General features: G+C 34.9%; 1 long non-coding RNA gene across 1 annotated transcript; it reads left to right on the forward strand.

Moving 5' to 3' along the window:
- The first annotated feature begins 7,043 nt into the window (after window positions 1-7,043).
- LOC148120287 (uncharacterized) lies at window positions 7,044-44,553 on the forward strand. Its single transcript, XR_015734647.1, has 4 exons — window positions 7,044-7,147; window positions 11,080-11,305; window positions 41,215-41,293; window positions 44,446-44,553. It is a non-coding gene; the product is annotated as an uncharacterized LOC148120287 (long non-coding RNA).
- Window positions 44,554-72,089: the final 27,536 nt, after the last annotated feature.

Below are 72,089 nucleotides of genomic sequence, written 5' to 3' on the forward strand. Positions count from 1 at the left end.
AGTAACCTCAATTTATATTAGGAAAAAATCACATGTGTGTTAGCTTTATGTATAAGAAGTAGTCATAATCATTTTTATAATGTCTCATCTTCATTATGAAAGAAATATAACTTCATTAAAAAATATCCTATTTATATTATAATAGCTCTTCATTAAGTTATACTTCTTTATAATAAAATCATGTGCAGAAGATAGATGGTGTTTTTATTAAATAAATTAATCTAAAGGGATAAGACTGGATAATAACCAAAGACACCATTGTGCACAATCGTATGTGCAATAGGCCTGTGGTATTTTAAATTCTTTGCAATAAACAACTTCCCCTGAGACGTGATTTCCTGTCCAGTTGATTGACAGCCTCATTTTTATTAACTGTTAAAAGAGGCACGGTGGTAACTCTTTGCTCGTTATCAGAAAGTTAGTTTCCTACTAGTTAATGATCTTAAGTTCCACAGTGAATTTCAGAATGGAGAGTGTCAGAGATGCTCTAGCAAGGAAATTTGAGTTGAGGGGGACATCACCATTTACCCATGAATGAAAGCACTGCCAGAAAGTTTTAGGAGCCACTGTAATGCGCAGAGCATGCCACTCTAAAAGCCTAAGTGCCACAAATGCAAAATTGAATGATACAGTGGAAGTGACCCCTAAAGTGACAAAAGATCATATATCCCATCCTTCTCTTGATCTGGTTCACATTCGGTACTGTAAGTACTTTTGTCCCTTAATTAACTGTCTGTTTTCGTTTTTGTTTTATTTCATTTTTAGTACTATCCCTATAGTGTTGCAGAACACAATTCTTTGTTTCGACTCCAGTATGTGATTCACTATTTTGAAAAATAATCAGTGTTAACTTTCAGGCATTTACACTGGCCTGCTCTCAAGGTCCTAAGAGAATACTTTAAGAAGGCATTAAGTGTACTCCCTGTGAGCATGTGCTTGTTAGCATTCAGGCATGTAAGACCTGCTCCCAGGGTCTTAACAGAAGACGTCGCCACTCTGTTTGCACACGTGGTACATACCCGTAAAGAAGGCCAGCAAAAGGGGTGGGGGCGGGCTTTTGCCCTCCTATCTCAAATGAAAGGTGCCCAGTACGACCCCTCCTCTTCCCCCAATAAACCTCCCACATGAGTTCTGTTGTATGGTGTGACTTCTCTTCCCATGGACACTAAACTATAACAATTAGAATACCGAGAATTTGGTTCCCGTTTTCATGATTCACCTATATGAAAGGAATCCGTATTTTCTTGCTTGTTTGTGAGTGTGCAGTAAAATTTCCCACACCTCAGGCTGGCTTCAATTTCACTATGTAGCTGAGGGTAGCCTTGCATTTCTGATCATCCTGTATCTACTTCCCATGCACTGGGAATACAGGAAGGTGATTATCATAGCTGCTTTTCAGAGGTCTCTAAACAGCATGAACAACATAGTATTGTAAACATACTCTTTCTAATAATCTATTAATTTGCAGTTTTTGTTATTCGCTATGAAACTCTGTACACCAAATAAACGCGTTGTGTCTATGAACAGAAATACGGAAGAAATATTTGTGTGAGTTTAGTTTGTTTATCAAGTAGAGAAAATAAAAGTTGAAAAAGTCATGGTCAGTAAAAAGAAAGACAAAGTCGAAACTGTCATAAAAATGAACTTGCACATATTTACTGTCTTCTGCCTTTCTAAAGTAATTTTGCATTTTTGTATATTTCAGATGGTTAGATATCCAGAGAAGTAACTGTTGTAGGATTATGATGAGAGGTGCCTCAATAATTAAAGGAACTGACTGAAAAACTATTTCAGATATATGTATGCTCAGATAGAAATGAGATGAGTTAGTGTAATATTCCCTGACAGGAAAAGAGTTATCCAAAACAGATACTGTGCTTTCTCTAATTACCAGACTGTTGAAAAATTGTGTCTCAAGAATTCAAATAAAATGGAGGAAAAAAAGTCAGAAGCTTGGGCCAGCCAGAGGAGGAACTTGCTTCCCAGCAAAAGTTCTCTCCCAACAGGGAGCAGGTGAATATGTACACTGTTTGCCTTTCATTGCTTTTTTTCCCTGTAAAACTGAAACAATTGTCATAGAAATGCAGAAAGGAAAGAAAGACAGTTTCCCTGGCTCTTCATATTAACCAAACTAAAAACATACACATTTCTTTTTTCACTTAATATTTGTTTGTTTATTAATTTATTTATTCATTCAGTCAGTTATTTTAGTCAGACAATGTGTATCACTTGTTGTCATCCAACTCACTATGTCTTCAGGAATAAATTTCCTGATATTCCCTTTATTTCTCAAGCGGTAGAAGTATTGACCTGTGCCAACATGCCTGTCTTTGAAAGATGCTTTCTCGGTTCACATTCTTTTTTCCAGGAGCAAGTTTATTAGCTAACAGTATACTGTTTCGATTTTAATATGTTAAAATTCAATTTCAATGTATTGCTCCTGTATAATATACTCTTTAAAAACTAATGATTGTTTAGGCTATGAGGATTACTCCCCATGAGTAGTATCAAATCTCCTTATCTAAAAGAATTATAAACAGAACTCTGTTTACTGGTAAAAATGCAATATAGCTATTTCTCTGGGTATGACATTACCATCTCTACCATGAAGTAGAGTTGCTCTGATTATTCACCAAAGACCTGGGCCTGCATTCATGACAGTAAAATTAGCAGGAAAATAGAGTTTATAGTTAGTTTTCAGAAAAAGAGAATAAGGCCATTTACATTCAAATTCTAAAGGCATGAAAAGGTTTAGAAAATTCCCTCCTGTGCTAGCAGCATGTAGTTTTGGGGTGCTACAGCACATCAGAGGTCCAAGGTTAAGGGAGAATTGAAGCATGTGTTAGTACAACTTCAAATAAGGCAGACATGCTCTCTGACGTCATATATTCCAATGAGATACCAGGAGAAACTCAATCGCTCACTTACCTCGACTTGTGTGGACCCCTTATTTGGTTCTGTCATTATCCAGCATAAATACTCAGGAAATCTCATGCAACAAAGTTATTATCCAAATAGTATAGCAAAGATTATAATTAATTTTGTATTTAATTTTAAAAAATAGGGTAAGAATAGCAATGCAAACAGAATCAGAATCTCCCTCTGGCTTCCACTAGCCTCTCAGTCCTTTTATTTTGTCAAATGAATTCACAGGAAACACACAGAGCATAGCACAGAAGGTAAGAGTTACTAAGGATTAGATAATATATTCCCTGAGGGATGACACTGGGTAATAACTAAAAAGAAAAATCTAAAGGAACATTTTTCCAGGCTACTTGATATAAGTAGATTTCTTTCCCAAGTCTCTGCAATGTATTTCTTCTCTTCTTATCTTTTCCCATCCAGGGCAATGTTAGTCTCTTGTAGATTAACTCTCAAGAAGGGTGACAAGTACATGTCTACCAGTGTTTCCAGTTTGTCATATTTGATTGTGTTAGTTTTATGATCACTCTCTCTAAGTGAGATGCAAGGTCATTGAATGAGAACTGAGAAAGTTGTTCAGTTTATACTGGTCCCTTGATTATCTAATTCCTATATAGAAATATTATATTCTAATGTAATTGTTGTAGTAAAGTAAGAATACTCTACCTGTGACATGATTGATCTCTTAAGTGCATTATTAAAGAGTAACTATTAGTAGATGTATGTTTGAGGTAATGGTTCCAAAACCTTAACACGCTCATTCAAAGATGTGAATTTAAAATGGTCATTTGCATTCCATTCTCTTTTTACTATGATTAACCATATCTAGAACATTCCATTTCACTGAGAAAAATCATGTAAAAAAGCAGATTAAAGTGAAATAAAAAGAAGCAGTGAGTTTATAAAAAAATAACCAGACTTTTCCAACAGTAATAACTCTTCCATTATTGAAAGTTAATAAAGTTTGTTTCCCCTACACTTCCTTTTCCTTCATATATGTTTTAAACCAGAGGAATAAATAATTATGAGGCTTTCTCATTCCACTCAGAAAGCATTTAAAATTCTTTATTTTTGTTTCTTCAAATGCTTTTTCTTCTCTTGCATGTTCCATCCATGCTGTAGTTTTAATTCAGTACACTCTACCCTGCCATTCCCTCATTCTCCCGTCTTACCCAGATCCAGAAGAGATAACCACCAAATATGACCTAACAAGATAAAAATAAAATTAGTCACAAATCATTATATTAAGTCACCCAATAGGAGAAAAAGGTTCCCAAGCAGAGAAAAGAGAGTCAGAGACACCCCCACTCCCATTCCTGGGGGTCCGACAAGAACACCGAGCTCCACAACCATAAAGGTATATGTGGAGGATCTAGTTCAGATCCATACAATGTCCTGGTTTGTTGTTTCAGTCTCTCTGAGACTCTTGAGCATTTCTTAGTTGATTGCATTCAAAATTTTTAGGAGAACATTATGATACTTTACATTTTTTTTAAAATTATCATTGGAAGGGACTCACCTGAATATGAGGGAACAGCCAAAACTCAGTGACCTTCAACTTTATACCTACAAACCAGGTATCTGACACTGAAACCCATTTAGAGAGCATTTGTCCAGATAATCTGCCTTTCATTTATTAATCATAATTTTATATGTTTTTAATCGAAAGGCATAGATCCTATGATACTGAAATGTGTGGATACACAAACTTAAAACTATTTAACAACTGTCATATTTCATTTCATGAAAATTTAGAAACATGAATATCAACTTAGGTACAAAGAAATACTTCTGTGGAAGTATGCACCAATGAATATTCTTAAATAATCACCTAAAGCATAATTAAAATTGGTCTGTTGCCATGGTGTTTTTAAATGTAAAAGCAGTATTATACAGATTTTAAACATTAAACATTGTGTTTATCTAAGTCTATGACTGTGATGTATATTAATGTGGTTTATTCATCTATGTATGAATGCTCGTACTTGTGTGTGCACTCAGGAGGCCAAAGTAGAATGCCTGATGTCCTGATCTACCATCTCTGCCTACTTCCCATGTGACAGGGTTTCTCCCTAAATCTGGAGTTAGTCAGAAAGCCAGAATTAATCAGAGACCCTGTAGTCGCTCTCCTTAACAGAATTAGGGTTACAGTCAACATAGATGCCTCTGGCATATATGAGTGCTGAGTACCAAACCCATGTTCTATGCTTGCACAATAAATGTAACTATGCATAGACCCATTTCTCCATCCTTCAAACACCTTTCTAATTTTAAAATAATTAAAAAAACAGCTTATATATTAAGATGTTCAATAGTTTCAAAGCTTGAGAAACAGAGATTAACACTAAGTTACTGACTGACATTTATTCTTGTGGCATCAGGTGACTTAACTACACCTTTAATTTCTTTTCTAGTTCACTGATAATTAAAAACAAATAATGATAGATGATAGTGGTTTACACCTTTAATCCCAGCACTAAGGGCACAGAGGCAGGCAGATCTCTGTGAGTACGAAGTCAGCCTGGTCTATAAGAGCTAGTTCTAGGATAGGCCACAAAGCCACAAAGAATCTCTGTCAAAAATACAAAACAAAACAAAAATCAAAAAACCCTCAATGCAATTAGTGATTTTATTAGCATATATTCATTACTCTATACTTTTTGCAGTAATTTTTCAAAAAAAATTTGATGTGATAGAGTCATTTAAAGTAAATTTCTAATTCTAAAATAAGACTAAAATGGAATTAGAAATTAAAATGTTTCACAATTTCAAGCTTGGCAAAGGAGATGCTCAGTATATCCAGCTTCTCAGTTGATTTTCTACGGAGTAAGGTGACCTAACTAAACCTTTAATGTCTTTTCTAGATTACTGCTAATGAAGGAAGAACAAATAATGATTTTATTAACATATATCAATCAGCCTACACCTGTTCCAGTGATTATAAACAAGTGATTAATGAGATAAAAGCAGCCCACTTTATGAGAGAATGTCATTCTCACTCTCTCTGACACTTCATTGTGCCAGTCATCTCCAAACATAAGGTCACAGCTGTTCTGTGACATTTTTACACAATGGAAAAATCAGACTGTTCCATGGAGAAATAAAAAAGGAAATTTAATAACCTGACATTTGAATGAAGAAATAAGCCATTTCAAATACAGGCAATTGTACAAGGATCCTAGGTGATGTTTGAGAAATAGAACAGGTTGTTTTCTTGAGCCACATCTAATACACTGACCTTACAAAGTCTCCATTGTTCGTCATTTTTTTCCACCCAGTGTGCAGCACAAATAGGCTTATGGAACCTTTATGGGATATTAAACCTACGCAGCTCTCCTTGTTTATAATACATATGTAAAATCACTGTCACTTATACTTTGACAGCTCTTTACTTGTTGTTTGTATTCATTTTCATACATATTTTACTGAGCAGATTATATTTAGGAATATATATGTGTTATTTAGTACAAAAGGTGGCCATTAACTTGAAGAAAAGGTCTTTTTAACATATTTATTTATTTTACAATCTACTTCAGTTTCCCTTTCTCCTCTCCTCCTCATCTGTTTCCACTCATCCTCCCCAACTTCCCCTCTGTCTGCTCCCATCAATACCAGATCAATTTCTGTTTGGGAAAGGGCAGTTTCTAGATATACACAGGATATCAAGAAAAACAAGGCATATCTAGTTGAATTAATACTAATAACCTCCCCTTGTATTAAGGCTGGACAAGGTGAAAGAGTATGAAGAATATGGTCGGAAAAACCTGTAATAGAGTCAGAGACAGCCCCGGTTATCACTGTTGGGAGTTGCACAAGAACAGGAAGCTACAAAACTGTAACATGTGTAGAGGTCTAGGTCACTTCCATGTAGGCTCCCTGATGTCAGTTCAGTCTCTGTGACCACTAGGAGACAGGTTTGATTCTGCTGGTTTTCTTGTGATGATCTTGTTATCTCTGGATCCTACAATCCTTCCTCCCTCTTTTTAGCGGGATTCCCCAAAATCAGCCAAATGTTTCACCGTGGATCTCTACACCTGTTTCCATTGATTGCTTGATGAAGCCTCTCTGCTGACAGTTGCCTAGATACCAAGCGATGAGTATAGCAGATATCTTTAGGCACCATTACATTGACGTTTTTTCTGTTATCCAATCACGTTTGGTTCTGCCGTAGGTTTCCAGGTCATCCATTATCTATCCTCATCTCGGTTATGGTGCATTATGCAGGGTCAGTACTGGGCTAACTTTCATTGTCTTATTTTTTTGTTTGTTGAGTTTTGTGTTGTTCTGAGAGAGAGAGAGAGAGAGAGAGAGAGAGAGAGAGAGAGAGAGAGAGAGAGTGCAAAAAGAGGACAGCATAAACTTAGGTGGGTAGGGAGGTAGAAGGAATCTGGGAAGAGCTGGACACTGAAGAAACAATTAAAATTCGTTGTCTAAAAATTAAATTTTCAAAAAATCCGTTTCAAATATTCTTATAACTGTCAGGACAACTGCATATATATGTGGGCAATATTCTAGTCATCTGGATGACATTTCTTTTATAGTCTTGTTTTACATAGAATATAAATTAATGTCATTTAAAAAGGCATTTTTATCAATAAAAGTTCTTATAAAACCATGAAATAAAACAGGAGAAATCTTTCAAATTTGTCACAATGCTATCATTCATTTCTTCATACAGCATAATTTATATAATTCAGAAATTATTAAGTGAATAATTTCCTCATTCATGTAAACATATTTTTCTAAATGTTAGTCTATTTTATTTAATATTTATCTCTAATAAATACAAAACTAGATATCATTTAGATTGTCAACCTAAAGAATAACCACAAAGAAGAATAGTTGAAGCATTATGATCTACATAATTTCGAGAAGACAGAATTTATTTGGGTGTAGATTCCCAGAGTATTAGAGATAATGATGGCAGAGATAAATCATGCTGACAGTAACTGAAGCAGGAACCTTTAAAATCTTTAAACTCTAAGAGTCTACACCTAGTGAAATACTTGCCCTAGTAAGAGCACACCTTCAAACCTACTCAAACATTGCCAACTGGTGACCAACTGTTCAAGTATTCAAGATTTACAGCACAATGATATTCTCAACTAATAATTCAAGCAAGTGGGTTCTTATGTAAGATTGGTATTTAGAAGTGTGGGTATGGGGAGAATGAACATGAAATTACTAAAAGTATTAAAAAAATGAAAGTTTATATATACAGAAAAGAATAGAAACCTCCAAGCACTGAGCTTGGGTGTGTTATAATTCAGAAACAATATACAGTTGATGGGCCATCAAAATACACTGATATTAAAGCTGCTTATAAAGTATATATGAAGAAAAGCAGAAAACGGTCTTGAAAGCTAATTTAATAGATGTCATAAACATGACATCTGTGAAAAAATGTTTACCCTCCTTGCCATATTAGAGGGAGTATCAGTGCAGTTTCCCTTCTTCTTAAAATGACTATATAGCAGGGAACAACAGTATTAAGGAATTTCACAGATTTACAGTTATGTGAGAAGAAAATTACTATTGATAGTGGTTATCAAGTGGAGATTTCTCAACATTCTGATGGTCTTCCCTGTGGGATCATGAGTACAGAGAAAATTAATCAAAGGTCAATGAATGATTTGCTGCGTGGATGAGACTTAGGTCAGCCAGGGAGTATAATATAAAGAATAGACAACCTGGGAAGGATGTCTGTCCAGACTAGATGTCATCTATAATTCTTCATGGCTGTGTCTGTATTTTTTCTCATGTACCATTTTTAATGTGTATTTTTGAAATAAACAGTTATTAATATGTTAGATTTTCATTTATACATATGGTATCAGCGATTCTGCTTGAACTCACAATTGGATCTCTCTGTGAGGACCTCATGGCTAAGACTCAGTGCTCAATTCTGATCCAATGGGTAAGAACACAATTGATGCCTTCTATTTTTTCTCTTAAAAATGACTTGCTTTATTTGTTTTGAAGGTGCCTTGCACATTTTATTCTACACAGTTTTTGTAAAGCTTTTTCTACTCATTTTCTGTGTTTATGAGATACAAGCTGTGCCTTGGAAAAAGAATCAGAAACAAACTTTTTTACATGCTAGCACTCCCACCCCCAATGTGTACGTGTACACACACACATGCGCCCGCACGCACACATACACACACACACACACACACACAAACCTTGTCTTCTTTCCCCTATTCTCTTGTAACTTTATACGAAGGTTTCTGTTCTGCTTCTGCCCTTTCCACAATCTGTGACTCCGTAAAACTTTCATTTCTTTGGTTATAAATTGCTGTGATCCTGCCTAGGTTAACCTCATCACGGCAGGTGGATTCTCTGTAAAAGAAGAATGTAGCTTTCATTTGACATAGTTATATGTGTACTCTCTCACTTGAAATTTTAAATACATGATTTAAGATAGAGTTGGTTATTATCTTTAAAAGATATTAAGCTGAAAATAATTGATTCTATATAAGTAACATTATATAGAATTACGATTGAGATGAAGAAAAGACAAATATGGGAGCAGGGAAGAAGATATCTTAATTAAGGGAGCCATTTTGGGGTTGGACTGGGACTGAATGAGCATGGAATCAAACTGGACCTTTTGAATATAGCTGAAAATTGGGGCAGACTGAGAAGCCAATGATAATGGCACTGGGATTTGTTTCTACTGCATGTACTGACTTTTGAGGATCCTAGTCTATTTGGATGCATACCTCCTAAGCCTGGGTGGAGTAGGGAGGGCCTTGGAATTCCCATGTGCAGGGTACCTTGCCCTCTCTTAGGTCTGGAGAAGGGGGGTGAGTAGGGAAGCGGGAGAGAAGTGGGAGGAGGGGATGGAGGGAGTGGAAATTTTTAATGGTATTATTTATAAAGTAATAAAAAATTATTAGAAAAAGTAACTTCAAAGAAATTAGTGTTTATTAGGACAGATGCCTGGATGACAGAGGGAACTGGTAGAGATACCTGAATTCTGAACCTACAAAAAAAGAAGAGACTAGTTTGGGGAGAAAGATAATTTTGTTCTATTAAAATCTCTGAAGAAGGACAATAAATCATAAAAAAACTTGTAGAAAATTTATGCTTCAGCATTTTCTATTTTTAAAGCGGTGTTATGATCAGAGGAACCCACTGTGACAGTAAGCTCATGTTCTAATTTGTTGGTAGGCTTTTTTTGGCTTGTTTTATTTTTGAAAGAGGGTTTTATGTATCCTAGGCTAAATATATTACTAAGTTTGACCTCGAAATCTAAATCTCTTTCTCAGCAGCCTTGGGTATATGTACTGCAGTTGTATTTCCCTAAGCTTAGATTAGGCTGCACAAGGGATATCAAAACTGGGGCTACCCTGGTGTTCGGCAAACATTCCACCAACTGACTACATTACCAAGACACCAGGTTCTTGAGACACTTTAATGATAAACTGTAGATGGGCTTAAAAAGAAACAATGTCACTATTTATTACGTTTTCCCAAGATAGTCCCATGAGTTTGTCAATACGAAGATCATGGCAGAAGAAATAAAAGAAAAAGAAAAGAAAAGAATTGTTCTTCATGGAGAGCTGTCAGTTTTTGCTGCTTGAAAAACTGTTTCAAAGAAAAAGTCATAGTTTAATCAGATGGATTAAGGACAAAACACTGAGAATTGAAACTGGCAATAAAACAATTTGTGTGACAATGACACGCTCAGACCTAGCAAATTGAAGAAAACTTTGAGGAAAAGCAACAAGGAGGGAATCTATTTAACAGAGCATCGCAGTCTGGGAAGCGAGTATAACAGTGCTGTCTGCAAGAAAAATGGGTTCTAATTTTTTGTCTATTTGATGAAAGGTACTGTAGTATAGTATTATTTCAAAAGCTTCATTTTCAAGGCTACTATGATACTTTTTATAAAATTACTTACTCTTTACTTTTTATCATTTCTATCCCTAAATTGATCTTGATAGACTAGTTTGGTCTCATGTAAATTTTGTCTGTTTAGGATATTTATTTACTGTATGTGTGATTATTTTGTTTTTAATATATTTACAAGAATCATAATATCTTTACACTTATTTGTTAATTATATATTATTTTAAATACATAACATCCTGTTTGATTTACTTGATGACTCTTTCCATTCTAATTGTCCTAATTTTCTTTATGTTTCAGCAATAAATGTCATGGCCTTATGAAACTTGAAGAGGAAAGTACTTATTTGGAGTACGAATTAAAATTCATCATCTAAGGAAGCTAGGGCACAACTCACTATAGGAGCGTGATGCAGACCTGTGAAGGGGAGCTGCATACTAGCTTGCTTGTCCTGACTTGCAAACGTCTGGAGGTCAACCGACAAGTTTTCAGAAGACATTCTTTCCTTCCTCCAAGTGGATCCCAGGTAAGAGACTGAACTTTAATGGTTTTTTACCATTTACTAAATGTAATTCTTTAATTTTTACATTTATTTTTAAATATTTAAATTATTGTTTGTAATTACAGCATAATTTCATCAATTACCCCTTTGCTTTAGTCTTCCAAATAATCTCATATACCCCTCCTTGTTCTTTTTCAAATTTGTGGCCTCATTTTCCATCAATTATTATTACATGAATAATTTGATTAAATATTGCACATGTATTTCTTTGTTATCAGCCTTTTAAATTTTAAATTCATTTTCCTCATATTATTCTTGAGGTTTTTTTTTTTTTTTTTTTCTCAGTCTTCTTTCCAGCACTGCGCCATTTTATTTCACTTGTAGATTTAGTTCCGGACATAATAGTAGAAAAGATGATCTCTTGATTTTTCTTTCCATTTTTGTTTTGTTCTCTGCATCTTATGAAAAGTAATGCATCATTTTATTTAGTAAAATAGTCTCATGGAGGCTGTTATATGTAAACGGAGACTGCTTATTCATTTCCCGGCCATCTAGACCTGAATAATTACACAGAAACTCTATTAATTACGACACCATTTGTCCAGTTAGCTTAAGTTTCTTTCTAACTCTACATCTTAAATTAACCCATTTCTATTAATCTGTGTATCACCATGAGGCTTTTGCTTACTGGTAAATGTTTTGGGCATCTATTTTCTTCATTAACTATACAGCATCTCCCTGACTCTGCCTATTCTCTCTCTATATCCCCTTCAAGCCTGGCTTTATTTTGCCTTATCATAGGTCAAACAGCTTTATTCATTAACCAAAAAAAAAAATCAACACATATACAGAGGGACATCCCGCATCGTTATAAATTTGCATGAAGAAGTCCCTAATCTGAGTATGATTAAGAAGGCTTGATTATTTTTCTATCCGGTGTTATATTCCTCTACTCTTTCTCTCTAGACTGTATGCTGTGGGATCTAAAACCACCCAAATGATTTTCCTGCGTGACCATTATTATCCAGTATTTGCATAAATCATATTCTCTTACTCCTACTAACACTTGATGTGCCTAACATTTAGCTTGCCTATTCTAATCATTGACACAAACCCTAAGGATTTTAAAAATGACATTGGCTACAATAGGAATAATATTGCTGTCTTTTCTTTTTAAATCTATATTAGAAATGTGGTCCTTGATTAAGCCTTTTATTTGCTTTAAGTCTACAGAAATTGAAATTTATATCTTTTCAAAGGTAACTTTATAATTTAGAGCCTCAGTAATTAAGCTACCTTCAAGCTCCACCAAATTATTAAAAATTCCATCTTCAATATAAAGTATTATAAATGAAGTCTATGTTGTTTTGTAAAGTCATACCTATATAGAGAAGGACTGACTTTTCAGACAGTAACAGGTATCTAATTTAGCTGTGGCAGACATCGACCTTTGGGATGTAATACTGGCTGAAAGGAAATAATGGTAGTTACAACTTGGAAAAAAACCCAGATTATGAAAAACAGGGAGAACCAATGAAATACAATAACCTCTCATTCACGGCATCATTTTGAATCAAGACCAAGTAACACCAGCAACGACTTTATTATGTTTGGAGATTTATTTTAGCTTTTTACTCTCTACATATTAAATTCTGGGGCACTTCCACCTCTTATTATAATTAGAGCAAAGGATTAAGATTAATAATATATCTCATGATTATCATAATAAAAGTTAAATGAATAAAACTGGAAACTACACAGAACTGTTTATTAAAATTCAGCCTTCCTATTTAAAAAAACATTCTGGTATTATTTTATATATTTTGCCTTTACCTAGCCAAGCCTAATCTAATCTTCCTTTTTTCTTTCAATACTTCCAAGAATGGAACTCACAAGAATGTATCACATTCAGATGGTGGAGTTATAATAATAAATACATGGTGTTACAATAAGTACAGGAAGAAAATTAAATGCTGTATTACAGAAACAAAAGAGATGATACATTACTAAAATGACAATATGTTTGTCTCCTTTACATACAAATTTGTAGATATGTCTCATTCTTCTAAAGAAAATCTCTACTCAAAAATTCAAAAGCATGTCTTCATTTGGCAATGCTTTTGGAGACATTTCATTAAGAATAAATCCATTATTTTATCTTTCAATCTGTAGTTTACTATTTTATTCTCCCATGTCAATATTAATTTGAAATATTTGAAAAGAAAGGCCTAGGTCAGCATATTAACTTTGCTAATAGCCTTATAGTTTGTTTTTGGATAAATATTAACTATTCATAGGTTTTCACATGTAATTTTTAGAAAATGTTGATTCCTTCAGGTGTTGTGTAACAGGACATGGTTATTCAGGATTGTGCTGTATTGATCTAGCAAGGCAATCATCTTGGTGAAGTTTGATTTTTGACAATTTCTTTTCTTTAATTTGTTCAATATTACATTAATCACTACAATTATATCTTATATTGAAATGTAAGATTAAGAACTCTGAATATCCATATCACTGCATATAAAATTGATTTAATATAATTTTAATAAAAAGAAGTGTGATTTTTTGTTTCACTTCTTAAAAATAGATGCTCTTTACAGTGGCTAAATAATACATTATTTACATTGCTGTAGTATTCTTAGAGACATTTAAATTTATTATTCTTATCTAGAGTAAAATTCAGAGAACTATATGGTAGTATCATTAATTAATAACTGGATTACTTATTTTTATAAAGAATAGGTAATGAGCTTATCTTAAAATAATGATTCTATCCTAATACCCCCCAAAATACAAATGATTCATTCAAAGTAATGTGCATATAATTTAGGTGAATTATGATAATGTTTGTAAAGTATACTGTACTGGTTATAATAAGAAAGACACCCATAGGTTCATATGTTTGAATATTTAGCAACCATGGAGTAGGATAGGAAGGCTTAGAAGATGTGGCCTTGGTGGATCAAATGTACACTGGAGTTGGGCTTTGAGTTTTTATAAAACCCACACCCTGGTCCAGCATTTCCCTCTTTTTCTCTCTAGGCCTAATGTTCACGGAACAGCTTAATTTTTTAAACAATCTTTTTAGATTTTACACACAACTCCTAGTCCCCTCTCCTTCCTTTCCTTCCACTCCCCCCCCCCACCTTCTTCATTGTAGTTGTTGTTTTGTTTTATTTTTTGAGACAGGGTTCCTCTGTGTAACAGTCTTGGCTCTCTGCTTTGTCCATGCATCACAATTCCTGGCCTTTATTGTGTTTTGAATACACCCCAAACTGTAAAGATTCAGATTCTCAGTGTTTTCTACTTGACTCTTCCTCTTTGAAACCCACAACGAAGCCACACCTATTTGAACTTGATTAGGTCTCGAGCATAAGTGGTTCAAAGCAAGATTGTGGCATTTACACTTTTGAGTTCTTAGGTCCAATATTGTGAGCTCCTCCATTGCTACTGCTATTGCTTCCATCCTGGTTGTTTATCTTACAGTGGGAGACACACAATAGAAAATTGTAGGGTGCTGGTTGGAGGAGGAAGTCATGGTGTGACTCTTAGTTACGTCTCGAGCACCAAGCCTGTATGCACTAAGTTTCCTTCACCATGCTCCCTACCATAATGCTCATGATGTCTCAGCACAGCAACAGAGCAATAATTAGGATATATACTATTTCTATGATAATAATATTATAAAAAATGCTGTTTAAGAATAATCAGAAAACCAGATAGCTAAAAGTATGAGAACATAGAATATTAACAAAATGAAAATCATATCCCGGTATTTGTTCTTTGAGGGAAACAAAATATTTTAATTCTTTAAAAAGAGAAGTATGGATTATAGTTTGTCTAAGATAAAAACAAGTAAGTGGAAACAAAAGGTAACAAAGCTAGAGTATTGGGTCATATACCAAGTAGTTCAAGATTTGTCCAAATCATAACCTTCTCTTCTGTCTTTTAAGTTTGCTTTATTCTGGCCAGAAGGAATTTACAAGGATGCTTTTGATAGGTTTGTTATTTTATAACAAATTTATAAATTAACGGAGTAACTTATGAACAATTTCCACAATGTTAATACTTTTTCAGTTTTGAAAGGTATTTAATTCATTCTTTTGTTCCTCATTGTCTTATTGATTAAGTGTGCTTTCTTCCTGACAATTGTATTTTCTATAATTTGTGAAAGGATATAATTTTTCTTCCTTCTTCAGAAGTGAACGTTATTACTCTATTTTCATTTTATTTTGATCTAAGTTTTTGTCACATATTATTGGTTTTGAAATTACTAATACACAAGATATTTCCGTTATATGATTACTTTCTTAGACTATTTATTGTATTTTTCAGTTAATTGAAGTGTCTTTAAGAATTTTTGCATATGTATATATTCAATTTCCACAGGCACTTTAAAAATTAAATTTCATTTATCTCCTCAGTAAAATTAAGACGTATATCACTAATCAGATAATTATTTTTCTGTTATCTTTGAAAATGTTAATTATTTTGTTGATGACTCATTTCAGTTTCTTATAATACTCTTAGATCATGGTTTTGCTTTTCTGGAAGTTATCTTGTGTCTAATTTAACCACTATCTTGATGAACATAACTTGAGTTGCACTTATAGTATTTGAATTTTTTGTTTCTTTGGTTGTTTTTGCTGACTTTGAAGTGTGTTTATATACCCCAGTTACTCTTCATTTAGTTCCAACATCCAAAACCATACTGTTCAACATTTTCTCACTGGAATTTTTATTTTGAATTTATTCTTTTTAAATATGTAAGTGTTCATTTTTTGATAGTTTTGGCTTGTGTTCATTGGGACATTTATATTAATTGACCAAGTTATAATTTATGAATTTGTTCAACCCTCTGTTCTGGGATGTACTTGACCTCATTTTCAAGCAAATTTATTCATGTATTCTATTAGTGCAGAGTTTCTAAAAACTGCTCCCAGTCCTATTGGAAGTGTTAGTGGTTTATTGTTCCTACCAGAATGACTATGCTCAATCTCCAAGATATCTTAAGCATACACTGATGATAAATTCTCAAAATTTTCACAAAATAACTTTCTGTTGAATTACATGGTATCTTATGAAGATTATGTTAGTTGGTTCTTTATTGGCTAAAGTTTTTTTTCAAATTTTATGTTATTATTATATACATAGAATAAAGTAAAATGATTAAAATATACTTTAAAGAAAAATAGTTACTATAAAGCAAATCAAATGCTAAGTAGTCCACAAAATGAAATACATGAGCATTTAAAATTCAAAACAAAAAGCATATTTATATATTTTTTATATATATATATATAAATATCCAACGTTCAACTCTCACTCTCCTGTGACACGACTCGCTGACCAATCAGGGAAACTTTTTTCGCCTAACTGTTGAAATCTGTTTAAAGGTATGGATGTCATAGAGAGTTTATGAAACATGATGATGATCTATTTTTCTGTGTCCACTATTCTTTCAAACTCTCACAAAATAACAATGTTACAAAAGGGTTCCAGGGTTTTTAGATAACTTTGAATTTTCTCTTCATTTTCATGGTATGTTCAAAATAGTAGATTAAAAAAAAATGAGGAATTTTTTGTGGAACTAAAATGGAGATTTGATAAGTGAAATTCTATTGATATACAGTATTTTATAAGTTGAAAATAAGATAGTGGCTGTGGTTTTATGGTATGATACTAATCTTCACTGAACTTTGCTCAAGGAAGAATTGCAAAGTGAAATTTGAAGATACCTTAGAAAATATTTAATAATCATTTCAATGACCACAAATTGGTAACATGTTGAACGATATTATCAATAGCTCAATAAATTAATTTCATTTGTTTTCCTTGGACATTTCTCTTACCTCTAAGCAAACTTAAAATTATACTTTCTTCTTTCAATTATTTTATTGAACTATACATTTTTCTCTGCTCCCTTTCTTTACTCTCCTCTCCCCTTCAATCATTTCTGAAGGTCTTCATGCTCCCCATTTACTCAGAAGATCTTGTCTTTTTCTGTTTCCCGTGTAGATTAGATCCATAAATATCTCTCTTAGGGTCCTCATTGTTGTCTAGGTTCTCTGGGGTAGTGATTTGTAGGCTGGTTTTCTTTGCTTTATGTTTAAAAACCACTTATGAGTAAGTTAATATGATAATTGTCTTTCTTGGTCTGAGTTACCTCACTCAGAATGATGGTTTCTAGCTCCATCCATTTTCCTGAAAATTTCAAAATGTCATTTTTTTCTGCTGTATAGTACTCCGTTGTGTAAATGTACCACATTTTCCTTATCAATTAAATTTTTTTTTGGATTGTACAGAGCAGAAATATAGCCTGTGGTATCTTCTCTAAAGTCCTATCACTTTTGAATGCATGAAAGCATGTTCATCTAAATCCTCTGGAACCCCATGGAAGAGGAAGCATAAAGAGTGCCCTTTGCCAATACATTATTTATTGTCTATACATTACAGCCTCAATTCAGTGTTCTTTTGAGATGCCTGCGTAGGTGAACCAGCAAATCTTTGTGTTTCTGTCATCACTGAGCCCCTTTTCTTCTGTTTGTTACAAATATAATAATAATTAAATAATTAGATGAAGCAAAATAAAAAAATCATAATAGCGCAAAACAAACCAATGGAAGAATTGAACAACTTCAAATAGCAAGGAAACACATAGACATAGAGACACACATATGTACACATCTATTCCATAAATACACTAAATATGAAGCCATAATATTAGACTCAAAAAAAAAACCAAAATACCCAAAGAATCTGTAAAGTTAAAAAAATAAATAAAAAATTTAAAAGATTAATAAGTACCCTGACTAAACCTTATGGAAAAAAGAACCTCAAATGTGCAACTGAGTTCAATTTTTGTTGGCTATAACTGCTGGTAATAGGACCTAACCTTAAGGGAAGTAGTTGACTTGGGTGAAAAAGAAATATGGGGGCAGGGCTGGGAGAAGTGGAGGGAGGGGAAACTGTGGTCAGGATATATTGTATGATAGAATTATCTATTTTCAATTAAAAAAGAATAATTTGTATTCCCTGTTTGCAATACTGAAGAACAGTTTAAGATATTTTAAAGCAGGCTTGGAATACATATACAGTATATTGTAACAGATTTAAAAGTACATATCAAATTAAAATACGTGAGATTTATTGATTTGTTAGTCTGGAATGAGATACAATAAACAGAGCTCATTAGGACTGCTTAAAAGATATTTTAACAGTAAGTTTATGTCCAAATATACACACTAGAATTTAAGTTTTTTACACATATAGACACACAGAGTTAAAGCTAGATATGCTCACACATTAAGTTAAATTAAAAGTCACATGCATGCACGCACACATACATATTAAACAGATGTTTGGTGAAGTGGATTCTCCGGTGAGCCCTACCAAAAGCAAAACACACCACTGTGCAAAACACACATGTAGCAGAGTCAGTAAGAGGAATTTAGAGAGAAAAGAAAAACCTTAATTGATGGTGAGACAAGGCAAGAAATCCTTAGTAAAGATGATGACTATGTTACCTGATCTGACCTTAGTCATGATGCTGGTGATCACATGGTGGTCCATAGCAATGATGGTAGTTAGGCCATATGACCTGCTTTCCTTACCCTAAGTTAAGATGTTTCACAAAGAAGCCACACGTTTTTCAGAGTCACAGCATAAATTTTAAACAGATGCAAATAGCATAGAGGATGTGTAGAACATACATTTTAAACAGAATCATATCCTTATGGCCACATCATTCACACATTCTTTCATACATAAAATAGACAGGAAAATTTCTCAACACTGCCTGCTTACCCGGAAGCAGCATACACTGGCCGCAAGGACTAGGGACTGGGACAGCCACATGGTGGTAGCAGTGGCAGAGACTGGATGGAGAGATTTTAAGTTAGAAAGCAAAAAGGTGTAGCTATGGTGCGAGACAGTCTAGCCAAGGGTAAAAGCAGTTAGGCATGAGACAGAGGCAGGGTAGAGTTTAGCACGGCTGGATAGAAACTTCTATCTGACTGTTTACTGCTAGAAATTTAAAAACAACAACAACAACTTCTGTTTTGTTGTCTGCTGGTAGGCGGCCACCTTAGGTTGTCATCTAAGGGGTACTTAGCCCATTTCTTAGTGCAAAGGCAGATAAGCTTAAAAATCTGTAAGTTAGCCATTAGGTTTAGAAGTTTGAGAGTCTCTAAAAGACATCCAGGGGTAAGTCGGGCTGATAGTATTGGAAGGGTTATTTTCCACGGCCAAAAATGGGAGAAGGATAAGATCCAAAGGCTAAGATGTCTGCAAACAAGAGTAAGACACGAGCGAAGGTCAAGTGATTAGTTCAAATCATCCTAAGGCACATCAGTGCAGAGGATGGGGAATCAGTGCCACTCCAGTGGCCCAAAAGACAACAGTGTGAAATGAAGGACAACAGTCTGAGATTAAAAATGAGATCCCAATCCTCAGCCACGTGGAATTACCAGAGATGTTAAAAGCTGACTTGGAGAAGGGGACCTTACTAATTAGTTGATGTTGTGTGGAGTAGCAGGTTTGGGTCCAGGATTAGCATGTGTCTTAGCCCAACCACCCACGAAACAGAGGGAACACAGAGAGAGCCTGGCCAAGTCTTATACCAATGTCATGATTTATGGCGCTGCAACCTTGAAAAGAACCCTGATGGGTAGGAGACTGCAGCATGGAGACAGGCAGAGAAAACTTGGGCATAGAGTTTATTTAGTGGGTATTGGGAAGGGGTTTATGGAGGGAAAAGAAAAACAGATGGAGTAGGAAGAAAAGGGAAGAGGAGGTAGGTTGAGGCAGAGGTTTCCTCTTCAGAAGAAGGAGGAACCATGAACTGGAGAGAAAGAGGAAGACAGGATGAGGGAGATCCCTGGTAGGAAGTGGGAAATTGAGAATGGATGGGATTGCCTCTTAAAGGGACAGGGTACCTAACTGAGAGAGCAGGCCAGCAGAATTATAATTATAATAGATATGACAAATAAAATATCTCACTTCATATATATATAAGTGAAAACATCTTTGAAAAAGTGTCAGTTAGTTTTAGATTTACACCAGCTTTTGCATACATGACAATTTTTTTACTTCTAAGAGAAAATTACTGTATTTTAAAACTATATAAATTTTAAATAATCTTTATCAATAATGTGGACTTGCTTTCAAGCCACAAAAATTGTTCATATCAAAGTTCATCTTAAGAAAAAGAAAAATAACAAAATATTTAGAGTTAATATTTTTTGATTTTTTTCTCAGCAATATTTAAATATTATTTCCAATATCCAATAAATTGAAAGTCAGTAGTAGAAAGTCAGAAGAGAGTTCACAAAGTGCCTTCTCTATAAAAAGGAAATACTTGACTTTGGGGCCTGAGGATTGTAAAGTACTTTTTTATGGTTCTTTTTAATTGATGATTTGCTTTTGTTTTCATGAGAGTTTCTCCCTACTTGCCCACTCTGTTTTAAACTTTGCAGCAATCCCCGGTCTCAGCTTCTAAGGTTCATGGAATTACAAGCAAGTCTGTCCCTGAACTCTTGCTTATCTCAGGCCTTTGGAATATTGGGCTTGTAGGTGTGAGTCCTCATGTCTGGCTCCATTTTATATATGCCTTAATTTGTTAAATATTTATTAAGAGGCTTATATGTAACATAGAGGATTGTCATTGACACATGTATGGATTATTCCATAATGCATTCTCCTTAGGTTAACTGATTACAAGATGCAGACACTCTAGACACAAAGGCCTGTTTGTGCATTTATTGCTTTCCTTTCTTATATAACTCAAATATAATAGGAACATATACCTATTGAATCTAAGGCCTGAGTTAATTCTTTCCTTTGATAACAAATTAAGAATTAATGCCTTTGTAAATATTTTGTGCCTTGTCATTAGAGTAAGGTTTCCTACTCTGTAACAGTGATTTCAGTTTATGCATGTAAAATCTATACTAGAAGGATATTAATATTTTCAGAATTTTCTCAGTTAGCATTCATTATCCCATATTTGAAAATGTTGATATAATCTGCTTAGAACTTTCTCATTACTTTTTATTTTAGCAAAAATAACTACTGTTTCTTGAATATTAATTCACATATTAGCCTATGTAGTGGTGGGAGTCAAATACTCCTGTTCTAGATCAGGGAAACAACTATCATTGCAGGAGCCTCCTCATAATTTAAAGAAAAATAAGAAGCACCAGTGATAACACTTTGAAATGATATGATAGATTACTTTCTCTTTTTTTCTCTTTGTTTGTTTCTTTGTTTTTATTGCTTTTTGAGACAGGGATTCTCTGTAGCTTTGGAGATTGTCCTGGAACTAACTCTTGTAGATCAAGCTGACCTCAAACTCACAGAGATCTTCTTTTCTTTGCTGAGTGCTGGGATTAAAGGCATGTACTGCAACTGCTCCACTATATTACTTTCTTAAAAGCACTTGCAAGAATCATGATCATGTCCTTTTGAGAGTTACAATGTAGGCCTAAATAATATAAGCTGCACATCATAAAAAAGTTCATTTTTCACTTTATATCCTCAATAGTTTAGGCTTCTTACCATATAGTCTGTTTGGAACATTCAATAATTCAATGCTATTGTCTCCAAGTATTCAATAAATTCTATATACTATCACAGAACATATTAATATTCCTACCTGTCAGTATACTGCTTCTTAGTAAATTATCCCACATCAATTATTCATGCCAATCAAATCCTGTATATTGTCTGACTTGATCCAATATATTCATAACAGATTTTCATATATTCTTCACTGTATATTGACAATACAGATACCACCTAAATAAGCAATCAAAATTTGACCTTATTTTCACGACTGAGAGTCCAGCATCTTCATATAAATTATACTTGATTGTATTTAATATTGTAGTTAATATTATAAGATGAAAAGATGATGCTTTTGACAAAAAGGCAAATTTCTAGGTTTGAGATAGTGAATAAAATAGTCTTAATAAATATTAGTGAAACTATTAATGATAACAGCAAAGCTATTCCAGATTCAATATATAGATATATAATTATTAGCACCAAAATATTAATCTCATATTTTGGTGCACAGATGTACTAAAAACATTTACTAGGTAAAAACATTTGCTGCTAAGCATTATGATTGAGTTGTATACCAGGTCCTAAGAAGCAGGACAGAGAAAACTGACTCCTGTATTTTTTTCTCTCACTTCCACAATTGCACTATTGAAGTTGAGCACCACCTCTACCCAGTACACTCACTACATAAATCAATGTAATAAAAATAAGATGACAGATTTTAATAGGATATTATATTTTTAATAGTCTATTATGAAATAACTTGTTATATAATATTAATTTATTGCATTTGACAATATATGTTTCATGGTGTGATCTATTTAAGACTGTATTAATAACACTGTGAGAATCTATGTACAAATGGTTACAAAAATCATGGATAGCAGATTCTGTTTTTAATACAGTTTATATGCACAGCAATCATACAAACAACTTTCTAAAATTAAGGGTACCTTTCTCATAAATATGCAAGTGAAATTAACATATGATCTCATAGAGCACTTTAAAGTTTAGACAAATTGTTTAAAATATTTATAAAAGAGTAAATTTTTTTTGCACTAAGATCAGGATACAGATTGGTAGTGAATAAAGAAATAAAAAAGACGATTGTCTTTTTGTTATTTGGCAGTTTTTAATACCTTATACTTATTTGTTTTCATGTATGCTAGTTGAATTATATTATACCAGAGTGCTAGGAAACATATGTTATTAAAATGTCTTGCTGACTACTAGTGTTTGCTCATATCAGTACTTAAGCGCACACGCCTCCCCAAATATTCAGTGTGTGAGAGGACGCATATCATCATTAAGGCTTAAAGCAAAACATTGCATTCATGATGCTCTAAATTGTCACCAAAAATGTATTATTCTTTTCTCACATTGAGAAAATTTAATTATACATTTAGATTCTAATTCTGAAATAGATTAAAGTAAAATAGTTTTCTTTAAGCAGAGGATTTAGCCTTGAAAATCCCGGAGCAATGAACTTGACTTCATTTTATGTGAACACAGACTTACTACATAATCTCTAATGCTTCTCTTATGATACAAAGCAGACAGACAAAAATAGGTCAAAATGTATCCTTGAAAGTTCCCATCACTGCAACGAAATATTACAAGTTCCTGTTGTTTAGGTAGCTATTTTGTTGAGTATTGTGTGAGTAGTTTCACTTCATGACCTTTCAACAAATGTCTCCCAATTATGCAGTTTTTATAGTGTTGGTATTTTAAATTTATCTGTTTATCTGAGTGCAAATTTTCTGATGCTAGACAATTTTATTTGAAGGATTTTTAATGACACATAGCATTATAAACAGCGAGGATTTCATTTTCTATGACATTTAAACTTGAAACTCTTTTTCTTTAAATCTATTACAAAACTTTTTACATTTCTAGCATATTTTCAAACAGTTTATTTAAAGTTTATGATAATTATAAAAGCTATATGAGATTATTAAATATAATATCTTTTGGACAATATAATTTAATGCAATAAACAAAAAGAGATATGGGCAAAAACAATACCAAACAAGAAGATGAAAAAATAGAAAGTTTATCTAATTGAATAAATGAACACAGTAATTAAAATTTCTTAATATTAACTCATATGAAGAATTAAGATGTTTGCATCCATGAAAGCAGAAATGTATCTAGAAAAAAAAAGATTATTCATCAGTAACTTGACTGTTGATATATTTACTGTTGTATTAGGAAATTTTTATCATAAATAATAGGTTCTTCTCTAATACAATACATCCCTACCATGGTTACCCAGACCTCCACTATCTCCAGCTTCCCCACAGCTTCTCTCTTACTTGGATCCACTCTGCATCCTTTTTCCATCTGAAAAGAGCAAGCCTCATAAACAAAGCAAGCAAACCTGGCAATATACAAGCAAGACAAGCCAAAGACCTCACACTGAAGCTGAGCAAGATGATCCAGCAGGATGACGATTCTCAAAAACAGGCAAAACCATCAGACACACTGACTCCCAAGGTTAGAAGTTTCACAAAACCACAAGCTTATATCACAGCGAGAAGGCAGAGGACCTGGCAGACAATCCAGACAGAATGCTTGCTGCTGAGTCTCTAGGATCTGCTAAGAGACCTGCTGATTTGATTCAGTGTACCATAGTCTCCTGGTCTCCTCTATCCCCTCTGACTCCTACAATCTTTCTGCCCTATCTTTCATGAATTACTCTGAGTTGAGGGGAGAGAACCAATCCATTAGAGATCTTTAATCTAGACTCTCTCTCTACCTAATGTCAGAGTGTCTGCCTCTGTTTCCGTCTGTTCCTGAACAAAGCCACTTTGATGATAATTGGAGAAGTCCCTCTCTATTATTAGGAATTACTTTCTTGAAATATTTAGACCATCCATATTTGGTTCTACCCTAGGTCTCTGGGCTATCTAGCCTCTTTTTCCTTGCCATTCAAGCAGTGTAGGGTGTGGACTGCCTTTCCTGAACTGTGCCTCAATTTAAATCAGATATTGGTTGGCCATACCCATAATTTCTGTGCTTAAAATGCTCCAGTATGGGATCTGTCTCTACTGCTGATACCAGCTTCATGGGATCCTATTCTCTTTGGACATAAACTTTGCTCAACCTAGATGTAGTAGGAAGGGCCTTGGACTTTCCACAAGGTTGGGTGCATGGCACTCCCTTAGGGTCAGAGGGGTGGGGGTAGGGGAGGGAGTGGGAATTAGTATTGGTATTTTTTTAGGTAATAATAAAAAAGAAAGAAATGGAAAAAAAACAAGCAGCATGAGCACTGAACATTCAGCATACTATCTAAGTTAAAAAAAAAAAAAAAGTCTGGCCTGCACCTGCCAGAGCTAACTGTCAAAGAGAAATATTGAGAACTGATACCAGGGAATAGATTACCACACCCACCCCAGTCAAGCATTATAATTATGTTCTACTCCATCTTCCCAACAAATCATACTATAAACTTCAAGATAATAATGACGGCATATGCAGAAGGAAACGCTAATAGTAGTGAAATAAAAGAGCAAGTTCTCCCTCAAAAAATAATGCCCCAGTACATCTGACAAGTTGGACAAATTATAGGTCAAATATATTTCCATAAACTGTAGAGTACCTTCCCAAAACAAAAGGACTAGTATGTGGGTGTGGGCATTCTATGCAAGCACCAGCTTTTCCTCTCTGTATTCAGTGAGATGTGTGGGTTTTGTTTTGGCAAACAGGGCCATCTTCTCTGTATGCAGAAAGAAAATCTCTGTTCTATCTTCAGTCTGAGTTATGTGGGGATCACCTCAGGAACTCCTGAGCCAGAAAATCAACCTAATGCTATCCAGTCCCACCATTGGGAGTCTCCTCTTACTATAGTAGATGGCCAGTTGAGATTCCATATCTGCCATCATTAGGAGTTCTTCCTGCAATATACTCCATACATTCAAGGAAGTTTCTACTGCACAAGGTTTCCACACAGAACCTTAAAGGATTCTAAATTCCAGCTCTCCTTCCCCACATTCTTTCCCTTCATCTTATTGCCACTCACACACCTGATACCTGCTGCTGCCACACCACCCTATGCGAGTTCATCCACAAAATTTACTCTATGTCACCTTCCCAGGAAGAGCCATGTCACACACACAAACCCATGTTTACCTAAAGTCTCTGGTTTTAAAAACAAACTGGTATTTCATTATCATTTTCTTAATGGCTTATATTGCACTATAAGTGAATTCACACCACATTTTCATTCCTGGGTCTGGATTACCTCACTCCAGATAATATTTTCTGCTTCCATCGTTTTGCCAGAAAATTATATGATGCTATTTTTTAAGAGGAGAGTAATAATCCATTAAGTAAATGTACTGCATTTTCCGTATCCATTTTTCTCTTGAGGGACATTTAGATTTTTTCTAATTTCTGGCTATTTTGAATAAAGTAGTACATAACAGTTGAGGCAGTGTCCTTGTGGTAGGGCAGAATGTGCATTGGAAATGTGCCCAAGAGTGGTATAGCTGCACCTCGAGGTTGATAGATTCCCAATTTTCTGAAGGACTGTCCTATTTATTTTCATAACAGCTGTACAGGTCTCCTGTCCCAACAGCAATGCAGGAGTATCCCTCATGTTCCACATCCTCACCAACATAAACTGTCTCTAGTGTTATTGCTCTTATCTACTCTGATAGGAGTTAGATGAAATCTCAGAGTAGTTTTGATTTGCATTTCCTGATAGCTAAGGATATTTAACATTTCCCTTTTTTCTTTGTTTTTCTTTTTAAATTCTTTCATTATTATATATACCAATCCCAGTTTCCCCTCACTGCCCTGCTCTCACATCCTACCCCCGTCAACTCCTCCCATGGAGAGTCAACAAAGTCTGTAATATTACATTGAGGCAGGACCAAGACATTCTCCCTGTTTACAGACTGAGCAAAGTATTTCCCCATAGGGAACAGGTTCCTCAAAGCCAATTCATACACAAGGGATAAATTCTGATCCTGCTACCAGTGGCCCCACAATCTGACAAAGCCACACAACTGTCTTCAACAGTCAGAGAGCCTAGTTTGGTCCTGTATAGCTTCCACTGTCAGTCCAGAGTCAGTGAGTTCCTACTAGCTTGGGACAGCTGTTTTTGTGGGTTTCTCAATCATGATTTTGACCCCTTTGCTCATATTATTGCTTTTCCCTCTCTTTGATTGGATTCTAGGACTCAGTCTAGTGCTTAGCTGTGAATCTCTGCATCTGCTTCCATTATTTACTAGCTAAAAGTTCTATGATGACAATTAAGTTAGTCAACAATTTGTCAGTTTAGGCACTCTCTCCACTACTACTTTGAGACTTAACAAGGGTCATCGCTGTAGGTTCCTGGGAATCTCCATAGTGCCAGGTTTCTTGCTAGTTACTTAGTGGTTTCCTCTAACAAGTTATCACTTCTCTTGTTCTCCTTCTCTTTCCTTCTCTCAAGTCAACCAGCCCATTTCCTCGTGTTCTCCTCTCCTTCCCCCCTCCCCTCTTCTACCTACACTCCTTCCCCCCAAGCTCCCAATTTGATCAGGAGATCGTGTCCATTTCCACTTCTGTAACATGAGGGCTTGCTTGTTGGAGTTTCCGTCCCGCCCAGTACCCCACAACCGGCATGCCCCAAAGAAAATCACACACAGGACTCCATAAGGTTATAAACTGAATGGCCCATTAGGTCAGGCTACTTATTAGCTCTTATAACTTATGTTACCCCATTATCCTTATCTACATTAGCACATGGCTCCTTACCTTTCTCAGCTGGGCAAGTTACATGATGCCTCTTCGGTGGTCTGCGCAGGAGTGGCAGAGCACCCTCCCTGCTTCCCAGAATTATCCTGTTCTCATTGCATCACTTCTACTTCCTGTCTGGTTTTCCTGCCTATACTGCCTGCCTGGCCAATCAGCGTTTTATTAAAATATGATTGACAGAATACAGACAATTCTCCCGCATCACACTTCCCAGTAGAATTCATGTCTCTCTTAGGGTTCTCCTTGTTACCTAGTTTCTCTGAGATTGTGAACTGTAGGGTAGTTATCCTTTGCTTTATGCCTAGTATCAACATATGAGTGAGTGCATACTATGTTTGCCTTACAGGGTCTGGGTTACCTCCTTCAAGATGTTTTGTAGTTCCATTCACTTGCCTGCAAATTTCAAACCACTGTTTATTTTTTTGTTTTTTGTTTTTTGTTTTTTTTTTTTACTGCTAAGTAGTTTTCCACAGCTCTCTGATAATCCTCTATTGAGAATTTACTTAAATCTGTACCTTAATTTTAATTAAATTATTTGGTTTTTGATAATTAGTTTTCTGTATTATACATTCTAGAACTCTATTGGATGTAGAAATGGTGAAAATGTTTTCCCATTCTGTAGCTGCTACTTTGTTCGATTGGTTATATTAGGAATATTTCTTGTATACCTAATCTCTCAAGATTTAATCATTAAAGAATACAGGATTTTTAAAAGAGATTTTAAATGATGAGCATGTGAGTTTTTATATTTCAGTTTGTTTTTGTGGTAGATAACAATTACTGATGTTCATATGTTGAACATCTTTATTTCCCTAAGATAAAGCCTACATGATCATACTGGATGGTATTTTCCATTTGTTCTTGGATTTCACTTGGAAGTATTCTGATGAGTATTTTTGAATGTATGTTTAATGGGGGTAATTGGTCTGCAATTCTCTTTCTTTGAGGAATCTTTCTGCAGTTTGGTCATAAGGTTGAGTCTAGTCTCACAAATAAATTTTCCAATATTCTGTTTTTTCTATTTTGTGGAGGAATTTGAGAGTAGAATTCTGTTCTAAAAACTTCTTTACCTTAGCTTTTTCTGATTGGGAAAATTTTGATGACTGTTTCTGTTTCCTTAGGGGTTATAGGTCTATTTAAGTTGTTTATCTGATATTGATGTAATATTGGCTACATATACTAAAAAAATTACCTATTTCTTTAGATTTCCAAACTGTGAGAAGTAGAGTTTTTTTTTTAATATAACCTAAACATTCTTTGGATTTACTAGGCATCTATTGTTATGGCTCCCTTTTAGTTCCTGATTTTGTTAATTTTGTTATTTGCTTTCTTTCTTTTAGTTAGTTTAAATAAAGTTTTGTCCATCGTACTGTTTTTTTTAAAGAATGAACTCATGTTTCAATGAATCTTTGTATTGCTGTCATTTTTTGTTTGTTTGTTTTATTTATTTAAGCCCTCAGTTTGATTATTTCTAGCCACCTGCTGCTCTTGGGTGTGTTGCTTCTTTTTGTTGTAGAGTTTTCAGATGTATATTAAGTCACTTGTAAGATATCAATCCAACCTTTTTTAAGCATTTAATTGTGGGTTATTTTCACCACACTCTGATGCTCCTGAGACTGACAATAAAGTTTACCTGGAATAAGAGAGTGGAGTTAGCTGCTAGATTACCAGAATGAGCCATACAGGTTTTGGAGGACCCAGAGCATGTATAAATACTACAGGAAGTAGCATTGAGAAGGAATAATATTGAGAGGTATAGGAAGGAGGTATTGAGGTTCCTTAAAGTCTAACTCTTAGGAAACCCCTCTCAGGGTTCAATTCAAGACACCACAATAAATTTAGGGGACTAGAATCTTCGGGTTGAGAAATCTACTCAAAACAGGTTCTTTCTATCTATGTCTCTTTATTCTTTTTCTCCTTTTTATTCTCACCCATTGTTCTCACTTGTTCTACCTGTTATAAATGTTCCCAGTCATATATACTCTATAACCACCAATTCTTCAGTCCTAGTAGGTTTCAGGACTGGAATTCTTTTGCTTCCCCGCAAAAGAAATAAAAAAAAAAAAAAAAAAAACAGGTAAGACTTTTCATACAAACACAGATCCCTGAACACCTCAGGGAATTCTAGAAAGAAAGGTTAATCAGGCTACCAGAAAAGGTCCTTTACTATGTTTTTGTTATTTTAATATTTAACATTATTGAAAGCACACTATGTGATAACCATTATTCTAATTAATATGCATTAAGTTTTATAAAATCATATCATTGCTTTGTCATTCATCATTTTTTGATGCTAGGAAAAATATCACTTCATTAAATGTTTTTCAAATATCCAACTATGAAAATGTAAACAAATTGATCAATATTTTTATTTATATTATAATTATGTATATGAGTAATTTAAAGCATTTAGTGATATATTTATGAATTAATAGTTTTCTATTTATATATCAGAATATGTTAGCTTCTTTAAAATCACTTTCTTAAAGTGATAAAAGTTTAAAACATATGTAAACACTACTGAGTGAAAATAAATTTCTGATAAATTACTCTAAGTGTTTATTAATTGAGTCATTTGTTATTCTTATTATCTTCAGGCTACAAAATTCTAAAACCTACCTTTTCTTTTTATAATCTATTTTGTAAAAGAAACTTGACAGAAGCATAGTTAGAAATACGAAAGAATGCCTGAGGAAAGCATGATTCAATTTCATGCTTGAGTATTTATCTTATAGCTAACTTACTGAAAAAGCATAGGTCTTAAAACTTATTCTAATGTTGAATAAGCCATAGCAATGGCTCAGGGAGAAGCATAAAAGAAAAATATCTGCCCTTTACTCAGCTCTTTCTTCAAATGCATTTATTGGTTCTTTGCCAGAAACAGTCTTTGTGAATAGAATTCTAAATATTCAAGTCAAAGAACAAATGTAAGTAATCATTTCTATTTTTATTATCTTACTCACCTTATACTGCAGTTATAATAATAATGGTCCTATATTATGCGGCACTCTAGAGTGGTTGGTGGATGAAGTTTCTCTGAATTTTAAAAAGCTTTCATTGCAACATCTTTGTTCACTGTAAAGTTATCAGTCTGACTGAGTGTAACTGTTGCTATCAATCATAATGTCATAAATTTGCTGTAATGGGAAGTCAATTTTATATACTTTAATGCAATTCCTCATATATAAATGAAATTCTGTGTTTCAGATAAATCTTTAAAGTAAATGTAAATTTATTACTTAGTTTTATAAGATATATTTACACTTTATCAAATTGCTATATGCACAAATTCAACAATTTTATCACACGTAATGTCATTAAATAAATAGCCTACTTCTTTTGTCTACTCATTTACATGTAATACATACAATGTCTATAGTTCCCTGTCTTTGTGAACATATTAACATGGGAAAATAATGACTCCCGTATCTTTTTACACTTTGAGATTCTTAGGGAAACCACATTTTGTTCACACAATAATAATGCAAAGAGAATTTATATTATACATAATCAGACAATTTTCCAGTTTCCATTGTTTCACAATTCTTTACAGATATCTAGGAAATTGTTACTTTAGAATGCTCTCACCATCAATTTAATAATCTAGATCAGTGTTTCTTTAACTTCCTAATTCTTTAAACCTCTCATATAATTTCTCATGTCATGGTGACCCTTAGACATAAAATTATTTCAATGCTAGTTCCTAATTGTAAATATCCTATATTATGAATCATAATATAACAATCATGCAGGTATCTGAATATGACCCCCCAAAAAGGTTACAAGTAAAGATATAAAACCACTGTTGCAGATATTCTATTATATTCTTATGAAAATAATTCACAAACAGAACCAGTTTCTGTTAGTGAATAATGAGGAAATCCCAGCAGGTGTCAAAAATGGAAGCAAACCCAATGAAGAAATAAGAATGAAAACCTGATGCAGATTGACTTCATCAACCCCAGATCAGACTTCAGGGAGTATAATAATAGGCAGTTTATTTCCAAAGTATTTCAGTTCAGTATACTTTGGGGAAAATGTTTCCTGGTGTAATACAAACTTCATCACTCAACTCAGGATCCATGTCATTTTTTCCAGGAAGATGGGTGCTGAGGAATACAGCTCCTTTGCACTGCCAATATTTGTCACTGTAATTGGTTTAATAAAAGAGTAATTGGCCAGTAGTCAGGCAGAAGTATAAGTGGGGTGAGCAGATTAGGAGAATTGTAAAAGGAAGGGTAGAGTCAGAAGCTGCAAAAAAGCCATGGCGAAACAAGATGTGAATGCTGCACAGAGAAAAGGTATCAAGCCGTGTAGCTAGACATAGATAAGAATTATAGGTTAATTTAAGCATAAGAACATGGTAGTAGTAAACCTGAATTACCAGCCATATATTTATAATTAATATAAACCTCCCATTTGGTAATTTTGGAAGCAACTGCGAAATGGGACAGGATAGAAACTTACCTCCAATTACAGATGGGTTTTTGGGATAGGCTACATGTACTGGCTTGAAGGCCTAAGGGTCTAGACTGGTCTTCGTCATATAGATAACATAGAGGTCCTCTTGAATATTAGCCACTTCTGGCCCTGGTTGTTAGAACTTAGGGGAGCCTCTGGCAATAAGGATCATTTGGATTACTAGCCATTTCCTATCCTGGTTACAGGAACTTGATATGACCTGACCTAACAGATAATGCCAATCACCAAGCTGCTGTTAATTGCTTCCAACTCTCAGTTTTCGGGAAAAACAGGCTTTTCATCTTTCTCATTGAAAGACAATCCTGTGTGCTTAACAGTCCAGTCCCTGGAAACCTGTGTATACAAGGACCTTTGTGCTATGCCCCCAATAGACTATGTTTATAGATATGATGACAATATACCAATTTCTCTTTCCTGACATTCAATTGGAATATGTGTACTCTTTCTATTACTATTGAAATTTCAAATTTGGATAATATTCTTCCTTACTTATGAAGAGAAGCTCCAATTTGTAAATTTGATACATTTTGTATGTTGTGATTTGGGAAAAATTTTTCAGTGTAAGATACTTGTTTAATTTAACCACCTCAAGACGAAGAGGTAGAAATAGAATTACATCTGCTCAGTGGAAGAAGTAAGAGATTTACTGGCCTGATAAAGCCTAAACCAATCTCATATGGAGGCACACGGTAAGCATTACCATAAAATATGAAATCATAAGGGTAAATCTCCTAGGGCGTTAGACAGTTGCCGCTGAATGATTAAATTGAAGTTGCCGAAGAAAGAATTGGCATCACTTTCTAAAATTCTGCGGAGAGAAAAATAATAATTATTAAATTTTATCTCCGGGATTTGAGAGCAGTCATTTTCAAAATCCTTAAACTGTCTAGACATTCTTTAATCAAGCTACCTGTGTACAGTCTTCCTGTGAGCTCTGCCAAGGTGTTAGACTGTTATGTTAGAAGGTTATGACTCATCAAATCAGTCTCAATACCAGGTAATTACTCTGAAAGCCTTTTGTGCCAAAGACTTATCACAGTTCTATGTTACTCAAACTTAAGTTTTTGAATTTTAATTCCCTATGTATTAATGCTAATATAGAGGTTTTCTATTGTAATATAACCTTTAATACTTGTTTTATATTATATATATTATTTCATATTATTAGCAAACATTTAAGTAAGTAAAACTTAATTTTCTTCATATATATGTTCTGTTAATCCATTTCTTAGCACAAACTTTAATTGTACTTTCCTTTTTTCATTAAATATTTTTAAATTATTAAAATTTTCATAAGTATTGTATTTTTGTTACTTCACTTGTAACATGGTGGGGGGGCTGCTTGTTTGTTGGTTTTCTGTCCTGCCCGGTTCCCACAGCTGTTTAGTCCCAAAGAAAAATCACACATAGGACTCTATAAGTCATAAAGCTGATTGGTCCATACATCAGGCTACTTAGTAGTTCTTATGACTTATCTTAACCCATTATTCTTATCTATTTTAGCCATGTGGCTCAGTACCTTTTTCAGTGGAGCAGATCATATCCTGCTGCTTTGGTGATCTGGGCAGGAGTGGGAGGATCAACTTCCTCCTCCCCAGAATTCTCCTGCTCTCCTTGCATCATTTCTACTTCCTCTCTGGTTTTCCCACCTACACCTCCTGCCTGGCCAATCAGCGTTTATTTAAAACATGATTGACAAAATACAGACAATTCTTCCACACCATTCACTCTTACGTTTTTCACATATAACTCCTTCCTGTGTGTCACACTTCCTTTTCTTTTCATAAGTTTTTCTTTAATTATCATTTTTTACACATATACACCACACACAAACACACATACAACTTATTGCGTCTATTCAGTGTTTTCCTTATGACTAAATGTTTATGACTGATAAATGTGGATTTGATGATCAGAGTTGTATTCATGTAAAAATCTGATAAAACTTAACCTGTTCTCTATCTCTCAGCAGTAATTGATTTTCTATAACTTTTCATCTAGAAATCGACCTTGCTAAATTTCCCTGTGAATGGTAGTATGTTGTTGATTGACTTTTGTCATAAAAAGGGTCTTGTTTAAGCATCTATATAATTTTTATGAGCTCAAGTTCCCTGTTAGGTTAATAACATACTATCTACAATAATCTCCTAGACTTTGGTGAAGGGGTAACATTATATATTTGCCAATTTCTGTTGCACATTACACATTCATTTACTCTCTGAATTTTATTAGTGTAAATTTGTCATAGGTTTCATTTATTGTAAAAGGAGCTTCTTTGATAATGAGTGTGCTTAGCATATCAAACTGGGCTGGTACACAATGAAAATAATACAAATTCCTTCTTTGATAATGAGTGTGCTTAGCATATCAAACTGGGCTGGTACACAATGAAAATAATACAAATTCCTTCTTTGATAACGAGTGTGCTTAGCATATCAAACTGGGCTGGTACACGATGAAAATAATACAAACTCGGTCTTCAATGCTGTGTATGTCATGTCACATCTTAGTAGTTTTTTGAGAATTCCACATAATATATCATGATGTTACCCATCCCTTCACGCAACTTCTATCAGGTCGACTCATGCAGTTATTACCCACTGACCTCTGTGTCATCCTTTATTCTTCTAGATTCCACCAAGTACAGCTTGTGATGACTATATATATATATATATATATATATATATATATATATATATATATATATATTCTTGGAAGTATGGTCTACCAATCTAGACTGCAGACATATCAGGGAGTACACCTAACAGATTAGGAATCTTCCTCTCCCAGTAGCTATTAATTGCCAATAGCACCTTACATAGTATACTGGTCAGTTTTGCATGTCAAACTGACACAAACTAGAGTCGTCAATGAGGAAGGAGCTCAGGTGAAGAAATAACTCCATGAGATCCATCCAAAAGGCATTTTCTTCATTAATAAACTGTGGGAGACGCCCCAGGACATGATGGTTGGGGCTATGCAGAACTACCATTTCAGTAATTCTAGGTTTTATATGAAGGCAGGTTGAGGAAAACATATGAAGCAAGCCAATAAATAGCTTCTGCATGGCATCTGTATCAGCCTCGTCCTCCAGATTCCAGAAATGATTAATACTTGAGTTCATGTTCTGACTTCTTCCAGTGATGGACTATGATCTGGAAATGTAAGCCACAAAACCCTTTTCCTTTTCGTCATGTTGTTTCACTGAAGCAAAACAAACCCCAAGACAAAACTGGTTTTGGTGTAATGGAGTTAGTGAGGCATTCCCATACCAGACCTGACCGTGGTCTTGGGGATTGTACAAAGACTTTAGAACTTAAAACAAGAAGATGCACTGAGTATTACGGACTCTGTGAGATATTTGTAGCAGCTAGGAAGATAATGTTTAGAGCAATCCAGATAATGGAGGCCTTGTTACATTTCAGAGGAAAGTTTAAAGTCTTTACTGGGACCACTTGTTATTTTGAATTAAGATTCTGTGGTGTAGTTAGCTAGCGCTGAAGAATGAGCTGTGACTAACAAGCTACAAGAACTACAACCATAAAACTTTGCTGTGCTGGGGCACTTGATACTGGTCAACAGGAGTGAAGAAAGTAGCAGCAACTGAGAAGAGACCACTAGCACTGAGGTGAAGTCTTCTGGGAAGTGTTACCTGAGAGCACTGGGAAGCTATCTGCCAGAGACGGCCAAAGTTTTCCCTCATGCTAGCAACAAGACTTGATAGATGGCTGAGTTACCCAGGTGGTACTGATTTTGGAGGGGTCATGAAGAACAGCTGAGACTTGAAATTGTGAGAGACTAGGAAAGGTCATTGGTGAAGATGCAGCCTCAGTAGCAGTTGAAGACCCAGGATTGAATGGGTCTTGTAAAGATTTTGAGGGTTGCTTGGCTCCATGAAAATAGCTTCTGAGGGGCTATTGATGAAAATGCAAGTCAGCTGCAGCAGAAAACCTCACTAGTTTAGATGACAGTACTTACTGTGAGATGATCAGTAAGTACAGAAGCAGCAGTGGGGTGGAGCCAGCCAGAGCCTAGAAAACAAACTAAGGAGATGACACAAGCCCTTTCTATAGGAGTCCAGGGAACTGTGAGTGGATCCAGACGTAGGAAGATTGGATTTTGGTTTCATTTTGATTTGATTGTAACTTTGCCCTAATTTTTCCTCTTAAAGTAAGAAAGTGTTTAACTGACGCCCACAATTGAGACACTTTGGATTTCAAAAAAGATTAGCTCCTTATAAGGGGTAGAAATTTTAATTTGTTTGAATTTGTAAACACTTTTAAAGTTATCTTTGTTTTTAGAGTAAGATCTAAGATTTTGCAGATGAATAAGAAAAGAGGGTGTGACTTAGTAGTAATGTTTTTATGTCTCTGTTGACAAGGGGTCAGTTTTTCTGGCTGGTTTTGATTGTTAACTTGACATAAGCTGGAGTCATCAGAGAGGAATTAGCCACAGTAGATGAAATGTCTCCATGACATCCAGCCATAAGGCATATTCTCAATTAGTGAAAAGTGGGGGAGGGTTCAGGTCATGTTCTTTCTGGATTCTGCAAGGAACCTGGCTGAGAAATCCATGTGAAGCAAGCCAGTAAGCAGCTCCTCTCAAAGGAGCTTCCAAGTTACAGCCCTTCTCAAATCCTTGTTCTGACTTCCTCCAGTGATGGATTATGATCTGCTAATGTAAGCCAAATAAACCCTTACCTCCCCAACTTGCAATTTAGTCATGGTGTTTTATTGTAACAATACAAACCCTAACTAGGACATCTAGGAATGAACCTCCTTCTCTATTTCCCCTCTCTATTCTGGGATTTTGTATGGCTTCAGCATGCACAAAACCTGTTTATGTTTTCACAGCTGCTGTGGGTTCATATGTGCAATTGTCCTACTGTGTCTATGAAACATTGCTTCTTCATAGTGATCAAACTCCTGCCAACTTTTGTTAAATGATCCCTGAGCAATGCGGCTTAGGATGTGATAAACATATCTCACCTAGGACTTCCCACATTTCATTATTCATCCATTAATCACTTATGGATCTCTAAGTTAATCACAACTAGTTGCAAATACAAACTTCTATCCTATATTAAGTTTTGAAATATGTACTAGCTTATGAACATAATAATTTATTTAAAGTCAGTATAATGTTATATTCATGAACCAAAGTATTATTAGCAGTATCTTGCCTAGGGACTGTGACTTATCTAGTCACAGGATCCTGGCTCCAATAACATAGACAATTATAGTGGTCCTAAATCAAATCAGAATGTTGTTGGTTACTCAGAAGACATTTGTGCCACTACTTCACCAGTAGGAATTTCTTGCCTGTTTAGTTGTTGCTGTAGTTGACAAGGTTCACTGGTGAGTAAGACTAGTGATTACTTTTATCCTCCGGGACTTTACACACCACCTTCAGGCACTGTGAATATTTTTCAGTAAATGCAAGGCTGATAGCTTGATAAATCCATGTTATTTTTTTCCCTTTGTTGAAAATAGTACGTTTTCTTATACAATATATCCTGGTATAGTTTCCCGCCATTCTATTCCTCACATTTGTTCCCTGTCTCTCGTCCCCTCTGGATCCATCCCTTTTCTGTCTCTGTGTAGAAAAGAACTGTCTTCTATGAGATAGCAATCAAACATGACAAAATATATTAAGTTGAAAGAACATCATCTCATTGAGGCTCCCCGACTTAACTGAACACAAAGAAGTTCTCCAAGAGCAGCTACAAAAATCAGAGGCCCCATTTTCATATGATTGTAGGGTCATTTCACTTGTATTTTTAATACATAAATCTTGACTGTTGATCTGAAAAGTAAAACAGCCACACTGGCCAGACTTACAGACCAGTCAGCAATGGCATACACCTTTAATCACAGTAGTCACAATGACATTCACCTTTAATTCCAGTACCCACATTAGTTATTATAGCAATCAGGTGGTGCATGATTTTAATCTCCGAACTTAAGGTCATGCTCAACCTCCTTAGTGATCAGGGAAATGCAAATCAAAACAACTTTGAGATACCATCTTAAACCTGTCAGAATAGCTAAAATCAAAAACACTAATGAGAGCCTAGGCTGGAGAGGATGTGGAGTGAGGAGAACACTCATTCATTGTTGGTGGGAATGCAAACTCGTGCAGCCACTGTGGAAATCAGTGTGGTGGTTTCCCAGGAAACAGGGAGACAACCTACCTCAGGACCCAGCAATTCCACTCTTGGGAATATACCCAAGAGATGCCCTATCATACTACAAAAGCATTTGTTTAACTATGTTCAGATTAGCCAGAACCTGGAAACAACCTAGGTGCCCCTCAATAGAAGAATGGTTAAAGAAGGTGTGGAACATATACACATTGGAGTTTAACTCAGCGGTAAAAAACAATGACATCTTGAATTTTGCATGCAAATGGATGGAAATAGAAAACGCTTTACTGAGTGAGGTAACCCAGTCCCAAAAAGAGGAATATGGTATGTACTCACTCATAAGTGGATTCTAGCCATAATTAAAGGACTTTGAGCATATAATTTGTGATTCTGGAGAAGCTAAATAAGAAGGTGAACCTAAAGAAAATCATATAGTTATCCTCCTGGATATTGGAAATAGACAAGATTGCCAGGCAAAACTTGGGTGCACGGAGTGGGAGGTGGGGGGATGGATGTAAGGGGAGACGGGTAGAGAGAGGGGAGAAGGGGAGGATTGGGGAAAGCATGTGATCAAACTGAACACTCTGAATGTGGCTGGCCATGAAGGCTGACTGAGAAGCCAAGGACAATGGCACTGGGTTTCGATTCTACTGCATGGACTGACTTTGTAGGAGCCTGGTTTGTTTAGATGCTCACCTTTATAGACCTGGATGGAGAGGGGAAGACCTTGGAATTACCACAGGGCATGGAAACCTGATTGCTCTTAGGACTAGAGAGGGAGGTGGAGGTGGGGGAGGGGAGGGAAAAGGGAGGCAGGGAGGAGGTGGAAATTTTTAAGTAATAAATGAATAAATAAAAATAAAAAAGAGAGGATTAGATAATGGGAGGAGACATCTCTTAGACATAGTCTCATTCTGAGATTCCCCAAGGTGGGATCTCCATTTTCAGACAAAGATCAAGGTAAGAAACTGTGACTGTCTGCTTTGATTTTGGGGTATCTAGGTTGAACCCCAATTTCAGTCTGATATTTTATTAATTGTGCATCACATGATTAGGAATTCCATAAAAATACTAATCTGAAATCTGTAATATATACGCTGTCGACCTAATAAAGCAGGTACAAGTTGTTGAGGTGCTTTATGCTTCATTTCTGTGTGTATGAACACTGTATAACCCACCCTCAAGGCCTTAAGGAGAAGTTCATTTGCTGTAGTTCTTTTGAATGACTAAAAATTTAAGTATTTGGTTTGCAATGCTACATTGTGTGAAAGGAAAGGGTGATCACTTTAAAGGCAATCATGTCAGCCTTCTCTAGCAATCATGCAAATTCAGCCTCATATTAAACAATTAAAATTGTATATAGTATATTTTTGCTGGAAAATATGAAGACCCACTGGGGATAATGTCAGCTATAACAAGCTTGATCGTACAATAGTCAGAAACCTTGCAGTTTCATTACTAACAACTCTTTTATCTATCAACTCTTAGTTATTCATGGATGGCGTTGTGTTTAAGAAGTTCACAATATTTATTCAGGACTTTAGTGTTTGCTTTGAATGTGTTTCGTTTTTCAGTGAGTACTAGCTGAGACAACAAAGAGATAAAACAATATTTGAACATCATATGAATCAACAATGATTTTATATCCCCACATTATAATTTCTGAGTTAACAATGCAGAGCAAATATCTTTACTTAATATATCTTTTTTATGTAAGTCTATCCTTGTAAGGTTTTCCACTTGTTTGTTTGCTACAACAAGCTTTCATGAACCAAAGAACAAGAACACGGTTATAATAAAAGGTATATCACTGAAATGTATACATTTTTTTATTTAATGTTGAAAACTCTAGTATAGTAATGTTACATTGTATTACTTCAATGTCATTTTCTTTCAAGGCAAAAATTTCAGAGTTTAGACAAACATAAATTACTAAATCAATAGACATTGCATGATTGTATATCAAGAGATATATTTTATATGTCCATGCCTTAATTTATACTAATTGGATAAGTGCCATATAAAGAAATCACAGTTGATACACTACAAAATAAAATATTATTTAAAACAAACTGCCTCATGTTAGCTATGAAATGTTCTCCATTTTTAAATGTAAATAGATTTTTAAAGGTCCAGTTATAATTAATTGTTTTCCTTTGAAAATTTACTTCGAAAATTAAATCAAGAAACTAATTGATAAAAGTTTTTAACTAAAAGTATAATTAATTTTAATTAAAAAAACATATTTCTCAATGAATCAGAATTTTTAGGAATGTCAAATATCCCTTTCTTAGCTACTATAACTTTTACAATTGCACAGAGTTGATAAAATATACAGAATGTTGTCTACCTTTTTTCATGTAAATTAACTATTCTTTTAAAATGTTATTTATTAGACATAGACTGTAGGCATACTCAGCTTTCAGATGATATATGTGTGTGTGTTATCATAATAATTATAATCTTTATTACAGTATTTTTATATTTAAGATTATTTCTAAATTTTTAAAGCTTGTTCTTAGCCAGTGGCTTACTATTTTACAGAACTTTACAACTTTGGTTAAATTGTGCTAATTTCCTAAACCATGGTGACTAGAATCCCCCAAACCCAGCTAACCTGTTATTCTATATTCTTTTCCACTGCACTCTGATGACCTCTGAAATTACTGGACACCACTCATTCCTAGTCACCTTTGCTTACTCATAACAACGCTAGTGTAAGGGCAGAAGCAGAAGCTTTTCCTTCTCTGTCCCTTATTCTTACCCACACCTGCCCCAATTCATAGCATTCTTTCTTTAAGAGGAAAGATAATTCTCCACTTTTTCCTAACAAAAGATTACCTTCCACAAGTTTTGCTTGTATTAAATATACTCAGTTGTTTATAACACTCATTCCTTTGTCTGTCCTAACTATTCTTTGACTTTGTGAGTATCATTCATTGTTTAGGCAGGGTTTTTTTCTGAATTATATTTCCAATTTTACTTCATTTTCCAGGTACAGCTCACTTTTGTCTTCCTATAATGAAACTGATCTCCGTGAACAACTGTCCAACAGAGAGCAAACCACCATCCAGGTGCATATTGGAGGCAGTCAGATCAGAAAGGCAAAACAGAGTGGTTATCAGGGGAAAAAAATGGTATAATTAAATGGGGATAAGTTGGTAGTGCAGATAGTGAATTGGGCTTCTTCATAAACAAAAGGTCTACCTATGTTGATCTTAGGAGATTTACTGAAACCAGTGCACAGGTTACTGGAGTTAAGAACTGAAATTAATGGATCAAAGTATTGAAAAATCAAAGAAAGAGATTCAGCAGGAGAGGTATATGGCTTTCCTGTCTATTCATTTTGCCTGTGTTCTAAGCCATATTTTTTTCATTCAATTTTTATATAAATTTGTAAGTCCTACTGCTATTTTTAACTTTGACAAATGTGTTTGCTCTTCTCTTCCACACTGAGACCAAGTTCAAATGTCACTGTCAATACATGGGAAAGTTAACCATTCCTCTTCCAATGTCACCATAACAATAGTAAAGGCAACTACTATAAACCTTTTGTGGGAAGGGATAAAATCAAGGACACTGACATAGTTCAGTGGAGAGGATTTTCTGACAAGATCCAAAGCATTGAATGCAAATGGTATTTGCTGAAGAAGGCAAAGGCAGGAGGATCATGAACTCAGAGCCAACCTGGTTATATAGGTTTATTTATCTAATATATTTTACTGTTCCAGTGTTGACTTAGTTATAATAAGAATTTAGGGGTGAGAATTACATAATGTGTAAAACTATCAGGCTTCCCAAGATTGAATAAACATTTTCTTTCATTAAAGGTAAAAAATAAATAAATACCCTAACATTGCATTAGAGAAATGGCTTAATCCACGAATATATCTTTCACCAAGATGAATGAACTCAGTTCCTTGGATCCCTATAGCAACATATAAGAAAATGTTAATTATCCACGTTTCACAGATGTGGAGTGTACAAGCTACAACAGTGATTACCCCAGTATTGTGTGCTTCCTGCTGCACCAATGGTGTGAATGTTACATGTGCAGCCAACCACTTTCTAATTCACACAGATTATCAGTGGCCAGATACTGTGGCTTGATAATTCAAAGGACCTAAATGAAAATCTAGTTTTAAATTCCTGTTAAATTAATGAGTATCAGGCTAACTCCTATGACCTATTGTTATACCTGTACAGCACTACATTTCTCAACACTTAGTTGAAAAGCTTCTTTTTGCAGTGGGTCGTGATTACCACAGATAGCCTCAACTGGTCAGTTTTTTGCATAAATTTTTCATAAAATAAGAGAATAGAGATTTCCTGAAACTATGTTGGGCACCATATCACATATACCAGTTCCAAGAGTTTGGGAACATCATGGACGGAAGTGATGAAGAAAAACTATCAGAAACAGAAACAATGGGTGACTAAAAGAAAGGTATATTTCCTTTCTTTTTAATTTAAACTTTTTTATTAATATGTATACAGTGTCCTGCCTGCATGTGTGCCTGCATGCCAGAAGAAGGCGCCAGATCTCACCATAGATGTCTGTGAGTCACCATAAGGTTATTGGGAATTGAACTCAGGACCTCTGGAAGAGCAGCCAGTGCTATTAACCACTGAGTCATCTCTTCTACCAGATGTATCTTCTAGAATAATAGAAAAGGAGATAAATTTTGAATCAGAATCATCATCAATTATTTTGGAGTTATTATAGTCTTCATGCTTGTAGTTCACACATAGATGAAACCATATCTTATCTTACTTTATCTTCCTTGGACAATTCTGAGTCATCTTTCACATAGGTTATAAGTTTACACCTAGAGCTTGGAATGGGATAATTAAGGTAAATTTCAGTAATGATTCTAGCAGATCTTTCACATTTCCCAGTATAAGATATCCAGGTAGTTTATAATTGAACTCATGCCTAAAAAGTAAAAAACCCCTTGCATGTAACTTTTCCTTTTAAAATAAAAAAAATTCATTTTTCTAAATCTTTTGTTTTGCCTTGGTTGCAAAAGCCAAGACCACATGAAAAGGTTAAATCATTCCAAATTTAACCCCTAGTACTAGTTTTGTTTGTTATTTATTTTGCCACTGTAGCCAAAGTAACAGGCAGAAACTAATTGAAAGAAGAAGATTTTATTTTAGTTCACAAACATAGATGGTATAACCCACCATGGAGGGAAAAGCGGTGTGGGAATGATGTTATTCCTATGCGAGGTAAGAAAACAGGAATGGGGATTCCTTTGCTGACTACTTCTTTCCTATTCTAATGCTATCTAGTTTCCTTTGTATCTGAATCAGGCCGTCCACATTGTGGGGTGCATCTTCTCCTGACAGCTCTTTCTTTCTGGAACCAAAGGCACACTATACCAGTCTTTTGAGAAAATTTAAATTGAGGTTAAGCGAAACTGAATATTAACACATTTATCTCTTTTACCCAGACAAATTTGTAGAGTGGCGTCATGAAGTTAAATGAACCACTGCAATGAATTGTAGAAAGATCTTTGCAGATTAGTATACCATAAAACAGCAAAATTGAGAGCATTTTTAGTGGTTGAGTGAGAAGTCACAATGCCATCAATGTTCATGATAAAGAGTATATTGAAAATTTGTTCTGGATATGTTTGACAAATGGAAATCAGTGGAATTAAAAGAAAAATGATTTAGTAATCTTTGAAAGCTTTTGAAATAAGGTGCATGTAATTGTCATTAAGTAAATGCTTTAAAATGATCATGGAAAAGTACCAATGATTATAGGGACAATGATTATAAGTTGAATTTTCATAATGTTAGTCTCTTAGTATTTAGACACAAGGACAGAAAAGTAGATTTTTTTTAGAACAGTGGGATTAGAAAGCTAAATTTACTCAGAAAGGAATTAGAGAATTATTTAAAAGATTCATTCTCACCTATTATTGGCCAATTTGAAAAGATTATTTAATAAACTCTACATATAACATTTCACACCTGGACTCACAATTTTAGCATACTATACTTTCTTAACTGTTCGGATAATGCTTCACTACTGTTTCTTTTATGCATTCAATGTCTCAGGTGCAAATCAGAACAAATAAACATAATCATAATTTCCTAGTTTCAGATACCACATTATTTCACTTAGAATTATTGTAAAATTGCTTTCCAATTTAGATAAAGTGCAAATTTAGTCATTATCAGGAGAGTAAATGATGCACTGTTTATTTTTCCTCAGGAGCAGCTATTCAGAAGTGGGTCTTTGAAGACAGAGTTTTACCTATTTGCAGTAACTTCGACTTTAAAAATGCATTGAAATGTGATTCAGTATGACAGTTGATGGAAGAAAATAAAATAATGATGACATCAAAGAAGCATGTTTTCACTCTTTCATGACAAAAATGAAGTAGAAAGTATCCACTATAACCAAAAATAAATGTTTAATGTGGAACTAAGTAATATGAGCTGGCACAAAGTGCCAGTATCTACTTTTAAAAGGAAAAAAAAAAAAACCCTGACTTCTAATACCATGGAAATAAGGGGAATGTAGTGACACTTTATTTGATAGCATAGGTTTTGAAATAGTTCTAATTTTTAATCTATCACATGATGTGTCAAGTATTTTAAGTACTTATCTGTTATTTTCTTAAATTATCTATTTACAGTAGAGCATTTTTCCGTTCTCTATATTGTAAACGCAATTGCCATTTTAGTGATTAATACATGTTTCAAAAGAAATCATTTTGAGCTTATAGCATTAAAAATAACTCTCCAATTTTTAGTCAGAAAGTCAAAGCTTACTGGGACAGTGTAAGTAACAGGGGGAGGAAGTAAATGTAGTCAAGCCATCATGTGTTTCCAAGTAAGTGTAAACAAGAACCCAAACAAAAAGATTATGGCAAGCTGACAACAGGAAAAATAACATAAACTTAGAACATTCTACAAATTGGAAAGAATAGAATAAAACCAAGAAGCAATTAAGAAGAAAACATTCTTGAAGATTGCAGTTAAAATGGCATAACAGGTTACAGTAACTACATATCAAGAACGTCCCTTTACTTCCTAAAGACAACTTAGTGACATAGTGAATGTAGCATAAGTTATGCACAAGAAGAAAAGAAACAAAAAAAAAATCTTTTTTTTTTTTTTAAATTTTCGAGATAGGGTTTCTCTGTAGTTTTTGGTGTCTGTCCTGGAACTAGCTCTTGTAGACTAGGCTGGACAAGAAAATTCTTAATACCATTGCTGAATGGTTAGAAGTTCTGGGACTAACACACAAAGCACTACATACATAAAGGGAATCCAAATATACACACCTCTGTACACATGGTAAAATGTAAAGTTGGAAATTCATATTAATAAAGTTTTTTTGTGGAGAGCCACATATAAATAATTTAGTAAGGTATGATTATGCTAAACACAAAATTTTACTTCTTAGCTTAAAAAGAATGTGTTAAAATAAAGTGAGAAATCTGATTTAATAGTGAAGGAATTGCTTTTGAATTGAACTTTCATGAATAGGTGAAAACATCTATTAAAAAGTTACACCTGCTCATCTATGTGCATTGCTGAACTGTTCACAGTATTTTAAACATACAAGCAGCCCAAACATAGTCCGTGTACTCAATGTAATTTTATGTGGCCAGAAAAAGGAGTTAAAACATAATAGTTCAAGGAAGAATGGGTGGAACTAAGAATTGTTAAGGTAAACAAGAGAAGCAGATGCTGAATCCAGGTCAACACTCAAGAGGTAGTGAACTGCAGGACAGCCAGGACACTGGATTTCAATGATAAGCTGTGTTTCAAAACTAAAATTTCATCTGTGTCTGTTAAACACCTTTAAACGCTTTGTGAAGAAGTGTTAATAAATATGGAAGAATTCGGATTCTCATTTAGGTAGGCGTGCACCTGCTTGTAATTCCAACAAGCTTTGTGAAGAAGCAGGAGTATTGCAAATTGAAGGCCAGTGAAGATCAGTTGGTGGATCAAAAAAAAAAAGAGATAAAACTGAATATAAATATTAAGATTAGATTATCAAAGTAGGATGATTTTATGACTTTTATTCTTAAAGACATAGAAACTAAGGACTATGATAAGTAATGAGTAAAATTAACTAGGTCAAGATGATGTCCCACATAAGAGGAGAAATTCTTAGCACATTTCTCTTAACAGATCTATTTTAATTTTCTAGGATTCAAATTAGTGATTTGTGTATCTGCTATGAGTATTTATGTACACATCACACACATGTGCTCTAGGATATAATTATTTAAAATAACATTTTTGTTGTATAACTTGGCCTAGTAATTATATAAGGTTGAAAATTCAGTAAAAAGAAATAATTTGTCTTAGAAGAAGGTATTAGAGATTGTCAATAGTACTGTTGATTGGTTGACTTCTCTTTTTATATTGTTATTTTTATTCCTAATCTTTATATGTACAGTTTTTATTTAAAATTGTTCTTCTCTCATTCAATACATCCCTCTACTCTTCCTAGCTTTCCCCTCCCCTCCTGTCTCCCCTAGATATACTCCCCTTTGTTTTTACTTCAGGCCTCTAAGAGACAGCAGTCAAACAGGACAAAACATGAGACCATAAGCAAGGCAAAATCCTCATACCGAGGGTAGACAAGACAACCAGATAGGAGGAAAAGGGCCCTAAGAGCAGAAAGAGTCAGAGATGCTCCCATTCCCCCACACCCACTCCCACTGTTAGGAGTCTCACAAGAACATCAAGCTAACAGCCATAACAAATATGCAGAGGACCAGGTGCAGAACCATGCAGACCCTGGGCTTGCCAGCACAGTCTCTGTGAACTCAGGGGAGCCCTACTTAGTTGATGGAGACTTTCAATTAAGACTCTCTCTCTTTATAATGCTGACTGTGGTTTTCTGCATCTTCTCCCATCTGCTCTTGAGTGAAGTCTTTATGAGGATGACTGATCTGTGATTATAGCACAATATCATTAGGGATAATTTCATTGATTTTTTTTTCCAATTCTGTTTTGTTCTTCCCTAGGTTTCTGGGATAATCAATCTCTAATTTCTTGCCATGTAGACAATGTATTACATAAGTTTTCTCTCGGGGTGTGGGTCTCAAGTTAACCCAAATTTGTTTGGCAAGTCTCACATGTTCTGTATCACCGTTGACCAGTGGACAGTTTAAAGTATAAAATGTTTCAATGCTAAGGACTGTAAAACTAGTTTTCACACAAGTAAGTGTTGAAGAAAATAATATCAATAACAGGATAGTCACTTAGTAAACCTGAAAAGGTAGAAATATTTCCAGTAACTTATAACAAAAAGCAAGGCATTTTATAAACAATTAAAATTATACTTAATCTCAGAATTTACTAAATATGAAACTTAATATTTTGTATTAATCAGAGAACTACTAAGCAAATAATCTCTTTTTAATTGAATATTAAATATCAATAACAATAATAATGTCCTTTATTTATACAATATGTTTTGGGATGGTATTTCATTAATAATTGTGATTTATATTTTCATTCAAGTAATTGTGAATCAACATGTTTTCCTGGTTAAACTTTCACAACTTGGACACTTGAAACAAATATAGACTGATAATCCACTGTTCATATTAAAAATATTTCTTACTGGGTACTCCAACCTTTCCCATACATATAGTTCATTGTACTACATAGACTCTATTAGCATTAATTAATTCTTATTCAAATCAATGGTAGAAAAATTAAAATGTTAATCGGTAGCTATGAAGGTTCAAGTGCTCATGTGTGTGCACATACATGAACGTGCATGCATGTGTACATACACATTTGGTGTGGGAAGTATTTCTGTATAAGTGTTCCTTTTATTGGTTAACACACAAAGAAGTTCGCTTGGTCTGTGATAGGGCAGATTAGAGTTAGGCAGGGAAATCTAAACAGACTGCTGGGAGAAAGAAGGTGGAGTCGTGAGACACCATGTAGCCACCTCTGGGGATAGACAAGTTGGAATCTTGCTGGTAAGCCACACCTACATGGCAACAAACAGATTAATGGAAATGGTTTAAATTAAGATGTAAGAGCTGGCCAATATGCGGCTAGAGCTAGTGGGCTAAGAACTAATTTAATAAATATAATTTCTGTGTGATTATTTCGAGAGTGTGGGTAGCTAGGAAATGGTCTCCTCCTAAAAAACACGTTCCTTTCTTTTCTCCTTTGCTCGGATAATCACCAGATTGACCTATGCAACTAGATAGTGTCAAATAAACATTATCTGGAGTCACTTTCTCCAGCATTTTGTGAATTTCTGGTTAGCAACTCTTTGTATTTTGTTATGCACTAGGAATTAAAATCTAGGTCTTGTTTGCACACAGCATGTAACTCAGGAAAAATCCTTGACAAACTGCAAGCTACTGGGACGTCCTGTTGTTCCAAAACAACTTGGATGACTTTGAAAAACAACACCTGAATTTGTCTAATGCACTCCCAAACATGTGAGCATGCAAATTTATGTATACACAAAATTGCAGTTAAATGTACATAAAACTTCTAGTATTTATTCATGTGGAACTGTGTTGTATTCTATAATTCATATATGTGGGCCTCTGTGTGTGTGTTTATTTTTGTTTCATACATATAGTGTTTGAATCAATGCAAATACATTTATCTATTCAAATATTTATGGTTCTAAAATTAAAATATTCTACATACAGTTTTGTTTAATTTGTGATATCCTAAAAGATAGAGTATATATATATATATATATATATATATATATATATATATATATATATATATACATACATACATATACACTTAATTTACTTAATTGTGGAATTGAAACTATAGCAACAAATTTCATTATTATTTGTTATAAGAATTTCTGAATTCTTGCAATGCATCTGACAAAATCTCAATTTAAAAAAGAAGAACTTTTTGCTCAATTTACAAATGAACGATTAAAAAAAAAATAAGCATATTTTCTCAAAGCTTACATATTCAGGCCTTTCCTCATACAGCCTCTTGCAAATGATTTATGTACTGAAAGCAAAATATGCAAACAAAACTTAATGGGGTAACCATCAAAATCTAAAACTTCCCTGCAGTTTTATGAGTCATACTTCAATTCTAAAAATATGCCTCTCTGGCAATGGCAGTTTAAAGCATCCAAATGGATGTCATTAGCATACTTTAAAAAGGTATTTCATGAAATAATGTTTATCTTGTACTGTGGTTCTGTTTGAGTCCGAACAATTCATGTGTACTTTGAGGTTTGGATTTCAGCCATCCATGTTTTGGTATGAGCCTCTTATGATGTGACTTCACGGCTGTTTCCTTAGCTGGAGTCTGTCAACGGAAGTTTGCTTCTAGAACATCTGAACCTAATGTAGCATATCTGATTAGAAAGGACACAGACTCAAAAGTGTAAAAGAATTGGTAGTCTCTGATTTTTTTCTGGTAGTGTTGATTGCATTTCATTCAATAAAATTTTATGAAATGGTCTCAATATTTCAAATATTAAAACCTGTATATTATAAATGAAGCTGACATAAACTTTCCTTCTTTTTTAAAAGCGATATAATGAAGCTTTTTAATTTAATAAAGAATTAGAACTATTGTATAATACAGTATGAAATGTATAATTATATATATATATATATCAGTGTCATGTGATACTAAAAGCAGTGTGACTATTTTATCAAACATATAAATTGTTATGGTGAAAATATTTTCTCCTAAAATTTTGCAACCAATTGTCATCTTCTCTAGCCTCCCTACCTTCTAGTTTTATGCCGTATATCATCTCCTTCATGAGAACAGCTTAGCACTCCCTAATTCCTTTTCATCCCTCTGTACATGGCAACCATTTTGCTCTCAAATATAACAGATCAGCTTTATAATTTCACATATAAGTAAAACCAGATGTCATTTGTGTTTCTTTTTTGTGGCTTGTTTAGCTTAATAGAATGGTCTATGGTTCCATATATACAGTTCTAAGTGGCAGAATTTTTTTAGTTTTTGGCTAGTGCTATTTCATTTTTATGTACAATTTTTTCCTCTATTCATTCACTATTTGAAGGATAGTAATGATGTTTCCATTTATTGAGTATTCATAAGAATGCAATAAAGAATCTGAAAGCACTGTGTTTTTTTTTTTTTTGACATATTCAGTTAATGTGTATGTTTGTATTCAGGAAAGTACTTTACTGGATAATACAGGAACAGAGGTTACTTTTTCAGGAACCATCAAGCTGTTCATCTGCATTTCTAAAAACAATGCAAAGCATTACTTCTCCTCATCCTCTCTGTTGCATTATTATTTTGCTTACCAGTGTCCATTATTTTTATAAATAGTGTTACAATTTATTTATTCTGATGAATATATTGCTCTCTGTTTTTCCCTAAACATGTATACCTCTTCTCAACAGTAATAGAACTGTTAAGACCTTGGAAAGGTTTTGAGACGCAGGTGGAGGGAGAACGTGAGCAAGGAAGGCAGGATCAGAGGGAACCTTCATCCGACAATGGATGGAGATAGAGACGGAGACCCACATTGGAGCACTGGACTGAGCCCCCAAGGTCCAAATGAGGAGCAGAAGGAGGGAGAACATGGAAAAGGAAGTCAGGACCGCGAGGGGACTGATCTGATGAGAGCTCACCAAGGCCAGCTGGACTGGGACTGAACGAGCATATGATCAAATCGGATTTTCTGAATGTGGCTGACATGGGGGCTGACTGAGAAGCCATTGACAATGGCACAGGGTCTTGTTTCGGTCTGCATGTGCTGGCTTTTTGGGATCCTAGTCTGTTTGGATGCTCACCTTCCTAGACCTGGAGGGAGGGGGGAGGAACTTGAACTTCCCACAGGGCAGGAAAACCAGACTGCTCTTAGAACTGGAGAGGGAGGAGAAGAGGGAGTGGGGGGAATGGGAGGGTATTGGGAGGAGGGGAGGAAGTGGAATTTTTTATAAATAAATGAATAAATAAATAATAAAAAAATAAAGAGGTAAAACAAAACAAAACAAAACAAAAGATCTTCTAGGATTCTGAAAAGCAAAATTAGAGGAGTCAAATTATGAATTAGCTGCACTGATGATATTCGGCCTATATTAATATATTTATTTATATTTTACTTTTATGATTTTCAGGTAACACTATACAGATTTTGTTGGAAAGCCTTGCTGGCTGGTCAATTTGCAGTCTATTATGACCTGGCAACTTTAAAAACTTGGCAACATGGAGAATCTCTCTTTCCCCAGTGAAACTTTCTGTCTTTACCTGCTCTTATCTGGTGAATGTATCTAGACCTGAAGGGCTGACCTTATCTGAAAGCTGTATCTAAACCAAATGTCTGATGTATCTTAGCTTGACTCTTGGAAAAAATTCCAGCTAGGATATTTGTGCTGGTAGCTATGTTATAGGACCCTAATGCCACATACAAAGCCTCATGATAGCACCTTGCCACTTAATGAAAATTAGAGTTTGTCCCCAGGCTCCCCAGTCCTATCCTCCAGAATAGAGTTGATCTGATACACCAAAGTCTGTCTCCTGGAGACGTTTCTGTCAAAACTACAGGCATCCTAACCCTTGTCTGCACTTCTGATCTCTCTACCATCGTGGACCAAATGTAACCAATGATTGCAGGGAAGAAGCAGAGCCACAAGATTTGTAGAGAGGAAGAAAAACATAGCTTACCCTATTTGCCTCTCTTACATGAATTCATTTTAAAGTAAAAAAATATGTCACAATTTCTAATAAAATGTGAGTTAATTTATTCTAATTCAAATACAATGTTTTGTAGAAAGTAAATTTGGTTTAGTTTTTTTTATGTTTAATAATGGATAATGCACAAACTTAATCAAGTAAGTTAAAGTTAAATGACACTTATTTTGGGGTCATTTATGTTACAAATTAGTTTAAAAAGTGAAGAATAGACAATACTTCATGTAGAACAAGATAGTGCCGTCTCACTGTGTAATTGAGAATAACCGTGAACTGCTTATATTTGTACTTCCCCCTTGTCAGAGCGAGGAAATCAACAACAGTGATATCCCCGGGTGCTTGCAAGACCAGCCAGTTGTGCTGTGCATGTTACTCAGGCACTGTATCAACTGAATTGCTCCTCAAGACCCAGAAGCAAGCACTTGTATTTTCCATTGCACAAGATCTTAAACGACATTAATTTCCATTACCTCATATGTATTTAAGTAAGAGTGAGTTCAAATAAAGATAAAATCCTTAAAATAAGATTGAAATAAATTAACAAATATGATAAACTCCAAACACAGAAACCATGACTAACTATAAATGGAATGTGTTTCTTCACATCTGCTGAGATCATAGAGAATATGTCATGCTGGGATGTGAGAAGTAAGCCGTTCTCCATGTGAGGTTTAGACATTTTCTTTCAGTAAGTAACGAGAATTTAAAGTGAGTATGGTTGTGAGCATAACATTGAAAATGTGAGACAGAATCTCTACTGTGAAAAAATTCAGGTGGCACAATGTCTCAATGTATTAAGTTCTGAACAATCAGGAGTACATGGCTATACTTATAGCATGGGGAATACAAGCTTCTAATAGATAAACACCTGTCAACAAAAATAAATTCTTCTGCAGGCAATAATCCAGTTTTCCATATTAGATTATTGAAGTACATCATGAAAATGATACTTTAAAAAGTTACAATTTCAATTAAATAAATTAATTTTTCCTGAATAACTAACAATCTCCACTAACTCTAATCTTTCAATAAAACTTGTTCACACTCACAAATGTAGTTTCTCACCACTATTCTACAGTACTTATATCACAGTTAAAATGTAATTTATCAAATAAATATCCAAACATGTATAGAAAAAGAACTTGACTTCAAGCACATGTTAAAACATTTGTTTTATTGGGTAGATGTCTCAATTCATAGAGAGTTAAGTAACTTATATTTAATAGAAATTGCTATAATCATTTATTAGTAAACAATTTAATGCATGCTAATGTCTGAGATATTTTAATGGCCTTATTTGATATCATGGCATCCTTTTTAAAGTTTAAGAGTCCAAAGGTTAATATAGGGTTAAAGAGCTAATTTAGGTATCCTCAAGGTTTAGGATTCTTTCATTGCATTTGTTCACCGCATATTGCAATGAGACACAGAATGACATTTCTCTAACAGATCTGTTTACCATCTCCTACCCCTACCCCTGTACTTTTACTGTTCTTATTCCCTCACCCCCTTGTCTTCCTCCGGATGACTTGACTTTCTCTTTCTCACCGTTTTATATGAAAGGTGTGTGAATTCTAGGATTCACAAGTGAGAATCATATAATTATTTGTCTTCTAATGTTTCATCTCGCTTAATGAGCCAATCACTATTTGCATGCATTTTACTCTTAAAAGTATGTATCCTTGTTGCATGGTTGAGTATCCTTTGGGTATATGCCCAGGAGTGGTATCACTGGGTCTTGAGGTAGATTGACTCTCAATTTTCTGAGAAACTGCAATACTGATTTCCAAAGTAGTTGTTCAAGTTTGCACTTCCACCAACAGCGAAGGAGTGTTTCCCTGTCTCCATATCCTCTCTAGCATGGGTTGTTCTAAGTATTTTTGATCTTAGCCATTTGACAGGTACAAGATGGCATCTCAGAGTTATTTTGATTTGCATTTCTCTGGATGTTGAACAATTCCATAAATGTCTTTCAGTCATTTGATAATCTGCTAAGAATTCCCTGTTTAGCTCTGCTCCCTGTTTTCTAATTGAATCACGTTGTATTTCAATGTCTTGCTTCTTGAGTTCTGTCAGACGTGGGGTTGATGAAGATATTTTCTTATTCTGTGGACTGTTGTTTTGCCTTAACTACTGTGCCCCTGGCAGGACTAGGATCTATCCCTGGTGCATGAGCTAGCTTGTTGGAGGACATTCCCTATGATGGGATGACATGTTCAGCCCTAATGCAAGAAACAGGGCAGGAAGGAAGAATATTGGTCCTACCCAAATAATGTCTCAGACTTTGCTGACTCCCTATGGGAATCCTTACCCATTGGGAGTAATGGATGGGGGGATGGGGAGTTTGGTTGGGTGGAAGCATGGGGGGTGGAAAAGAGGGTGAGTTAAAAATTATGGTTGGAATGTGAAATAAATTTAAAAAATAAAAATATATGTGATTTTTAAAAAAGTATATTTATTATATTTATGGCTGAATAAAATCCCTTTCTGTATATGCGTCTCATTTTATTTACCCAATTATGTGTTGGTAAATGCTTAGACAATTTCTTGTAAATACAACTGCACAAATAGATTTGCAAGTACTCTTGTCTGATATTAAATAGAATCCCTGATGTTTCTATCTAGAAGTAGTATAGCTGAGTCAAATGTAAATATTGCATTTGTTTTGTTGAGAACCCTATACTGATTTCAATAATGACTGGTGTCAATCAGGTTCACAACATCAATGTACATTTCGGTTCTTTACAACATCACCAGCATTGGTAATTATTTTCTTTTTTAAAGATATCCATTATAGTGGGGTTGGGAGGAATCTCAATGTTTTTTAATTTGAATTTCCTTGATGAGTATTGGTATTGAATCTTTTCTGTATATATATTGCCCATTGATAATTAATATTTATATAAATGATAAATCATATTAAGGTCCTATATATAATTGATAATTAAGATTTTGCATATTTACTTTACTTAAAGATTTCATTTTTCATTTATTTATTTAATTGGTTTCAGGAGTGCACTCACATGTCAGAGAAACTTGTGGAATTTTGAGGATGACTCAGGGAAGTCTTTGACAGAAGCAAGGTCATGCAATTAGTCTTTGCACGAGCACCTTTACACTCTGTGTGATCCTACCTCCTGTAGAAATTCCTTCAGCCAGTATCCTTTAAGATACCATCCCACTTCAGTGTGGCCTCTTATACTATAAATGCTGATATAGAGTGCCCACTCGCTCTTTTCAGGCTGTTGGATTTGGTTCCTGTTTTCGTTTGTGCAGAGTCTACTCCTAGATAAGTAGCCCTTTATTATACTAAGTTCTGAGCTGGTGTGGGGTTTCCTTTTACCATCCGTCTTCACTTTTCATCATTTCACTGAGTATGTGTGTATTCTAGCATCAACTACTCATTAGTTCTGGTGTTAGGAAAGATGTTATTCTGTTATGAGAGCTGCTTCTTCACTCAGTTATTTCCTCTGCTTTACAGCACACTATGATTTCATGCAATATCATGAGACAGTTCTTGGATTTCTTTGTTGGCCTTCTGGATTCCTTATAGAAAAAGTTGTATCCAAATTAATAAAATGTCTCCTGAAAATAAAACACATGATATCTCCTTTTCCAGGATAGCTGCTTGGGTATCTCTAAAATGTGTTTACTAACAGTGAGTTGTCGTAAAAGAGTAGTTGTGCAGCTGGTGAAATATTGTGATTCCAGCACTAGAAAACAAACAAACACAAACACAGGAACACAGACATACACACAAGAAAACAATGTGTAGGGCCCAGTCTACCCTTGCTCCCTGGGGTGCGTCTCGAGGACAGTTTTGGTCAGCCAGCTAAGCTTCCTGCTAAATTTGGTGCTCTGCTCTGCTAGCCTGCTGAATTAGCCTTAGGGCCTTGTATTACTTTGGAATGGTAATTTCCCAACCTGCCCAGGAGAGCTCACGGTGCCAAGGTCCCTCTCACCTGTCTGCCACTACCCCGCACCTCTTGCCCACCTGCCTGCGGAAAAAGTTCTCACACGGTGCCAGTTCCCCCAACCCCCTCTGGCTGGGAGGAATTTCCATTACTGAGGGAAAAGGTATATTAATTCTGGATAAAGTTAAATAAATTGACATTCACCTCTTGGTGAATGACCCGGACTCTCTGTGTGTGTGTCTTGTGTTTAACCCCTAGGCCCTCGCCCATGGTGGTATGGAGCTGCGGTCCATACCGGGAGGGTGGTGATGCAGATCTTGGGTGATTCAACAACAATGAAAAAATTATAAACATAGCCAATCAAAAACATACATACATAAACATAGTCGTCAACTGTAGAGGTTAATTCGATAGTTATTAGCATCTAAATTTAAAGACAATTTCAACTTTTATTATGAATGAAGAAACCTGGTTGATTACTTTTTCTTAATTTTATTCAGTTTATGTTAGCGAAAAGTGGTTTTATTTTAATTTCTTTGAAAAAATGTATGTCTTATTTTTATTTTAATAATTGAATAATGGTTTACATTTTAGAAAAACTGACATATAACTATGCATAACAAAGAATATATTTTTGATTCTTAACATGCTTATTTGATTCAGTATCTCTTCCTCGTGATTACTGTGATATTTTGTATTTTGTTAGCTACTACCATAATGTCAATTGTATATAGTGTCAGTCAAGTATAATTATATGGATCCTATCTTAGATTCTGTTGGCAAAACAGTTTTCATTTTATTAAAATACACATCATTTCAACATTCTATAGCATCTTGTCAATTTCATTTTTTTGTTTAGAATAAACTTATGTGTTTTCTAAGTATCAGATATTTCTTCTTTAAATTGTAGGAAAACATTCATATCTCTATTGCTTATATTCTTTTGTGATATTATAAAACATCCACAAATTTTATAAATGCCCTTTTTATAAGTGCTTGGATTTAACTAAGTTTTATCCATAATGACTCTGGATGTAGAGGTATACTGCTACAACCACTCTTATTTTAATTAAAATATTTATTGATAGAAAAGCTGATCATTTGCCTTTCAAATAAGGCATAGCATGTATCAGAGGTAGAACACTTTCCTTACATTGGCAAACCATGGAATTGTACCCAGGGACAAAATATATAAGCCAGTATCTAATTATGCTTCTTGCAATTTTATTATCTTATACTATGGATTCTAAATCTATCCTTGATATTATTGAGAGAGCATTATTTTATTGTTGTTATGGAAATAATACTGTGCAGTTTGGGAAACTTTTCACTTCATTGGTAAAACAAACTCTTATTATTCATTGCTGTTCAATATATGTCATGGTCTTTAAAAAAGCCATTGACAATGACACTGGGACTTGTTTCCTCTGCATATACTGGATTTTGGCGATCCAGTCTGTTTGGATACTCACCTTCCTGGACCTGGAGGGAGGGGGGAGGAACTTAAACTTCCCACAGGGCAGGAAACCCTGACTGCTCTTAGGGATGGAGAGGGAGGAGGAGGGGGAGTGGGGAGAGTGGGAGGGTGTGGGGAGGAGGGGCGGAAATGGAAACTTTTATAATTTAATAAACTTTGAAAAATAAAAAATAAAAATAAAATAAAAAAAATAATGTTTGTTGAATGACTTGCCCAAGACTTTCAGCTAAAAAGAAACATCATTTGGATATATAGAAATTCTCTAATTTTATTACCACATTATATATTTATTCTCACCTTTCAAAATTGAGTTATAGTCTTTCAGTATTACTTTGTGTTTGTGTATTTATGTGTATGTTTTTGGGAACACTTTGAAACAAGAGGAAAATTAAGGAAGATTGATTGCATAAACGAAGTAAATTCTGGAAAATGAACTTGGGTCATGAGGCTGAAAGATAAATGCCAATGTGTTGATATATCTGCATTCAGATCATTCCAATTCCATTGGTGATTTTTAAATGCTTTACCTGCTAGTGTTCTTCCTTGTTTCATTTGCTGATTCAGAGTCATTCATTCCAAACACCTAAGGACATTTCTTACTCAATGAAAATCCATTCATTGTTTTAATTTGTTAATGCTTTGGCATTTTTAATTCTTAGGTATACCTCCTCTTTGGAAAGTACTAAGTTGAACTGAACAGTGGTTTTGATGATAGTAGCTTGAATAAAATTGAGAATCACCCTGCTAACTCCCCCGACACCTCCGAAAGTTTTGACATTCCTGTAGTCCTGCATTGTGTTTCTCAGTATGAGATGACTTATAAAAACAAAGGATTTGCCAACTGTGAACAAAATCAAGAAATATTTCCTAATTCAGACTCCCCCTCTACAAGCACACAAGAATTAGACTTTATTGACTCATCTATTTCTAATTTAAGGAAAGTTTATTACATTTTCCTCAACCAGTCAAGAAATATCCTTCCACCCTCTCTTTCTCCTCTCTGTCTTTCTTATGCAAATCATTATCATTCTAATACCTTCCTATTGCATGTATTAATAGGGCACTTTGAATTTCAGCCTATGCTGGATTATACAGACATCAAAGTCAGTCAGGGATACTCTTCAAACCATTGTCTCAAAAGACAAAAGAAAATAGTACAAAATATAATTCATGTGCAAATATTTCAGACTGAGTGAAATAGATGGAGTTAATTGAGAATGAGAACATAACCAATAAACAGTAGTTTATGTGGTGGATAATAGTATTGGAAAAGGTATTGATGAACATTTAATAATTCCCACATAGATGAGAAAAAAAAGACTATGTATTGAGTATGCTACAAGAAGTTATCAGGTTGGGCAATAACTCAGCATAATAAAATAGTAGGTTCGATGGTGTGCTGGCAACAAGGGTATCTCCATCTTAGAGAAGGTCCCATTTGTTAAGATGATTTACCTTACTTGCAAGTTTTCACTGAAGGTAGAGCAAATTGGTCTTTATCATTTGAGGCGGTTAGTCTCTACTGCTGTACACCCATTTTCAATTAGGCAGTTTCCACCATGGACTCAGAGTCATTCAAATGGAGTACCTTTTTGATTGAAGAGCAGAGGTCATTGACACAAAGTCTGAGGCTAAAACTTTGTGCTGTCAGTTTCCATGGTTATCAAACTGACATTTTTAGAGTAAACATATTAAATTCACTAACAGGGATCTGTTACATCTGTCAGCTTAACAATAGCCTTCTTGATACAGTATTTAAAGTCAGTATATAAAAATCATGTTCATATCACCAACATCCATTCTATTCTTTACAAATATTGTTTTTGAAAGGAAGATTCAAACTGATTTGTTTTTGTTACTGGTAATTGGTGGCACTTCTTCAGATTTCCTCAGAGACAGTGATCCATTACCTTGAAACGAATATGCTAATATTCTAGTTTCTGTTAATAGTGCTAGTCATTTTAACTGAAACACATGAGTGAGTCTGTTGCAGCACATTTAAAAATCAAATGTTCAAACGATGATGTGATTGTCCATTTGCATCAAAATATAATGAGCACTTAACAACTCCATTCAATTCATACAAGGCTCATAAGGTAGCTGAAAGGAAGCAGAAAGTCTGGCATCACTGAATGCATTGGGTTGGTGTCTCCGTTAGCTCAGGTCACTGCTTATTTAGAAGCTAATCACTTAAGGAATGTCCTTCCCGAAAGTAGGAAGACCTAACCAACCTCATTCTCTTTCATGGCTGAAGGCACAAAGATAAAAGTAATTGAGGCATCTTCCTGTCAGCGTTTTATCTAATAGCTCCCAGTCACTGTCCTCTACCTGCAATGTCACCTTGGATTTCAGAAACAAGTCTCCTAAGACAAGCCACCTCCCCACATTAGGAAATTATCTTGGTTAATGAGTCTCCCCTTATAATTAGTTTATGATTATAAGATTGCTGAGGAGATAATAGATTTCTTTGGCTCAGGTTGAGAATCAGAATAGAGGAATGATCAAGTAAATCACACTTGCAAACTTCTTAATTATGCATTTCTCCTGTGCCTGTACTAGTCCCTCTTGTATTTAAAGTGTCTGTACAACTCAGATTTCTGGTCGCTAGATGTTTGTATATGCTCATATTCAAATGTGTTCAAGACAGTAGTCCAGCATGTGGAGGTAGCCAGATCCTGAACATTTGTGCTGAAATGCCACTAATACTTATAAAAGTTCGTGCAGATCACAGAAATAAATATTTTTTCTCTTACCACAATAGTTGTATATTGTACTGATATACATAATAAAATGTATTCAAAATTCTGAAAGAAACTGTGCAACTTAAATAGCAATTGTTTCCTTCCCTAAAAAGAATTTTCTTTCTTTTCTTTTTTTCTGCTCAATACAGGCTTATTTATGAATAAAATTTTATGCATTTAAGGCAAGAATGGCACAATTATTTAAACATTGTGAAATAATCTCCAGAGTCTTGTCCACTGGCATATGTTTTAGGTAACATATTATATAGTATGTATGAGTGTGTGTGTGTGTGTTTGCATATGTGTGTGTGCATGTATGCATAAATGTCGTGTGTGTCCGTGTGATAAAAACACTTGGCATCAAGTTCCTTAGTAGATTTCACTTATGTAATACTGTGCAAACATTATTATCTTCTTTCTCTTTCTGTAGAAGTTATTATTATTTTATTCAGTACTGTAATCATAAGAATCTGATAAGATGTATTAAACGCTTTAAAAAAAAGTTTATTCAGAGTGAACTAGCAGCTTAAAAGAATTCACTGGGAAAGAAATGTGGAATTATCCAATATTGGAGTTAATACAATAAGACCAATAAACACCGCTTCCTGGGAGGGTATGTCTTTTGATAGGGCAGGATATTGAAATTCTGGCGACTGTGTGTGGCATGAGAGAAAAATTATCTTTTATTCTTGCAATTCAGGGAGATGAATGAAGAGTAGACAATTGTACATGAAAACCTGTTTTCATTTTAAAACGTAATTCTTGACAGAAATGCAAAAACAAATACAAGATGGAAAAAAACCAAAACAATAAAACAAAGGAGTCTGGAAAATTCATCCTCAGTTCCGAAGTGAACCACATTTTTTTTATTATAAGACCCACATTCTGTATTCACATGACAGTGGAAACTCAGTGTGGATATTCTCAGGCATGAAGAAACCAACATAATGGTAAGCATCCAAAGCAACAGTAGAAAGTGATTGCTTGAGAGCGCCTTTACACTGACCTCAGAGTATGGGCTTTAAGCATTGCTTCAGTACTGTAAAAGTATATTATATGGTGAAAAAGGTACCTCCTAATTAATAACTTATCAGTATCCATGTGTCTGAAAAAAATGTTCCTTCTCATAAAACAATTAAATACAATGTAGAAAATGCAAATAATGATATTTTATGGCATATATATCTCCAATATACAAGATGAGGCATACTTTAAAGAAATTTCTTCTCCTAAAATTTTCAAAATACTAATATTACAAATTGTGGCATGACACTTTGAAAGAATTATTGATGTTGGATGTCCATCTGTATATGTGCTGCTTTTATTGGATAATGAATAAAACTCTTTTAGCCAATGACTTACCAGAGTAAAGCCGAAAGAAAATCTGAACAGAGATATGTAGAGAGAGTAGACAGAGTCAAAGAGATGCTATATTGTTGCTGAAGGAGAAAAGACACTACCACCGGAACCTTTCCTGTAAGTCACAGCCTTGTGGAGACACACGGATGAACAGAAATGTGTTATTTTAAGATATAAGTGCTATCTAGAAATATGCCTGAGCCTTGACCAAACAGTATTGTAATTAATATAGTTTCTGTGTGATTATTTGGGTATGGGCAGCTGGAAAACAAAAGAACAGTCTCATTATTTTACAAGTGTACAGCTATGTTACAAAGGAAACAAAAGCAATAGTATAAATGTGTGTAATAAATATTTAAAACAATTTAATTTTTGTAAACCATTAAATACTTATTTGTAACCACAGTCTAGATATTGTATAGCTACTAGGCAAAAAAGGCTGACCAAAAAACTTAAAATATATTTAAGGGATGCTTTTTAACTAATTTGGTATATACAGCCATATGTTAAAATTTGAACGGGGAGAGAAAACAGAAGTCATAATAATACATAAAGGTAAAAGGTAACTCGAGGCCCATAAAACTTTATCTTCCTCTTGATCCTATAGAAATTTACTACAGCATCACCCAATCTTCAGTACCAATTTTGTGTTCCATGCCTAAAGCTCTTTCTTTAACCAAACTAATAATATTCTTGATAGATTGCGAACTTTACAAAGCATCACAATATATTTTTAAATTTTTTGGACAGGTTCTATACCATATCCTTTTTCTAAGTTCACTCTATCCACCAAATTACAAGAAATTTACAGTATATATCTCATAGACTTGGGACATTTCTGATCCGAGGATAAAGATGTGTATGTAATATATTAATATATACTATTGGTATATATGCATTCATTTTATGTACTTTCCTTATAATTGGATATATATTACTTATAATTAGATATTTTACTTATAATTTATCAATTACTTATGATTATATAATATATCTGTATCTTGTAATTTGGTTGATATAAAAACTTGAAATTTTTGTCAAAATATAATTTTTGTTTGAGTTTTTAAAAAATTACAAAAAAAAAAGGATATCCAAAACAATCTTGTACAATGAAAGAACTTCTGGAGGCTTCACAATCTCTGACTTCAAACTCTACTACAGAGCTACAGTACTGAAAACAGCCTGGTATTGGCATAAGAACAGAAAGAAGGACCAATGGAACCAAATCAAAGACCTGGATGTTAATCCACACACCTTCGCACACCTGAATTTTGACAAATAAACAAAAATTATCAAATGGAAAAAAGAAAGCATATTTAACAAATGGTACTGGCACCATAACTTTATACCAACATGTAGAGGAATGAAAATAGACCCATATCTATCACGATGCACAAAACTCAACTCCAAATAGATCAAAGACCTCAGATAAAGACAGCCACACTGAATCTTCTAGAAGAGAACTTGGGAAATGCACTTGAACACACTGGCACTGGAGACCACTTCCTAAATATAACCCCAACAGCACAGACACTGAGAGAAACAATTAATACATGGGACCTCCTGAAATTAAAAAGCTTCTGCAAAGCAAAGGACATGGTCAACAAGACAAAACAACACCTACAGAATGGGAAAAGTTCTTCACTAACCCCACATCAGACAGAGGCCTGATCTCCAAAATATACAAAGAACTCAAGAAATTGGTCATCAAAAGAACAAATAATCAAATAAAAAAATGCAGTACAGACCTAAGCAGAGAACTCTTAACAGAGGAATCTGAAATGGTTGAAAGACACTTAAGGAAATGTTTAACATCCTTAGTCATCAGAGAAATGCAAATCAAAACAACTCTGAGATTGTATCTTACACCTGTAGAAATGGTCAAGATCAAAAACATTGATGACAAGTTATGCTGGAAAGGGTGTTGGGTAAAGGAAACACTTTTGTATTATTGGTGGAAATATTTCAAAGGATTTTAATTGTATTTCATGCCAAAAGTCATGTAAGTGAATACCTTGATACTAACTTTCTGACAAATTTAGAAGGAAAATATAGAAAAAAAAACAATGACCACATTTAGATAGAAAATTGTGCAAACAAAATTAGTATTATCTCCATTCATCGCCAGATGAAGGTTCTATGATGATATGCAAAATATTCATCAGTGTGGGTATGGAACAAGGCCAGTTCAGGCACCCTCTCCTCTGCTGCCCAAGGAACAATCTGGGGACCTCTCCTTGGACCTGGGAACCCCTCTAGAGTCAAGTCTCTTGCCAACCCTAAAACGGCTCCCTTAATTAAGATACATACTTCCCTTCTTCCATATCCACCCTTCCTCCATCCCAACCGTTCCATTTCCCTAAGCTCACCACATCCTCCCCTTCTCACTTCTCTCACCCCATCTCCCCTTACTCCCACCCCACCCCCGCCCCCAAGCTCCCAATTTTTGCCAGGCAATCTTGTCTACTTCCAATATCCAGGAGTATAACTTTTGTTTTTCTTTGGGTTCACCTTCTTATTTAGCTTCTCTTGGTTCCCGAATTATAGACTCAGTGTCCTTTATTTATGGCTAGAATCTACTTATGAGTGAGTACATACCATATTCATTTTTTGGGTCTGACTTACCTCACTCAGGGTAGTGTTTTCTATTTCCATCCATTTGCATGCCAAATTCAAGATGTCATTGTTTTTTATCGCTAAAACTGAGAAGCTTCTGTAAAGCAAAGAACACTGTCATTAACATAAAAAGGCAACCTACTGATTGGGGGAAGATCTTCACCAACCCCACATCAGACAAAGGTCTGATCTCCAAAATATATAAAGAACTCAAGAAACTAGACTTTAAAATGCTAATTAACCCAATTAAAAAAAAATGGGGTACTGAACTGAACAGAGAATTCTCAACAGAAGAAATTCAAATGGCCAAAAGACACTTAAAGCCATGCTCAGCCTCCTTAGCTATCAGGGAAATGCAAATCAAAACAACTTTGAGGTATTCTCCTGTTTAAAAGAAACAGTGATTTCGGTTTTTGGATTTAAGTTCTAAGGAAACAGCTAACAGAAATTTCACATAACTGAACAAATAATATTATTACCCATAGAGTTCTCAATGAAGCATGTGTTATTTTACTTTAGTAATGATGTAGAAATATGAATAAGTCAAATTCATGCCGAAGAAACAGGGCCCTTGGCCTCATTTATAATTTAAATAATATAAAAATATATAATTTTGTCTTGATATCTTGAACAAATTTAAAGTAGTAGTTTATTTTCACTTTAAAGCAATGAATAAAATATTTTATGTATATTTTCTATTTCTGAATTACTTTAGATAGCCAATAATATTAGGCAACAATGGAGACCTGGGCCATTTTATAGTCTTTTCCATTCCACTTTTTAAAAATGCACTACTTTAAAAGGCTTATTTAAAGTTCTACTGAGCCTTGAGTTCATAATTACTGATAACCCAGGAGATGTTCAGTAGAAAAATGCATCAAGGTAACATGAATGTATAAAACATTTTATATTTTGTGAACTTGAAATAGATGTGATTGAAACTTGTCATCTTACTAAAATTTGTGTGTAAATTAAAAATGTATGTTTGCAAATGTTCGCAATCATTAAAAGATAGGAAAAGCCAGGCACACATCTCAGTCACCTCATGACATTTCCACTGAGGCTGTACAAGGTAAGCTCTGCCACTTTAACTCAGTCCATGCTCACAACTGGACAGGGTATGGAGATAGTCTTGGGAAATACAGTGACACCATGTCTTTCTGCTCCAGGTCCAGTTAGAGAGAATCCCAGGCCCAAGTCTGTTAGCTATTGGTAATGACAGGATCTCATAGAGACTTTTGGGTGTAGAGAGCTCAGCCCAATGCTTGGCTGTGGATCTCTACATCTGCTTCCTTCAGTTTCTGGATGAAGGTTCTATGATGACAATAAGGGTAGTAACCAATCTGATTACAGGAGAAGGCTAGTTCAGGCATTCTCTCCACTTGGTTTGTTTCTGGGGTCCCTAGCAATGACACCAGCATCTGCTTTTGGCCTGTGAGTTGGTTTATTGAAGCCAATTCTCTATGGTGGGATGCCTCGCTCAGCCTTGATACAGAGGGGAGGAGCTTGGTCCTGCCTCAACTCAATATGCCATACTTTATTGACTACCATGGGAGGCCTTGTCCTTTCTGAGGAATGGATAGAGGGGTAAGAAAGGATGATGGGGAAGTGAATGGGAGGGAGAGAGAGGAGAAAAAAAACTATGGCTAGTATGTAAAATAAAAATAATGATAATGGGAGTATAAAAGTCAAAGGCACTCTTCAATTCTCTTTTGAAATATATTTTTGATTTAAATAGACTTACGCAGCTTTCCCATTTCTAATTTTTACTTAGTTTAAAATATGTCTTCATTTCTTTATTCTTCTCCCATGTGTTGTATCCTCCCAGTTTCCCTTTCCTTCTCTTCTACCAGCCGTCCCCCTGGCCCAAAGACATTCCCTCTTCCCTAGATTCACTCCTCCTTTGTTTTCCTTCAGAAGAGAGCAGGCCTCCCAGGGTCATCAACTGAACACTGCATAGCAATTTACAATATATTAGGCAAAACTCCTCATATCAAGGCTGGATAAGGCAACACAGCAGGAAGAGAAGTGTCCTAAGAACAGACAAAGTAGTCAGAGACACACTCTTACCGTTAGGATTCCCACAAGAACACCTAGTTACACAACCATAGCCTATTTGCAGAGGACAGAGCTCAGACCAATAAAGGCTCTGATTGTCTCTTAGGTCTTTTTGATCCTCTATAAGCCCTGCTTATTTGATTGTGTGGGCCATGTTCCTGTGGTATTCTTGACCCATATGACTCCTACAGTTCTTCCTTCCCTCTTTCAGGGTTGTTTCTTGAGTTTAGTTATGATCAAATAGTCCCTTAATTTTCATTTTCTTTTGTCCCATACCAGGTGGCTCTTTTGATGTGACAGAGGAACTTGGGTTTAGAGAAGGAGCAAGCTATGTTTCAATTCCAAAGCCAGATTTAGTTTTTTTCCCCCCACTAGTATAAAAGCCCTTCTTTAATAGCACCATGGAGGCTTAAATACCCAGCAGTAAATGGCCAACAGGTGAAAATTCCATCCTCTGATTCTCTAGGAAAGGCACAGCTTTTAGTAACTTCCATTAGAAAGCTCTAGCAGGGAAGAGCAGCTGAAGGCCAGGACTCCAATTGGTCCCAACACTTAACAAGCAGAAAATATGTTTAAAGTGTACTTTTGATAAAGAACTGTTTCTAAAATATACAGAAAGCTAATAGCCAGCATTTCAAATTAATATCACCTATGGAAATATTGGCAGATATTTCAATAGAGAAATAATGTGGGATTACTAAACATGTGACAACTCATTCATTGTCATGAAACATGACCACCTGTATAATTCACAAATAAACTGCTAAGTGATTATCATTAAATTCTTAAGATAGTTAATATATTAAAATATACATTAGTAGTAATAGTAGTAGTAGTAGTAGTAGTATTTGGTAGCAGTCACTAATAGGAACAAATTTCCTGTTGAATTTGAATTAGATGATAACCTGGATATTAATTATGCAAGAAATAGCGAGAACTCTAATAAAAGCTATTGGCATATGCGAAACTCAGGAATTTTACATACATACATGTGTGTGTTTATGCTTGCATGTATGTATGTAAGTTTTTTGAAAGAGTTTCTCTGAATAACTTTGGTGCCTGTCCTGAAACTAGCTCTTGTTGACTAAACTCACCTTAAACTTAAAGAAATCCACCTGCCTCTGCCTCCCACATTCTGGGATTAAAGGTCTGCACCACCTTCATCTATCGATGGATGGAGATTGAGACAGAGACCCACATTGGAGCACTGGACTGAGCTCCCAAGGTCCAAATGAGAAGCAGAAAGAGGAAGAACATGAGCAAGGAAGTCAGGACCACGAGGGGTGCATTCACCCACTGAGACGGTGGGACTGATCTAATGGGAGCTCACCAAGGCCAGTTGGACTGGGAGTGATGGGGCATGTGATCATACTGGACCCTATGAATGTGACTGGCAATGAAGGCTGACTGAGAAGCCAAGGACAATGGCACTGGGTTTTGATTCTACTGCATGGACTGACTTTGTGGGAGCCTGGTTTGTTTGGATGCTCACCTTTATAGACCTGGATGGAGGGGGGAGGTCCTTGAACTTCTCAAGGGGCAGAGAACCCTGACTGCTCTTAGGACTAAAGAGGGAGGGGGTGTTGTGGAGGGGGGGGAAAGGGAGGCAGGGAGGAGGTGGAAACTTTTAATAAATAAATAAATAAATAAATAAATAAATAAAACAAAAAAAGAAAATTAGTATTATAAGTCTAATTGAGGATTCTGAGTTTGCATCAAGAGTATTCCACAAAACGTCTGATAAACTGAGTGAACATTAAAAAAAAAGGTAAATACAAGCAGAAGATAAAATGGGTTATTAGAATGTCCACTTCAATAGGACTTCTGATTTTTAAAAGGAGCTAAATGAATATACTCGGTAGAGGTATGAATTGAAATGTCTTTCATTTTCACACAACTATTGTTTTGTGAGAGGCAGGTAGTTACTGAGTTTCTTAATAAAGGACCCGCAGTGACATAACTGCAGAGTTATGTAGGTTGTGGTTACATTCCCCTCAAGACTGTTTCTGGGAAGAGGCTGGTGAAAGGATGTGGTAAGGAAGGATTTGGTATAAAAACAGTATTAAGGCCACTTTCTGGAAGACTATCTGGGGGAGCTGACACAACAAGAAAATGTTTGAACTATAGAGATTTGTGTGATATTTCATGTGTACATTGGGAATTAATCTGGCTACTCTGGAAGAACAGCAAGTGCTCTTAAGCACTTAGATTGCGTGTGCTCTAAATTAATTTTTTTAAAAAGATAAATTCTGTAACAATATCAGATTGTAAAAATATCAATTCGATAATTTATAAAATATGTTTAAAAATAAGGGAGAAATATGAAAATTGCCTGTGTGCAGGTAAAACTGTCCCCACAATGTACCTTGCAACACTACTATTTCAAAGTTTTTGAGACAGGATATACCACTGATCCCTCAGCTAATGGACAGAGTGGCTATCTTGCAACCCACAGATATTCTTGGCCATGCCTTATAGGATGGGTACTGCAGATTCTAGGTATATGAACTTATAGCTTCATGCTTCTTCACAAAGCATTAAACCCTTGAGTACAACAAACCAGAGCAGAGTTCACATGGTGCTTTAGAGATGATTCAAAACATAATTTAGACCAACTAAAATGTCAAGCACAACAGTAAAGAGAAAACCATTCAATAATTCATTTTTGCATATAGTATTGATACTTTTCCTCAGAAAAAAATTATCAATAAATTGCAGCCAAAACCACCCTTGGTTTTGTTCTTCTGCCTGAATCTCTGTTGATGTCCATGGATAAGCTAGTCCTAGAGAATGTGTTGGTGTCTGTGCCCCAGTGCTGATGTCATGGCATGGCCTGTTTTGTTATCTGAGACCATGTTTGGTGGGGGAAACCATTCTGCATATGTGGTGCTTTTATTGGTTAATGAAAACAGTTGTTTCAGACAGTGGCTTAGCAGAATAGAGCTAGGCTGGAAAACTAAACTGAATGTTTTGAGAGAGAAGGCAGAGTCAAAGAGACGCCATCGAGCCTCTAGAGGAGAAAGACTTGAACTGCCACCTGGAACTTCTGGTAGACCAGAAGGCTTATGGTAAAGTATTAAGTAATAGTAATGGGTTCATTTATACATGAGGAAGCCAGAAATACGCTTAAGCTGTTGGCCAAATAGTATTGCAAATAATATAGTTTCTATGTGATTATTTCAGCTGTGGATATCTGGGAACAAACAAGCAACCTCCTACATAGATTTGTGTGATCTATTCTTCTGCTGAGGGCCATGATGGTGTCCATGGTCCATGCTATGCTGCAGCTGAGGGCTTTTGGATATCATCTGTCCCTGTTACCACAGAAGGACCTGTAGATGTCTGAGCTACCATCTGAAGTCATATTGATACTCTCCATTATGTTACTGCCAGAGTCCGTGTTGATGTACATGGCCTGTGCTGCTACCAAAGGCCATGTTATGATCTATGGACTGGAATGAAGCATAGATGAGAGCAAACTTAAACATTATGATCGGGATGCAGAATTGTGGCTCTTCATATTTGATGGCTTTTGCCTGGGGTGTGGGGAAGGACTCAACTTTCTTTAAGCGTCTGACCGCCCAAAACATGGGAGAAGTGACCAGATGTGAGGAACCCGTGAGAAAATTGTTGGATACATGAGTATTGTGTGCTCATAAATAGAGATCAGAATTGAAAGAAATGTAGAGAAGCAGGACAATATTTAAATCGGTAGTAAAAACAAATTGTAAATAAGTTATATACATGAAATAAGGAAAACAAGTATTCTGTTATATCTGTTGATAACTAAAGGGAGTTAGAGTGGAGCAGAAACAGTGGCAGAGATATTGAGCATCAGTAAGCGTGATAGATGCAAAAATTCAGCCTTTATCACTTGTTAAACAGATAGAAAAAGTGAAGGAAAAATGGCTGTTGGCCCAAGAATCACCTAGGTTATTGGGAGATTGAGGTGCCACAAGCGCTCAGTAGACAGCTAATCTAACACACTTGCAGGGATAAGGCAAGCATGAGCAAAAGGAAGTTTAGAGAGCAAATTTAACCTCACGCAGTCTTTAGAACTGAGAGGCTTCAGGAATTCTGTTAATTTTATACTTATTAGTTAGAATAAAAAACATAGTTAATACTCTGTCTGCCAGAGCTTGGAAAGGCAGGCTGGCAGAGAGAGAGAGAGAGAGAGAGAGAGAGAGAGAGAGAGAGAGAGAGAGAGAGAGAGAGAGAGAGAGAGAGAGAGAGAGAGAAGAGAAATAGAGAGAGAGAGAGACAGAGACAGAGACTATGTCCTACCCTCGTCCGCAGTCGCAGCTTCAACTGGAAGCTGAAAGACAGGTTTAAGGTTTAAAATAAGGTAGCCTCTGAGAACTGCAGCTTCAGGTCAATTAAAAGTAAATAAGCAGGTTAAATATGCTTCTTTTCCATTTCACAATTTTGCTTCTTTGTCAAAAGTCTGTTGTTTGTAGGCATGTGAATTCGTATATAAGGTGGATTGATTTCAGTACTGTAGTTCTGTAGTGAAGCTTTAAAGTCAGAGATTGGAATGCATTCAGAAGTTCTTTGATTGTATAGGATTTTAAGATTGTTTAGGTTATCCTGCGTTTCTATCTTTTCTTATAAAGTTGAGGATTGTTCTTTTGAGGTCTATGAAAAATTTTGTTATAATTTTGATGAGCATTTACATTTAATCTGTAGTTGATTTCAGTTAGATTGTCGAATTTGCATTGTTGGCTCTATCTTCACGAGAAAATAGGAGATCTTTCCATTTTCTGATGGCTTAAATTTTTCTCTTCAAAGATTTAAAGTTCTTATTATACAGGTTTTTCCATTTGTGTGATTAGAGTTACTCAAAGATATTTTATGGTATTTGCAGCTATTGTATGAGATGATATCTCTCATTTATCATATGGGTAGAAGAGGTGCATTTTGGGTTGTTTTCAGATTCTGTCTATAACAAAGTAACTTTGCTATGAACATAGTTAAGCACATGTCCTTATCTGAGCATCATTTGTATATAGGCCCAAAAGGGGTATTGCTGAGTTTTAAGGTAGATGGTTGCCTAATTCTGAGAATTCGTCATACTAGTGATCAAAGTAACTGTATCAGTTTACACTTCCACCAGCCATGGAGGAATTTTTTTATTTTATCTCACATTCTCTTAAGCATGAATTGCCAGCAGTGTTTTTAATCCGGGCCATTCTTATAGGGATAAGATAGAATCTTAGAGTTGTTTTTATTTGCATTTCTCTAGTGGTTAAGGAGGTTATATTTGAACATTTTTGAGTGTCTTTTTCAGTCATTTTAAGTTAATCTATTAAAAGTTTTAAGTTTAGGTCTGTAACATATAATTTTATTGGATTATTTGTTCTTTTGATGACTAATTTCTTGAGTTCTTTTCATATGTTTTTGAATGGATTAGTGATAAGTAGAGATCTTTTCCCATTCTATAGGCTGAGATTATGTCTTATTGACTATGCCCTTTATAATACAGAAGCTTCTCAGTTCAGGAGATCTGATTTATTAAATGTTTCAATGTCTGTGCCATTGAGGCTGTGTTTGAGACATACCAATGCATTCAAGTGTACTTCTAAACTTTTCTTCTGTGAGGTTCAATGCGGTTGGTTTTATGTTGAGATCTTCGATTCATTTAAGCTTGAGTTTTGTGCATGGAGATTGATGTGGATCTGTTTTCATTCTTCTACTTGTTGATGTCTAATTAGGCCAGCATCATTAAGTTAAATATGCTTTCTTTTTCCTATCAGCTAGGCAGACTTGCAACTTAAGAGAAGGATAGTTTACAAACTTTTAGTTAGATATTCAATGGCTAAAGCCTTAGTTATAATATTCTTACAGGAGATATTGAGCTACAAAGTAAAATTCATAAGGGGGGCAACGAGTCAGTTTTCAATAGAGAGCTTATAGAAGCTGCCAAACAGGTACTCAAGCAAGTAAAGTATCGATCACCAGGAGGAGTGTACAATAATCAACAAGTAGAGTATATTAATAATGATTCAGCTATAGCAAGTGTGTGTATTAA

This window comes from Myodes glareolus, chromosome 12 (assembly GCF_982192425.1).
Source record: "Myodes glareolus chromosome 12, mMyoGla1.1, whole genome shotgun sequence".
Lineage (NCBI taxonomy): Eukaryota > Metazoa > Chordata > Mammalia > Rodentia > Cricetidae > Myodes > Myodes glareolus.